The sequence below is a fragment of the Apteryx mantelli genome, chromosome 28, assembly GCF_036417845.1.
Source record: "Apteryx mantelli isolate bAptMan1 chromosome 28, bAptMan1.hap1, whole genome shotgun sequence".
Lineage (NCBI taxonomy): Eukaryota > Metazoa > Chordata > Aves > Apterygiformes > Apterygidae > Apteryx > Apteryx mantelli.
This window is the reverse complement of record NC_090005.1, coordinates 7,688,160-7,760,248: the sequence shown is the minus strand read 5'-3', so window position 1 is coordinate 7,760,248 and position 72,089 is coordinate 7,688,160. Positions and strand designations below refer to the sequence as shown.

Sequence of the window (72,089 nt, the reverse complement as noted above, 5' to 3'; positions counted from 1 at the left end):
AAAGACGCGGGGATTACCAGCAAAATTCCACTTTCAGCCTTTGATCAACCCTAAAAGCACAGTTCTTTTGCCGGACCCTCCGGCACACTCCAAAATACCTTTCTTTTTTCTGACTGCCATGTCTTCCCCCCAACACACGCACGCAAACTCCCTCCCTGCGCAGACCAGTTTCTAACAGAGCCCAGCTGGCTTTCTCAAAGACTGAAAACGTGGACAGAAGCCTATCTGCAGCCACGAGTAGGAGCAACAGAGCGGAAGGCAAGAGATGTTCCCAGCAGAGGAACAACCGGGAGCTTCAGAAGATTAACCAGGACAAGGTTCTGGGCAGTGGAAGCAGAAAGACAGTGAGTGTCCCTGAAGGTCTGGGAGGTTTCTGGGAACATACAGAGGTGAACAAAAGCAGTACTTGGGGTGGGATTCCTCTCTCCAGGCCTGGAAAGCTCTAACGGGGTGAGCTGTTCATTCTCCGTGGAGAGAAAGCCACTGCCAGCATGTGGTCCATGGAGGTGGACTCTCTCACTCTAATCTACAGAAAGGGCAGTCGACCTCCAAGCCAGCTGCCCAGAAAACAATTCTAAGCATTGCTCCAGAACCCGCACTGACTCATTTTGGAAAATTCCCCAAGTGAAATAAGGCGTTTAGCTCTCAGTAACCCTTCCAGGAGAGTCCAATTTTGCTTCTGAAGCAAAAGTCCTTCTGCTTCCCCATCACCTCCAATACCTTTGTGGCCTTAGAATGAGTTTTGCCCCCAGTGCAAGGTCAAGCTCAGACTTCTGTTGCCCACAGTGAAAAAAGCAGGCAAACAAACAAAAAACCTAGGGCCAGCTTTGATCCTCTGCCACGTCTTATGCAGATAGTTCTAAAGGAGCCGGCGGAAAGCTGATGGCTGTTCCCCGGGAAGGGGAATTATGCTCTCCAGTCCTTCCTTATTCAGGCTGGGTTCCTACCTACCAGGTTTCACTGTCAGTTTTGTCCCTCTGCCAAAGGTGACTTTCCAGGTGGATGCCGAAGTCACACCGTGACACAACCGCTAACCAAAACCACGCACAACTTTTGCTCCAGACAAGTATCTGACTTCTTCCAAAGCGATCAAGGGGGAAAAAAAGATTTCACCCTTGCCACGTGCCGCTGGCTCCAAATTACAGCATCTTTCTGTTCACTTTTCTCTGACCTATCCACAGAAATCCCGATCTAAACAGGTCTGAAAGGTATTAAGTGGGAAACCAGACCCACCTATTTCTGGGTGTTAGCCCATGTGCCTAGGTGGATAGGTAAGAAAACAATCATCTCCAGCACTTACAGGGATTTACAGAGAGTTCTGTGCCTTTCCCAAAGATGAGCTTTCTGCTACTTCCTCCATAGTTCACCCAGGAGCTTACTGCTTTACAACAACCGCCTATAGCAGAGAGGTGCTGTTTGCAAACAGCATGATGACCTCAGGAAAGCTGGTATTGGTGGCTTCCCAGTTACTACATTAAAACCCAGTTCCTAAAAAAAAAAGAAAAAAGAACAAAGAAAGGGGGGCGGGGCGGGTATCGAAGCTTAACAAACGCTATTTTGGCAGGCTGATAACTCATTCCAAAACCCACTGATCGGTCACAAAGACCCAGGTACCTAGGAGCCTCGATAAGGCAAGGCAATCACCTCTCCACAGAGCAGCTTGAGAGACAGCTAAAGAGCTCTCGCCTCACACAGTGACCACTCGCTCCTCCCAAATGGGGCTGCCACCAGTTCCTTGTTCCTCCCCGAGACTTCAGTCAACAACCCCGTTATCACAAAGGCACTTACTGGGTTTCACAGAAAGTCTGGTTCCACGTCCAAAGGTGAGCTTGCCAAGACCTGCCGCTGTAGATTGCCACAGCCCCACACAGCCTTACAACAACCCTACAGCTAGCAGAAAGGAAACAGTCTCACCTTCTGAAGAGGCTGACATGTGTCTTTCCCTGCTGAGTAGAGAAAAAAATGACAAAAGGCAGAATCAAATCACTAATTCCTGATCTACGACTACATCCTTCTCCAGACGCCGGCATAACACACAGCTTCTCTTCGCCAGACAGTGGCCGTGTCCAGAAAGACTGCAGTGCTGCATTAGAACCCCTGCAGGCACCCCCCACTCTGCTCAGTCTACGTGTGTTGAGATGTTTGCATTTCTCTCAATCCCACGACATTTTTGTAAATATGTCTTTATCAAAAGCTTCCTCCCCTTTCCAAAGACAAGCTTACTGCCCTCTCCCCAGTGTGTTCCCACAGCTGCTCACAGCTTTGCAGTGCCCTGAGAAAAGGCACAGGGTTGTGCACGCTCGGAGGAAGACTTCCTAGCATTTGCTCTCTCGCATTACTGTTATGGATATTTTTGCATTGCCCTACGGGGGGGTAAAGGATGGCTTTTACAGTACTCACAAGGGTTTACTGTCAGCTTTGTTCCAGCTCCAAAGGTGTACCTGTAGCCACTGGTACTCACAGCAACAAAAGCCATTACACAAACTGTCTCATCCCCCCGTAACAAGGAAGCCTTCTAGCACAGCTGACAAGAGGAGCTTCCCAGCAAGGCAGAAGCGGGGGTACCCATTTCAAACAAACGAACTGACCTCAGAGGTTTAGGTTTGCTCTCTAAAATCTAAACATCATTAAATACAACACCACAGGTATTTTAGGGACCCAGAACATGTGAGAAGAGATTTCCAGTCTCTAAAGGACATTTGACTAGTGTGCAGGAATGTCGCATGCACCTCTGTAGACCACCTGAACTGTAGCGGCTCATCCCCTGGTGTTATACGGCTGAAATATAGGGAGACTGGAAAGGAGAGGGGATGGCTGCTCCCCAGAGATGGACAGCCTATTGATTAGGGAAAGCCTGTCTTTGGCAAAACAGACTCTCACTGCAAGGATTCCCGGCAGACTTCTAAACAGTCTCAGCAAGTGACTGCATTTAAAGGCATGCTAAGATACAATGTACAGAGTCTCCCACCACTCTTCAGCGTAACTCAGCAGAATACCTAATGCCATAATGAGGAGGACAGCAGAACCTCAGCCTTGCCTTTGTCATGGGAAATGCATATTGGTGTTAAGAGGTCCCTGGCTTCGGAAAGAATTGGGTTTGGGACTCCCAAGCTTTTGAAATTACCATTTGCATCTCTAAGCACCGTTGGGAGTGCCTTGGAAGATCTCCTCTAGACTAACAGCCTTTAGAGTAAGCGGTGACACACCTCAATCCCCCCAAAAGCTTCTTCTGGAGGGGGAGAGAAAAAGCTTGGTGTGCATGGGATGGTAAGATGCCTATAAAACTGCCTGCATCCCTACCCTTGAATTCAGTAGTGCATTCTGTCCTTCAGGCTCCTTTAAGTCCCTTTTCCCCAGCAGAACGGAGCAGGGGGTCGCACGGAAAATCTTGTTCCAGTCCCAGAGACGACCTTTCTTCCTGCGTCCTGCACGCGGTGCAACACACCCTGTCAAAACCTCACTCGGCACAGACGCAGCTGTCCTCTGGGCTACTACTGGGATTCATCCACAGAGTGGGAGGAATGATGCCCAACTGTCCCAGGTCAACTGGGCCCCTGATAAGATTGTTTTACCCCTGAGGAGCTCCTGCTTGCCCCTTCAGGTCCAAGCATGCTGCGTCATCTGCCTTCAGCTCTTTCCTACACCAGCGCCAAGGCTATAGCTCAGAAAAAGTGTCTCAGAGAAAGCTGTCCAGCAGCTGAATCATCGGACGCTGAGGGTGCCTACCAACCAAAGGACTTGGTGCCTGCTCCGCGCAGGTGCTTTATAGGCTCTTATTGTGCTGTGGTGGAACTGGGGCCCTTGGACACTTGCAAATCCTTCAGAGTTCTCAGGCATGCTGGTCCAAGCCGCCTCTTTGAAAGCACGTAAGAAGTTCAACGGCAGCCTGTTGTGACATTCTCAGTCAGCCTCAGTGAGGTTAGGACTCACAACAGTGTGCCTCAAACTTGAGCACTCTCCCCAGTTCAGATCTGCCAAGGCTGATGACCAATCACACTTTTTCCCAGCTGTGCCACACTACGCACCCGGTCTCACAGTTAAAACCGTTCCCCGGCCAAACGTCAGCTTGCCCCCACCAACACTCACACAGTGATCTAGGAGCCAGCAAAAACTAGCAGCACTTCCCCCCGTTTCCAGTAACTTGCTGGGCCCTTGCAAAGGGGCCAGCGTGTTGGCCCTCCCTGGAACACGAAGGGTCAGAACTTCTCACGTATTTATCCGGAGGGATGGACAGAACCAGTGTCTGTAGCAAGCCCTGCCGGAGCAGCACCAAGAATACCCAGGGGAACTACACTGTTTCCAAAGAACCCAAGTGCTTTTGGACCTTTGGAAAAAGAGGTTTCAAACATTTAAACACCGAAAGCATCAGCGGTGTTTAGAGAGGGGGAAAAAAAATACATTGCAGATGCACAACTGTTTCATCTAAACGCAGGGAGCTTATTAGGTGCTTTACAGAAAGTAGGTATTGAAGCATCTTTGAAACATTAGAGCTGTAGGCACCTAACTCTCACAGGCACGTTTTGAGACTGCTGTTCCGCAGCCTCGCTGCAGCCTCCTGAACAACTCTGGCTAGGACTGAACCAGGCTTCCAAAGGTATCTATCTGACGTGTCCTTATCTACCGCACCCATGCCCACCTAGAGTGAAGGGAGTGAGAATCATGTGAAGCGAGTGAAGGGAGTGAGTGATGGGAGAGAGAATCGGTCATTTCAGGTAGCTTAGGTGCCCTAACGTACCTCACAGGAGGGCAAAGCAGTGGGGCACGCTGCTAAATCAAGTCCCAGGGGCCTCTGGAGAACTTCACAGTTCGGTTCCCAAGCTTCTTCCCCACAAGACAATAAGGAAGAAGAGAAAAATGAAGCAATTCCACTTTCCAGGGCAGTCGCTTACTTACCGGCTCTGACTGAAAGCACGGTCCCCTTTCCAAAAGTCACTCTGTCTACACCATACACACGCTGACACAGCTCATTACAAAAACGCCTCTGTCCGCCCCGCGTGCGATCTCGCAGAAGACGTGCCTGGATTCAAGGCGCTGCACAGCTGTCTGACAGCAGGCTCAAATACAGTGCTGCCGCTGGGAACAAAGGAAAATCTCTTTCCCGGTTCACTTGCCTTTCATAATTTTCAGGGCAAATGAGGAACGAATCTCACCCGCGGCAACAGTGGCACGGAACTGAGAAGCCCGTGCAAGCGAAAGGCCTGCTTAAGCGCACCAGGTCCACGGGATATGTAACAAGTTTGGGTATCTACGGGCTTCAGAGGCGGCTTTCCAATGACCCGTCCCTAGCAGATGTAGGCATGTCTGGACGGTAGCTTTTAACCTGGTCGGTAAAAGCTGTGGAAAAGGCATTTGGTCATAAAGCACGCAAGATTTTAAAAGGGGGAGGGGGGAAACCCCCAAGGTAAAGCAGACTCCTGGTAACCTCTTTTGCTGTGAAATGCTAGTGGTGACTTAATGCTAGTACTCACGGGGTGTTACAGTTAATGATGCTTCTTCCCCGAATGTCATCTTCCCACTTGCCGTATTGGACCTGCAGTGTTTTATCCTCCCTCAGCAGCCCCGGACTCAGTTCAGGGCCTTCCACCCATCTAAAGCTGTCCGCATCCACAAAGTAACCACCCCCCATTTATGGCCAGAGCTCCTAAGGAAGCCAGTAAAACGGGGGTAGATGCACATGGATGGCACATAGGGATCGGCCTCACTGCAACTGGGGCAAAAGGGACAGTTCCGCAACATACCCAGCTGAACGGACAGCTTTGTCGCCATCCCGAACTGCAGTTTTCGGGCCGTACCACTCTTGGCACTGTGCTGCGGAGCTCAACAGTAAACCGCTGCTTCTGCTCCCCAGAATGTCCCTTGAAATTCTCGGAGGCCTGGAAAACTGAGCCAGGGATAACAAGGTCTCCTCTCCCTCACCTGCTGCAGCCTGCAGCACAGTCCAAGCTGGCCATGGGATTTAGCCCGGGGCTAAAACGCGGGTGTTTAGCGAGGAAGAAAAGGACAGGAGTCAGAAACTGAAAAGGCTGGCGCGGAGACAGAAGAGACACTGCCCCCATACTCACTGGGTCTGATAATTAGCACAGTTCCTCTCCCAAAGGTGAATTGTCTGTTGCCGTACACACAGCGTTTCAAATAGTGTCAGAAACCTCCTGTTCTGCCAGCCGCTCCTCAGATTTCTCTGTTTGGTCTTAAACTGGCTAAAGCGGAAAGGCAGCAAAAGGACTGAGGATAAGATGGAGAAGCAGGAGAGGCAAACATACTTGGATGGATGTGTAACCGTGTCCCTGGCCCAAACTGGGGTTTTGCCACGTTGCTGTTCACACAGTGGTACACGGCCTAACAAGAAACCACCCAGGATCAGCCCGCTCTTGAATCCCCTCCTTATTCATTTTGCAAGGAGTGAGATGAACTCCTTAGGCAGGAGGTGGGATTTGCATCAGAGACTACAACACAGAGAGGACGGCCAGGTAAAATTCAGAGATGAACTTCTCCGGCTCCTTTGAGAAAACCAGTCGCTCACTGGCACAGGGATTTTTCAAACACACTGGCAGAACGGCTGGGTCTTGTGTTGCTCTGAGAAACCAAAAAGAGCATTCTTTCCACCACTTTCCCAGCTTAACAACAAAACAAGGCTTTCACTGAGAGCACGAGGGTTTGTTTTGTTTTGCTTTTCTTGCTTGTGCTTGTTTCCCTTCCTGCTCCCGCAGCACAGGTATTGGGAAATAATATTCGGATGGTATTGCAGCATGCAAACATTGACCCACTTACTTGGCCAGACGGTCACTTTAGTCCCTGAGCCAAAGGTGAATTTGCGGATGTTCTCACAACAGCAGAGCACCTTACACAAACCTAGCTCCCAGCTGGCAACACTGTCCCTGGTCTGGCTTTACTGGACGTCTCCTCGCTTACACCCTGGGCAAGTGGCGTCCACAGGTTCAAAGGGAAACCTGCTGCCTTTCTGCCAATTGCATCTGCGGTGGGTAACTTCGCTTGCTTGGCTTTATGGAGAGGCCTTCCACTTCTGACTATCAGTTCACCCGCAATTCCATCTTCCATGCACGCAACCAGGCCTAAGACTTCCTCCTGTTCCTTTCAGTGTCCACACCTTATCCAGGCTGGAAACAATTAGCATTATGTCCCACAATTTTTCTGTCTCTGGCTTTGTTCGGGGGAAAAAAATAATAATCACAATAATGCGCACAACTGTTGAGCTAGCCCATCAAGAGACATTTAAACCAAAGCATACTCCGAGCCTTGCCCAAACTACACAAAAATCGCAGCGTACGAACCAGAGCTGAACCCAGGCTACGAACCCCCACCCTGGCCTTCCACAGCCCCACTCAGGCATTGGACAGTTGGCGATCGATCTGTCCGTCCGTCCTAAACCACACCTCTATTGCTGCTCACGACTGATCTGTCTGCCTGTCTTAAACTACCTCTGTGTGGTGTTCTTAGCACATTTCTCTAACAGCAAAAGTGCTGCACCTAGCCACGTTTCTACCCATGACAGCGTGTTTCAGCTCCGGTCGCTCATTTGTTGGGGGGGTTGGGCACAAGTTCATTGTCTCAAAACTTCTCTGCTGGCTTACCTCGTCTGCACTAAGTGACTTGGCTCGTATGTTCTCCTTGTCCTCTGTAAGGTGATCCTATATATGACAATTAAGTCTACATAGAGTTCCAGTGGACACTTAAGGTCTTTTGAAAAAGGAGACACATGAAAGCTGAACACTCACTTGGTTTGACAGACAGTCTGGTCCCTGAGCCAAAGGTAAGCTTGCTGTAGCCGGAGCTGTAATCACACAGCATTTCCTTCCATAGCAAAAAGTCTAGCAAGCCACTTCAGAAGCACCCTCTTTCCCCAAGGCTTTGCCCACTGCGGCCGAGGACATGAGGGGCACCAGAAAAGTGACGTGGGGTAGGAGAATCCGAGAATGCCAGGGCTGGGAGTGGAAGTTAACAGCCTAGCTATGTGAGACGAGGCCGGTGCTGGGGGCCAGAACTGATGGGCAACCACCAAACTTCCCCTGCGGTTCCTCCAGTCCAGTCCACCCCACCGGTTGCAGTTAGAATGGCAGATCTCCCCCAAGATGGGAGAAAACCGGCTTGACAGAGCACATTCCCTGGAGGTCAAGGACAACTTTAAAAGCGCTAGGCTTGCCTGCCGCATTTAGAGAGCACTTACTGGGCATCACAAGGAGCCTTGTCCCGCTCCCAAAGGTGAATTTGTAGGCACCATCGTTCACACAGTGCTTCCTACTGCAACAAAAACCCAAGTGGGAAGCACTGGCCTCGGAGATCCTCCCCACGCCCCTGGAACAGGACTAGTTGCACAGGAGGTGCTCAGGGGCAGGAATTCCCTTGGGCTAATCCAGGAAAGCATGACTTGCCTCTGCTTGGACTTTGTGGAGACCCCCAGTCCCTAAAATTTAGGCGCAGACATGCAGTCAGTTTTTGCTACCCAGGCAAACTGACAACAAGGAAGGGCTGCTTTGGACCCCCCCCCCCCCATGGCATTTTGCCTGAAAACAAAAAGTCAGTCGCTAGATACGCTCACACATAAATTACCAAGAGCCCAGTCACGCTGTGGCTCTCAGACACCCAAAGAAAAACCCCACAGAAAACAGAAATCCTAGGCCCGGTGGAGGACTTACACGGCCTAACAAAGAGCCTCGTTCCAGAGCCAAAGACAGGTCTATACACACCGCTTCCACCTTTGCACAGCCTTTCCTCTCTCAACAAAAACCTTGCCACCGCTTGGGAAGGCTGGGCATCCAGAGCCTGGCTAGACAGCACTGAATTTGACTCAGAGTCCCCTGTGGTCCTGAAGCGAAGAAAGCCCACTGGGTGGTCTGTGGGATCAAGAGCACTATGGGACTGACAGGCTGTAAAGCCCATTCATAGGGACTTCTGCTTCCGGCCAGAACCCAAGCCTGTCCAGAAGGAAAGGGGACTGCATTTAAGCCAGCATCTGCAGAACCACAAGCCTAAGAGGAGAAAAGCCGGGAAGCCAGCTGCCAGCTGGAAAGTGCGTAGCTTTAGCCCAAGTAGAAAGAGACTGCAAGAATCTGGCTGCACTTACTAGGCAAAACATGAAGTCGTGTCCCTTTTCCAAATGTGAGCTTGTTGTAATTCACACAGTGGTTTTCATCTCAACAAGAACATAAGCTCTGCTACCTCCTTTGTGAGAAAGGCAGCACTTGCCCTTGGGTAGCCGAGCCCTGCCTTTGCCCTCCAGATGTGGAATACTTTGGGCAGACACCCAGAACATCTGTCTTCTGGACTTAGTCACTGTTCAATGGTTCCGACTTCTGCCGGCAGAATGGACTGATCCCATTGCTCATGAGGAGAAGGGGAAGCTGGAGGAAAAGGACACAGCAGAGCCCAGCTCAGCAAAGGGAGTGGGCATCCAGGAGCCTTTCAGAGCCAGGAATGGGCCCGCTACGATCAGGTAATGATAATTGCTCAGGGAATTTAAAAGGGCTAGTTCTGATACCTGAGCAAAAGAAATAACGGTACCTAGGCAGTAGGCGTACTTACTGGGCTTCACAACCAGACGTGTCCCTGTCCCCAGTGTCAGTTTGTAGTTTCCTGTGTTCACACAGCCATTCGCACCACAGCAAAAACCATCAGCTGTTATTCCAGTCCCTCCACAAAATAAACGCCAGGAGAAGAGCTCCTTCCCATCGGAAGCAGCCTTTTAAAGCCAGGAATAGCACTAGCCTTGGTAAGACGGCGTGCAGAACAAGACAAGGAACCCCTTGGCTTGCACTGTGTGATGGTCACACTGGTGCCTTACGGAGAAGTGGTCATTTCTGGACATCTACCCTCTCTTCACCCATACAACGTGAGCTGTTTCCAAGCCCAGTTAGCGCCTGTTAGGTCACTTGGGCTAGGAACTTCTCCAGCAGAGGTGGCTGTTCCCGAATTACAGCTCTGGAAACTTCAGCTCGTGCCAGTGTCCTTGCGGCTGAATCAATGGTGCTGCCTCAGTTTAGAGCAGCAGAAAGTCTGGAACTGCTCCATGCGTGGCAGGAAAACAGTCACCTGTCACAGCTATAGCAGTTACCACTATTACCGTTTCAGCTGTTCAACTACTACAGCTGTTACAGCAACCAATTGCAAGCTAAGGAGCTGCCATTAGAGAAGCTCATCTAGCGGAGTGATGACCGATAGGACTCTGGTGCAGCCAAGAGCGTTCAGCCTTTCTTCTGCACTTCGACGGGCAACCACCCCGAGCTGTACGAGAGAGAGCAAACTGACCCGCCCCACATCAGACAGGGACGGTCATGGCACGCAAGGGCCGTTCCCAAGCAGGAAGGCTTAAAACCTGTGTCTTTTAAAGTGAAAGGAAGGAAGCAGGTAACTGAAAGAAGTGAATAAATGAGAGTACACCTTAGCAGACCTTGCTTGAAATTCATACAACATACCACTACTGTAAACAAAACAAAAACAAAAAAAACAAAAAAACCCACAACACACCCTGGATCAACGTGTGTATCTCCCTTTTCTGCACAATGGAGTGGAAAAGGGCTTTAAAACTTACTTGGTCTTATCCTTAAGCGAGTTCCACCTCCAAAGATGACTTTGTTTCCATAATTATTCACACAGTGTTTGGCTTCACAGCAAAAACCCTGTAAGTCACTTCTCCCCTCCACCACCTTATTACCTCCAAAGCTGTGGGCTTGCTCACTTGACATTTCTTTTAAGACAGTCTTCCCAAGTTAATTCCTTGGGAACTCTAGCCTGGAATTCCCCTAGAGGTTCTCCTCATTAGGGATGTCTTCCAGCTTTGATGGAGATGACCACTGATTGCAAGCTTTCTCCTTTCTCCATGCAGAGAAAAGACGCGGGGATTACCAGCAAAATTCCACTTTCAGCCTTTGATCAACCCTAAAAGCACAGTTCTTTTGCCGGACCCTCCGGCACACTCCAAAATACCTTTCTTTTTTCTGACTGCCATGTCTTCCCCCCAACACACGCACGCAAACTCCCTCCCTGCGCAGACCAGTTTCTAACAGAGCCCAGCTGGCTTTCTCAAAGACTGAAAACGTGGACAGAAGCCTATCTGCAGCCACGAGTAGGAGCAACAGAGCGGAAGGCAAGAGAATGTTCCCAGCAGAGGAACAACCGGGAGCTTCAGAAGATTAACCAGGACAAGGTTCTGGGCAGTGGAAGCAGAAAGACAGTGAGTGTCCCTGAAGGTCTGGGAGGTTTCTGGGAACATACAGAGGTGAACAAAAGCAGTACTTGGGGTGGGATTCCTCTCTCCAGGCCTGGAAAGCTCTAACGGGGTGAGCTGTTCATTCTCCGTGGAGAGAAAGCCACTGCCAGCATGTGGTCCATGGAGGTGGACTCTCTCACTCTAATCTACAGAAAGGGCAGTCGACCTCCAAGCCAGCTGCCCAGAAAACAATTCTAAGCATTGCTCCAGAACCCGCACTGACTCATTTTGGAAAATTCCCCAAGTGAAATAAGGCGTTTAGCTCTCAGTAACCCTTCCAGGAGAGTCCAATTTTGCTTCTGAAGCAAAAGTCCTTCTGCTTCCCCATCACCTCCAATACCTTTGTGGCCTTAGAATGAGTTTTGCCCCCAGTGCAAGGTCAAGCTCAGACTTCTGTTGCCCACAGTGAAAAAAGCAGGCAAACAAACAAAAAACCTAGGGCCAGCTTTGATCCTCTGCCACGTCTTATGCAGATAGTTCTAAAGGAGCCGGCGGAAAGCTGATGGCTGTTCCCCGGGAAGGGGAATTATGCTCTCCAGTCCTTCCTTATTCAGGCTGGGTTCCTACCTACCAGGTTTCACTGTCAGTTTTGTCCCTCTGCCAAAGGTGACTTTCCAGGTGGATGCCGAAGTCACACCGTGACACAACCGCTAACCAAAACCACGCACAACTTTTGCTCCAGACAAGTATCTGACTTCTTCCAAAGCGATCAAGGGGGAAAAAAAGATTTCACCCTTGCCACGTGCCGCTGGCTCCAAATTACAGCATCTTTCTGTTCACTTTTCTCTGACCTATCCACAGAAATCCCGATCTAAACAGGTCTGAAAGGTATTAAGTGGGAAACCAGACCCACCTATTTCTGGGTGTTAGCCCATGTGCCTAGGTGGATAGGTAAGAAAACAATCATCTCCAGCACTTACAGGGATTTACAGAGAGTTCTGTGCCTTTCCCAAAGATGAGCTTTCTGCTACTTCCTCCATAGTTCACCCAGGAGCTTACTGCTTTACAACAACCGCCTATAGCAGAGAGGTGCTGTTTGCAAACAGCATGATGACCTCAGGAAAGCTGGTATTGGTGGCTTCCCAGTTACTACATTAAAACCCAGTTCCTAAAAAAAAAAGAAAAAAGAACAAAGAAAGGGGGGCGGGGCGGGTATCGAAGCTTAACAAACGCTATTTTGGCAGGCTGATAACTCATTCCAAAACCCACTGATCGGTCACAAAGACCCAGGTACCTAGGAGCCTCGATAAGGCAAGGCAATCACCTCTCCACAGAGCAGCTTGAGAGACAGCTAAAGAGCTCTCGCCTCACACAGTGACCACTCGCTCCTCCCAAATGGGGCTGCCACCAGTTCCTTGTTCCTCCCCGAGACTTCAGTCAACAACCCCGTTATCACAAAGGCACTTACTGGGTTTCACAGAAAGTCTGGTTCCACGTCCAAAGGTGAGCTTGCCAAGACCTGCCGCTGTAGATTGCCACAGCCCCACACAGCCTTACAACAACCCTACAGCTAGCAGAAAGGAAACAGTCTCACCTTCTGAAGAGGCTGACATGTGTCTTTCCCTGCTGAGTAGAGAAAAAAATGACAAAAGGCAGAATCAAATCACTAATTCCTGATCTACGACTACATCCTTCTCCAGACGCCGGCATAACACACAGCTTCTCTTCGCCAGACAGTGGCCGTGTCCAGAAAGACTGCAGTGCTGCATTAGAACCCCTGCAGGCACCCCCCACTCTGCTCAGTCTACGTGTGTTGAGATGTTTGCATTTCTCTCAATCCCACGACATTTTTGTAAATATGTCTTTATCAAAAGCTTCCTCCCCTTTCCAAAGACAAGCTTACTGCCCTCTCCCCAGTGTGTTCCCACAGCTGCTCACAGCTTTGCAGTGCCCTGAGAAAAGGCACAGGGTTGTGCACGCTCGGAGGAAGACTTCCTAGCATTTGCTCTCTCGCATTACTGTTATGGATATTTTTGCATTGCCCTACGGGGGGGTAAAGGATGGCTTTTACAGTACTCACAAGGGTTTACTGTCAGCTTTGTTCCAGCTCCAAAGGTGTACCTGTAGCCACTGGTACTCACAGCAACAAAAGCCATTACACAAACTGTCTCATCCCCCCGTAACAAGGAAGCCTTCTAGCACAGCTGACAAGAGGAGCTTCCCAGCAAGGCAGAAGCGGGGGTACCCATTTCAAACAAACGAACTGACCTCAGAGGTTTAGGTTTGCTCTCTAAAATCTAAACATCATTAAATACAACACCACAGGTATTTTAGGGACCCAGAACATGTGAGAAGAGATTTCCAGTCTCTAAAGGACATTTGACTAGTGTGCAGGAATGTCGCATGCACCTCTGTAGACCACCTGAACTGTAGCGGCTCATCCCCTGGTGTTATACGGCTGAAATATAGGGAGACTGGAAAGGAGAGGGGATGGCTGCTCCCCAGAGATGGACAGCCTATTGATTAGGGAAAGCCTGTCTTTGGCAAAACAGACTCTCACTGCAAGGATTCCCGGCAGACTTCTAAACAGTCTCAGCAAGTGACTGCATTTAAAGGCATGCTAAGATACAATGTACAGAGTCTCCCACCACTCTTCAGCGTAACTCAGCAGAATACCTAATGCCATAATGAGGAGGACAGCAGAACCTCAGCCTTGCCTTTGTCATGGGAAATGCATATTGGTGTTAAGAGGTCCCTGGCTTCGGAAAGAATTGGGTTTGGGACTCCCAAGCTTTTGAAATTACCATTTGCATCTCTAAGCACCGTTGGGAGTGCCTTGGAAGATCTCCTCTAGACTAACAGCCTTTAGAGTAAGCGGTGACACACCTCAATCCCCCCAAAAGCTTCTTCTGGAGGGGGAGAGAAAAAGCTTGGTGTGCATGGGATGGTAAGATGCCTATAAAACTGCCTGCATCCCTACCCTTGAATTCAGTAGTGCATTCTGTCCTTCAGGCTCCTTTAAGTCCCTTTTCCCCAGCAGAACGGAGCAGGGGGTCGCACGGAAAATCTTGTTCCAGTCCCAGAGACGACCTTTCTTCCTGCGTCCTGCACGCGGTGCAACACACCCTGTCAAAACCTCACTCGGCACAGACGCAGCTGTCCTCTGGGCTACTACTGGGATTCATCCACAGAGTGGGAGGAATGATGCCCAACTGTCCCAGGTCAACTGGGCCCCTGATAAGATTGTTTTACCCCTGAGGAGCTCCTGCTTGCCCCTTCAGGTCCAAGCATGCTGCGTCATCTGCCTTCAGCTCTTTCCTACACCAGCGCCAAGGCTATAGCTCAGAAAAAGTGTCTCAGAGAAAGCTGTCCAGCAGCTGAATCATCGGACGCTGAGGGTGCCTACCAACCAAAGGACTTGGTGCCTGCTCCGCGCAGGTGCTTTATAGGCTCTTATTGTGCTGTGGTGGAACTGGGGCCCTTGGACACTTGCAAATCCTTCAGAGTTCTCAGGCATGCTGGTCCAAGCCGCCTCTTTGAAAGCACGTAAGAAGTTCAACGGCAGCCTGTTGTGACATTCTCAGTCAGCCTCAGTGAGGTTAGGACTCACAACAGTGTGCCTCAAACTTGAGCACTCTCCCCAGTTCAGATCTGCCAAGGCTGATGACCAATCACACTTTTTCCCAGCTGTGCCACACTACGCACCCGGTCTCACAGTTAAAACCGTTCCCCGGCCAAACGTCAGCTTGCCCCCACCAACACTCACACAGTGATCTAGGAGCCAGCAAAAACTAGCAGCACTTCCCCCCGTTTCCAGTAACTTGCTGGGCCCTTGCAAAGGGGCCAGCGTGTTGGCCCTCCCTGGAACACGAAGGGTCAGAACTTCTCACGTATTTATCCGGAGGGATGGACAGAACCAGTGTCTGTAGCAAGCCCTGCCGGAGCAGCACCAAGAATACCCAGGGGAACTACACTGTTTCCAAAGAACCCAAGTGCTTTTGGACCTTTGGAAAAAGAGGTTTCAAACATTTAAACACCGAAAGCATCAGCGGTGTTTAGAGAGGGGGAAAAAAAATACATTGCAGATGCACAACTGTTTCATCTAAACGCAGGGAGCTTATTAGGTGCTTTACAGAAAGTAGGTATTGAAGCATCTTTGAAACATTAGAGCTGTAGGCACCTAACTCTCACAGGCACGTTTTGAGACTGCTGTTCCGCAGCCTCGCTGCAGCCTCCTGAACAACTCTGGCTAGGACTGAACCAGGCTTCCAAAGGTATCTATCTGACGTGTCCTTATCTACCGCACCCATGCCCACCTAGAGTGAAGGGAGTGAGAATCATGTGAAGCGAGTGAAGGGAGTGAGTGATGGGAGAGAGAATCGGTCATTTCAGGTAGCTTAGGTGCCCTAACGTACCTCACAGGAGGGCAAAGCAGTGGGGCACGCTGCTAAATCAAGTCCCAGGGGCCTCTGGAGAACTTCACAGTTCGGTTCCCAAGCTTCTTCCCCACAAGACAATAAGGAAGAAGAGAAAAATGAAGCAATTCCACTTTCCAGGGCAGTCGCTTACTTACCGGCTCTGACTGAAAGCACGGTCCCCTTTCCAAAAGTCACTCTGTCTACACCATACACACGCTGACACAGCTCATTACAAAAACGCCTCTGTCCGCCCCGCGTGCGATCTCGCAGAAGACGTGCCTGGATTCAAGGCGCTGCACAGCTGTCTGACAGCAGGCTCAAATACAGTGCTGCCGCTGGGAACAAAGGAAAATCTCTTTCCCGGTTCACTTGCCTTTCATAATTTTCAGGGCAAATGAGGAACGAATCTCACCCGCGGCAACAGTGGCACGGAACTGAGAAGCCCGTGCAAGCGAAAGGCCTGCTTAAGCGCACCAGGTCCACGGGAAATGTAACAAGTTTGGGTATCTACGGGCTTCAGAGGCGGCTTTCCAATGACCCGTCCCTAGCAGATGTAGGCATGTCTGGACGGTAGCTTTTAACCTGGTCGGTAAAAGCTGTGGAAAAGGCATTTGGTCATAAAGCACGCAAGATTTTAAAAGGGGGAGGGGGGAAACCCCCAAGGTAAAGCAGACTCCTGGTAACCTCTTTTGCTGTGAAATGCTAGTGGTGACTTAATGCTAGTACTCACGGGGTGTTACAGTTAATGATGCTTCTTCCCCGAATGTCATCTTCCCACTTGCCGTATTGGACCTGCAGTGTTTTATCCTCCCTCAGCAGCCCCGGACTCAGTTCAGGGCCTTCCACCCATCTAAAGCTGTCCGCATCCACAAAGTAACCACCCCCCATTTATGGCCAGAGCTCCTAAGGAAGCCAGTAAAACGGGGGTAGATGCACATGGATGGCACATAGGGATCGGCCTCACTGCAACTGGGGCAAAAGGGACAGTTCCGCAACATACCCAGCTGAACGGACAGCTTTGTCGCCATCCCGAACTGCAGTTTTCGGGCCGTACCACTCTTGGCACTGTGCTGCGGAGCTCAACAGTAAACCGCTGCTTCTGCTCCCCAGAATGTCCCTTGAAATTCTCGGAGGCCTGGAAAACTGAGCCAGGGATAACAAGGTCTCCTCTCCCTCACCTGCTGCAGCCTGCAGCACAGTCCAAGCTGGCCATGGGATTTAGCCCGGGGCTAAAACGCGGGTGTTTAGCGAGGAAGAAAAGGACAGGAGTCAGAAACTGAAAAGGCTGGCGCGGAGACAGAAGAGACACTGCCCCCATACTCACTGGGTCTGATAATTAGCACAGTTCCTCTCCCAAAGGTGAATTGTCTGTTGCCGTACACACAGCGTTTCAAATAGTGTCAGAAACCTCCTGTTCTGCCAGCCGCTCCTCAGATTTCTCTGTTTGGTCTTAAACTGGCTAAAGCGGAAAGGCAGCAAAAGGACTGAGGATAAGATGGAGAAGCAGGAGAGGCAAACATACTTGGATGGATGTGTAACCGTGTCCCTGGCCCAAACTGGGGTTTTGCCACGTTGCTGTTCACACAGTGGTACACGGCCTAACAAGAAACCACCCAGGATCAGCCCGCTCTTGAATCCCCTCCTTATTCATTTTGCAAGGAGTGAGATGAACTCCTTAGGCAGGAGGTGGGATTTGCATCAGAGACTACAACACAGAGAGGACGGCCAGGTAAAATTCAGAGATGAACTTCTCCGGCTCCTTTGAGAAAACCAGTCGCTCACTGGCACAGGGATTTTTCAAACACACTGGCAGAACGGCTGGGTCTTGTGTTGCTCTGAGAAACCAAAAAGAGCATTCTTTCCACCACTTTCCCAGCTTAACAACAAAACAAGGCTTTCACTGAGAGCACGAGGGTTTGTTTTGTTTTGCTTTTCTTGCTTGTGCTTGTTTCCCTTCCTGCTCCCGCAGCACAGGTATTGGGAAATAATATTCGGATGGTATTGCAGCATGCAAACATTGACCCACTTACTTGGCCAGACGGTCACTTTAGTCCCTGAGCCAAAGGTGAATTTGCGGATGTTCTCACAACAGCAGAGCACCTTACACAAACCTAGCTCCCAGCTGGCAACACTGTCCCTGGTCTGGCTTTACTGGACGTCTCCTCGCTTACACCCTGGGCAAGTGGCGTCCACAGGTTCAAAGGGAAACCTGCTGCCTTTCTGCCAATTGCATTTGCGGTGGGTAACTTCGCTTGCTTGGCTTTATGGAGAGGCCTTCCACTTCTGACTATCAGTTCACCCGCAATTCCATCTTCCATGCACGCAACCAGGCCTAAGACTTCCTCCTGTTCCTTTCAGTGTCCACACCTTATCCAGGCTGGAAACAATTAGCATTATGTCCCACAATTTTTCTGTCTCTGGCTTTGTTCGGGGGAAAAAAATAATAATCACAATAATGCGCACAACTGTTGAGCTAGCCCATCAAGAGACATTTAAACCAAAGCATACTCCGAGCCTTGCCCAAACTACACAAAAATCGCAGCGTACGAACCAGAGCTGAACCCAGGCTACGAACCCCCACCCTGGCCTTCCACAGCCCCACTCAGGCATTGGACAGTTGGCGATCGATCTGTCCGTCCGTCCTAAACCACACCTCTATTGCTGCTCACGACTGATCTGTCTGCCTGTCTTAAACTACCTCTGTGTGGTGTTCTTAGCACATTTCTCTAACAGCAAAAGTGCTGCACCTAGCCACGTTTCTACCCATGACAGCGTGTTTCAGCTCCGGTCGCTCATTTGTTGGGGGGGTTGGGCACAAGTTCATTGTCTCAAAACTTCTCTGCTGGCTTACCTCGTCTGCACTAAGTGACTTGGCTCGTATGTTCTCCTTGTCCTCTGTAAGGTGATCCTATATATGACAATTAAGTCTACATAGAGTTCCAGTGGACACTTAAGGTCTTTTGAAAAAGGAGACACATGAAAGCTGAACACTCACTTGGTTTGACAGACAGTCTGGTCCCTGAGCCAAAGGTAAGCTTGCTGTAGCCGGAGCTGTAATCACACAGCATTTCCTTCCATAGCAAAAAGTCTAGCAAGCCACTTCAGAAGCACCCTCTTTCCCCAAGGCTTTGCCCACTGCGGCCGAGGACATGAGGGGCACCAGAAAAGTGACGTGGGGTAGGAGAATCCGAGAATGCCAGGGCTGGGAGTGGAAGTTAACAGCCTAGCTATGTGAGACGAGGCCGGTGCTGGGGGCCAGAACTGATGGGCAACCACCAAACTTCCCCTGCGGTTCCTCCAGTCCAGTCCACCCCACCGGTTGCAGTTAGAATGGCAGATCTCCCCCAAGATGGGAGAAAACCGGCTTGACAGAGCACATTCCCTGGAGGTCAAGGACAACTTTAAAAGCGCTAGGCTTGCCTGCCGCATTTAGAGAGCACTTACTGGGCATCACAAGGAGCCTTGTCCCGCTCCCAAAGGTGAATTTGTAGGCACCATCGTTCACACAGTGCTTCCTACTGCAACAAAAACCCAAGTGGGAAGCACTGGCCTCGGAGATCCTCCCCACGCCCCTGGAACAGGACTAGTTGCACAGGAGGTGCTCAGGGGCAGGAATTCCCTTGGGCTAATCCAGGAAAGCATGACTTGCCTCTGCTTGGACTTTGTGGAGACCCCCAGTCCCTAAAATTTAGGCGCAGACATGCAGTCAGTTTTTGCTACCCAGGCAAACTGACAACAAGGAAGGGCTGCTTTGGACCCCCCCCCCCCATGGCATTTTGCCTGAAAACAAAAAGTCAGTCGCTAGATACGCTCACACATAAATTACCAAGAGCCCAGTCACGCTGTGGCTCTCAGACACCCAAAGAAAAACCCCACAGAAAACAGAAATCCTAGGCCCGGTGGAGGACTTACACGGCCTAACAAAGAGCCTCGTTCCAGAGCCAAAGACAGGTCTATACACACCGCTTCCACCTTTGCACAGCCTTTCCTCTCTCAACAAAAACCTTGCCACCGCTTGGGAAGGCTGGGCATCCAGAGCCTGGCTAGACAGCACTGAATTTGACTCAGAGTCCCCTGTGGTCCTGAAGCGAAGAAAGCCCACTGGGTGGTCTGTGGGATCAAGAGCACTATGGGACTGACAGGCTGTAAAGCCCATTCATAGGGACTTCTGCTTCCGGCCAGAACCCAAGCCTGTCCAGAAGGAAAGGGGACTGCATTTAAGCCAGCATCTGCAGAACCACAAGCCTAAGAGGAGAAAAGCCGGGAAGCCAGCTGCCAGCTGGAAAGTGCGTAGCTTTAGCCCAAGTAGAAAGAGACTGCAAGAATCTGGCTGCACTTACTAGGCAAAACATGAAGTCGTGTCCCTTTTCCAAATGTGAGCTTGTTGTAATTCACACAGTGGTTTTCATCTCAACAAGAACATAAGCTCTGCTACCTCCTTTGTGAGAAAGGCAGCACTTGCCCTTGGGTAGCCGAGCCCTGCCTTTGCCCTCCAGATGTGGAATACTTTGGGCAGACACCCAGAACATCTGTCTTCTGGACTTAGTCACTGTTCAATGGTTCCGACTTCTGCCGGCAGAATGGACTGATCCCATTGCTCATGAGGAGAAGGGGAAGCTGGAGGAAAAGGACACAGCAGAGCCCAGCTCAGCAAAGGGAGTGGGCATCCAGGAGCCTTTCAGAGCCAGGAATGGGCCCGCTACGATCAGGTAATGATAATTGCTCAGGGAATTTAAAAGGGCTAGTTCTGATACCTGAGCAAAAGAAATAACGGTACCTAGGCAGTAGGCGTACTTACTGGGCTTCACAACCAGACGTGTCCCTGTCCCCAGTGTCAGTTTGTAGTTTCCTGTGTTCACACAGCCATTCGCACCACAGCAAAAACCATCAGCTGTTATTCCAGTCCCTCCACAAAATAAACGCCAGGAGAAGAGCTCCTTCCCATCGGAAGCAGCCTTTTAAAGCCAGGAATAGCACTAGCCTTGGTAAGACGGCGTGCAGAACAAGACAAGGAACCCCTTGGCTTGCACTGTGTGATGGTCACACTGGTGCCTTACGGAGAAGTGGTCATTTCTGGACATCTACCCTCTCTTCACCCATACAACGTGAGCTGTTTCCAAGCCCAGTTAGCGCCTGTTAGGTCACTTGGGCTAGGAACTTCTCCAGCAGAGGTGGCTGTTCCCGAATTACAGCTCTGGAAACTTCAGCTCGTGCCAGTGTCCTTGCGGCTGAATCAATGGTGCTGCCTCAGTTTAGAGCAGCAGAAAGTCTGGAACTGCTCCATGCGTGGCAGGAAAACAGTCACCTGTCACAGCTATAGCAGTTACCACTATTACCGTTTCAGCTGTTCAACTACTACAGCTGTTACAGCAACCAATTGCAAGCTAAGGAGCTGCCATTAGAGAAGCTCATCTAGCGGAGTGATGACCGATAGGACTCTGGTGCAGCCAAGAGCGTTCAGCCTTTCTTCTGCACTTCGACGGGCAACCACCCCGAGCTGTACGAGAGAGAGCAAACTGACCCGCCCCACATCAGACAGGGACGGTCATGGCACGCAAGGGCCGTTCCCAAGCAGGAAGGCTTAAAACCTGTGTCTTTTAAAGTGAAAGGAAGGAAGCAGGTAACTGAAAGAAGTGAATAAATGAGAGTACACCTTAGCAGACCTTGCTTGAAATTCATACAACATACCACTACTGTAAACAAAACAAAAACAAAAAAAACAAAAAAACCCACAACACACCCTGGATCAACGTGTGTATCTCCCTTTTCTGCACAATGGAGTGGAAAAGGGCTTTAAAACTTACTTGGTCTTATCCTTAAGCGAGTTCCACCTCCAAAGATGACTTTGTTTCCATAATTATTCACACAGTGTTTGGCTTCACAGCAAAAACCCTGTAAGTCACTTCTCCCCTCCACCACCTTATTACCTCCAAAGCTGTGGGCTTGCTCACTTGACATTTCTTTTAAGACAGTCTTCCCAAGTTAATTCCTTGGGAACTCTAGCCTGGAATTCCCCTAGAGGTTCTCCTCATTAGGGATGTCTTCCAGCTTTGATGGAGATGACCACTGATTGCAAGCTTTCTCCTTTCTCCATGCAGAGAAAAGACGCGGGGATTACCAGCAAAATTCCACTTTCAGCCTTTGATCAACCCTAAAAGCACAGTTCTTTTGCCGGACCCTCCGGCACACTCCAAAATACCTTTCTTTTTTCTGACTGCCATGTCTTCCCCCCAACACACGCACGCAAACTCCCTCCCTGCGCAGACCAGTTTCTAACAGAGCCCAGCTGGCTTTCTCAAAGACTGAAAACGTGGACAGAAGCCTATCTGCAGCCACGAGTAGGAGCAACAGAGCGGAAGGCAAGAGAATGTTCCCAGCAGAGGAACAACCGGGAGCTTCAGAAGATTAACCAGGACAAGGTTCTGGGCAGTGGAAGCAGAAAGACAGTGAGTGTCCCTGAAGGTCTGGGAGGTTTCTGGGAACATACAGAGGTGAACAAAAGCAGTACTTGGGGTGGGATTCCTCTCTCCAGGCCTGGAAAGCTCTAACGGGGTGAGCTGTTCATTCTCCGTGGAGAGAAAGCCACTGCCAGCATGTGGTCCATGGAGGTGGACTCTCTCACTCTAATCTACAGAAAGGGCAGTCGACCTCCAAGCCAGCTGCCCAGAAAACAATTCTAAGCATTGCTCCAGAACCCGCACTGACTCATTTTGGAAAATTCCCCAAGTGAAATAAGGCGTTTAGCTCTCAGTAACCCTTCCAGGAGAGTCCAATTTTGCTTCTGAAGCAAAAGTCCTTCTGCTTCCCCATCACCTCCAATACCTTTGTGGCCTTAGAATGAGTTTTGCCCCCAGTGCAAGGTCAAGCTCAGACTTCTGTTGCCCACAGTGAAAAAAGCAGGCAAACAAACAAAAAACCTAGGGCCAGCTTTGATCCTCTGCCACGTCTTATGCAGATAGTTCTAAAGGAGCCGGCGGAAAGCTGATGGCTGTTCCCCGGGAAGGGGAATTATGCTCTCCAGTCCTTCCTTATTCAGGCTGGGTTCCTACCCACCAGGTTTCACTGTCAGTTTTGTCCCTCTGCCAAAGGTGACTTTCCAGGTGGATGCCGAAGTCACACCGTGACACAACCGCTAACCAAAACCACGCACAACTTTTGCTCCAGACAAGTATCTGACTTCTTCCAAAGCGATCAAGGGGGAAAAAAAGATTTCACCCTTGCCACGTGCCGCTGGCTCCAAATTACAGCATCTTTCTGTTCACTTTTCTCTGACCTATCCACAGAAATCCCGATCTAAACAGGTCTGAAAGGTATTAAGTGGGAAACCAGACCCACCTATTTCTGGGTGTTAGCCCATGTGCCTAGGTGGATAGGTAAGAAAACAATCATCTCCAGCACTTACAGGGATTTACAGAGAGTTCTGTGCCTTTCCCAAAGATGAGCTTTCTGCTACTTCCTCCATAGTTCACCCAGGAGCTTACTGCTTTACAACAACCGCCTATAGCAGAGAGGTGCTGTTTGCAAACAGCATGATGACCTCAGGAAAGCTGGTATTGGTGGCTTCCCAGTTACTACATTAAAACCCAGTTCCTAAAAAAAAAAGAAAAAAGAACAAAGAAAGGGGGGCGGGGCGGGTATCGAAGCTTAACAAACGCTATTTTGGCAGGCTGATAACTCATTCCAAAACCCACTGATCGGTCACAAAGACCCAGGTACCTAGGAGCCTCGATAAGGCAAGGCAATCACCTCTCCACAGAGCAGCTTGAGAGACAGCTAAAGAGCTCTCGCCTCACACAGTGACCACTCGCTCCTCCCAAATGGGGCTGCCACCAGTTCCTTGTTCCTCCCCGAGACTTCAGTCAACAACCCCGTTATCACAAAGGCACTTACTGGGTTTCACAGAAAGTCTGGTTCCACGTCCAAAGGTGAGCTTGCCAAGACCTGCCGCTGTAGATTGCCACAGCCCCACACAGCCTTACAACAACCCTACAGCTAGCAGAAAGGAAACAGTCTCACCTTCTGAAGAGGCTGACATGTGTCTTTCCCTGCTGAGTAGAGAAAAAAATGACAAAAGGCAGAATCAAATCACTAATTCCTGATCTACGACTACATCCTTCTCCAGACGCCGGCATAACACACAGCTTCTCTTCGCCAGACAGTGGCCGTGTCCAGAAAGACTGCAGTGCTGCATTAGAACCCCTGCAGGCACCCCCCACTCTGCTCAGTCTACGTGTGTTGAGATGTTTGCATTTCTCTCAATCCCACGACATTTTTGTAAATATGTCTTTATCAAAAGCTTCCTCCCCTTTCCAAAGACAAGCTTACTGCCCTCTCCCCAGTGTGTTCCCACAGCTGCTCACAGCTTTGCAGTGCCCTGAGAAAAGGCACAGGGTTGTGCACGCTCGGAGGAAGACTTCCTAGCATTTGCTCTCTCGCATTACTGTTATGGATATTTTTGCATTGCCCTACGGGGGGGTAAAGGATGGCTTTTACAGTACTCACAAGGGTTTACTGTCAGCTTTGTTCCAGCTCCAAAGGTGTACCTGTAGCCACTGGTACTCACAGCAACAAAAGCCATTACACAAACTGTCTCATCCCCCCGTAACAAGGAAGCCTTCTAGCACAGCTGACAAGAGGAGCTTCCCAGCAAGGCAGAAGCGGGGGTACCCATTTCAAACAAACGAACTGACCTCAGAGGTTTAGGTTTGCTCTCTAAAATCTAAACATCATTAAATACAACACCACAGGTATTTTAGGGACCCAGAACATGTGAGAAGAGATTTCCAGTCTCTAAAGGACATTTGACTAGTGTGCAGGAATGTCGCATGCACCTCTGTAGACCACCTGAACTGTAGCGGCTCATCCCCTGGTGTTATACGGCTGAAATATAGGGAGACTGGAAAGGAGAGGGGATGGCTGCTCCCCAGAGATGGACAGCCTATTGATTAGGGAAAGCCTGTCTTTGGCAAAACAGACTCTCACTGCAAGGATTCCCGGCAGACTTCTAAACAGTCTCAGCAAGTGACTGCATTTAAAGGCATGCTAAGATACAATGTACAGAGTCTCCCACCACTCTTCAGCGTAACTCAGCAGAATACCTAATGCCATAATGAGGAGGACAGCAGAACCTCAGCCTTGCCTTTGTCATGGGAAATGCATATTGGTGTTAAGAGGTCCCTGGCTTCGGAAAGAATTGGGTTTGGGACTCCCAAGCTTTTGAAATTACCATTTGCATCTCTAAGCACCGTTGGGAGTGCCTTGGAAGATCTCCTCTAGACTAACAGCCTTTAGAGTAAGCGGTGACACACCTCAATCCCCCCAAAAGCTTCTTCTGGAGGGGGAGAGAAAAAGCTTGGTGTGCATGGGATGGTAAGATGCCTATAAAACTGCCTGCATCCCTACCCTTGAATTCAGTAGTGCATTCTGTCCTTCAGGCTCCTTTAAGTCCCTTTTCCCCAGCAGAACGGAGCAGGGGGTCGCACGGAAAATCTTGTTCCAGTCCCAGAGACGACCTTTCTTCCTGCGTCCTGCACGCGGTGCAACACACCCTGTCAAAACCTCACTCGGCACAGACGCAGCTGTCCTCTGGGCTACTACTGGGATTCATCCACAGAGTGGGAGGAATGATGCCCAACTGTCCCAGGTCAACTGGGCCCCTGATAAGATTGTTTTACCCCTGAGGAGCTCCTGCTTGCCCCTTCAGGTCCAAGCATGCTGCGTCATCTGCCTTCAGCTCTTTCCTACACCAGCGCCAAGGCTATAGCTCAGAAAAAGTGTCTCAGAGAAAGCTGTCCAGCAGCTGAATCATCGGACGCTGAGGGTGCCTACCAACCAAAGGACTTGGTGCCTGCTCCGCGCAGGTGCTTTATAGGCTCTTATTGTGCTGTGGTGGAACTGGGGCCCTTGGACACTTGCAAATCCTTCAGAGTTCTCAGGCATGCTGGTCCAAGCCGCCTCTTTGAAAGCACGTAAGAAGTTCAACGGCAGCCTGTTGTGACATTCTCAGTCAGCCTCAGTGAGGTTAGGACTCACAACAGTGTGCCTCAAACTTGAGCACTCTCCCCAGTTCAGATCTGCCAAGGCTGATGACCAATCACACTTTTTCCCAGCTGTGCCACACTACGCACCCGGTCTCACAGTTAAAACCGTTCCCCGGCCAAACGTCAGCTTGCCCCCACCAACACTCACACAGTGATCTAGGAGCCAGCAAAAACTAGCAGCACTTCCCCCCGTTTCCAGTAACTTGCTGGGCCCTTGCAAAGGGGCCAGCGTGTTGGCCCTCCCTGGAACACGAAGGGTCAGAACTTCTCACGTATTTATCCGGAGGGATGGACAGAACCAGTGTCTGTAGCAAGCCCTGCCGGAGCAGCACCAAGAATACCCAGGGGAACTACACTGTTTCCAAAGAACCCAAGTGCTTTTGGACCTTTGGAAAAAGAGGTTTCAAACATTTAAACACCGAAAGCATCAGCGGTGTTTAGAGAGGGGGAAAAAAAATACATTGCAGATGCACAACTGTTTCATCTAAACGCAGGGAGCTTATTAGGTGCTTTACAGAAAGTAGGTATTGAAGCATCTTTGAAACATTAGAGCTGTAGGCACCTAACTCTCACAGGCACGTTTTGAGACTGCTGTTCCGCAGCCTCGCTGCAGCCTCCTGAACAACTCTGGCTAGGACTGAACCAGGCTTCCAAAGGTATCTATCTGACGTGTCCTTATCTACCGCACCCATGCCCACCTAGAGTGAAGGGAGTGAGAATCATGTGAAGCGAGTGAAGGGAGTGAGTGATGGGAGAGAGAATCGGTCATTTCAGGTAGCTTAGGTGCCCTAACGTACCTCACAGGAGGGCAAAGCAGTGGGGCACGCTGCTAAATCAAGTCCCAGGGGCCTCTGGAGAACTTCACAGTTCGGTTCCCAAGCTTCTTCCCCACAAGACAATAAGGAAGAAGAGAAAAATGAAGCAATTCCACTTTCCAGGGCAGTCGCTTACTTACCGGCTCTGACTGAAAGCACGGTCCCCTTTCCAAAAGTCACTCTGTCTACACCATACACACGCTGACACAGCTCATTACAAAAACGCCTCTGTCCGCCCCGCGTGCGATCTCGCAGAAGACGTGCCTGGATTCAAGGCGCTGCACAGCTGTCTGACAGCAGGCTCAAATACAGTGCTGCCGCTGGGAACAAAGGAAAATCTCTTTCCCGGTTCACTTGCCTTTCATAATTTTCAGGGCAAATGAGGAACGAATCTCACCCGCGGCAACAGTGGCACGGAACTGAGAAGCCCGTGCAAGCGAAAGGCCTGCTTAAGCGCACCAGGTCCACGGGAAATGTAACAAGTTTGGGTATCTACGGGCTTCAGAGGCGGCTTTCCAATGACCCGTCCCTAGCAGATGTAGGCATGTCTGGACGGTAGCTTTTAACCTGGTCGGTAAAAGCTGTGGAAAAGGCATTTGGTCATAAAGCACGCAAGATTTTAAAAGGGGGAGGGGGGAAACCCCCAAGGTAAAGCAGACTCCTGGTAACCTCTTTTGCTGTGAAATGCTAGTGGTGACTTAATGCTAGTACTCACGGGGTGTTACAGTTAATGATGCTTCTTCCCCGAATGTCATCTTCCCACTTGCCGTATTGGACCTGCAGTGTTTTATCCTCCCTCAGCAGCCCCGGACTCAGTTCAGGGCCTTCCACCCATCTAAAGCTGTCCGCATCCACAAAGTAACCACCCCCCATTTATGGCCAGAGCTCCTAAGGAAGCCAGTAAAACGGGGGTAGATGCACATGGATGGCACATAGGGATCGGCCTCACTGCAACTGGGGCAAAAGGGACAGTTCCGCAACATACCCAGCTGAACGGACAGCTTTGTCGCCATCCCGAACTGCAGTTTTCGGGCCGTACCACTCTTGGCACTGTGCTGCGGAGCTCAACAGTAAACCGCTGCTTCTGCTCCCCAGAATGTCCCTTGAAATTCTCGGAGGCCTGGAAAACTGAGCCAGGGATAACAAGGTCTCCTCTCCCTCACCTGCTGCAGCCTGCAGCACAGTCCAAGCTGGCCATGGGATTTAGCCCGGGGCTAAAACGCGGGTGTTTAGCGAGGAAGAAAAGGACAGGAGTCAGAAACTGAAAAGGCTGGCGCGGAGACAGAAGAGACACTGCCCCCATACTCACTGGGTCTGATAATTAGCACAGTTCCTCTCCCAAAGGTGAATTGTCTGTTGCCGTACACACAGCGTTTCAAATAGTGTCAGAAACCTCCTGTTCTGCCAGCCGCTCCTCAGATTTCTCTGTTTGGTCTTAAACTGGCTAAAGCGGAAAGGCAGCAAAAGGACTGAGGATAAGATGGAGAAGCAGGAGAGGCAAACATACTTGGATGGATGTGTAACCGTGTCCCTGGCCCAAACTGGGGTTTTGCCACGTTGCTGTTCACACAGTGGTACACGGCCTAACAAGAAACCACCCAGGATCAGCCCGCTCTTGAATCCCCTCCTTATTCATTTTGCAAGGAGTGAGATGAACTCCTTAGGCAGGAGGTGGGATTTGCATCAGAGACTACAACACAGAGAGGACGGCCAGGTAAAATTCAGAGATGAACTTCTCCGGCTCCTTTGAGAAAACCAGTCGCTCACTGGCACAGGGATTTTTCAAACACACTGGCAGAACGGCTGGGTCTTGTGTTGCTCTGAGAAACCAAAAAGAGCATTCTTTCCACCACTTTCCCAGCTTAACAACAAAACAAGGCTTTCACTGAGAGCACGAGGGTTTGTTTTGTTTTGCTTTTCTTGCTTGTGCTTGTTTCCCTTCCTGCTCCCGCAGCACAGGTATTGGGAAATAATATTCGGATGGTATTGCAGCATGCAAACATTGACCCACTTACTTGGCCAGACGGTCACTTTAGTCCCTGAGCCAAAGGTGAATTTGCGGATGTTCTCACAACAGCAGAGCACCTTACACAAACCTAGCTCCCAGCTGGCAACACTGTCCCTGGTCTGGCTTTACTGGACGTCTCCTCGCTTACACCCTGGGCAAGTGGCGTCCACAGGTTCAAAGGGAAACCTGCTGCCTTTCTGCCAATTGCATTTGCGGTGGGTAACTTCGCTTGCTTGGCTTTATGGAGAGGCCTTCCACTTCTGACTATCAGTTCACCCGCAATTCCATCTTCCATGCACGCAACCAGGCCTAAGACTTCCTCCTGTTCCTTTCAGTGTCCACACCTTATCCAGGCTGGAAACAATTAGCATTATGTCCCACAATTTTTCTGTCTCTGGCTTTGTTCGGGGGAAAAAAATAATAATCACAATAATGCGCACAACTGTTGAGCTAGCCCATCAAGAGACATTTAAACCAAAGCATACTCCGAGCCTTGCCCAAACTACACAAAAATCGCAGCGTACGAACCAGAGCTGAACCCAGGCTACGAACCCCCACCCTGGCCTTCCACAGCCCCACTCAGGCATTGGACAGTTGGCGATCGATCTGTCCGTCCGTCCTAAACCACACCTCTATTGCTGCTCACGACTGATCTGTCTGCCTGTCTTAAACTACCTCTGTGTGGTGTTCTTAGCACATTTCTCTAACAGCAAAAGTGCTGCACCTAGCCACGTTTCTACCCATGACAGCGTGTTTCAGCTCCGGTCGCTCATTTGTTGGGGGGGTTGGGCACAAGTTCATTGTCTCAAAACTTCTCTGCTGGCTTACCTCGTCTGCACTAAGTGACTTGGCTCGTATGTTCTCCTTGTCCTCTGTAAGGTGATCCTATATATGACAATTAAGTCTACATAGAGTTCCAGTGGACACTTAAGGTCTTTTGAAAAAGGAGACACATGAAAGCTGAACACTCACTTGGTTTGACAGACAGTCTGGTCCCTGAGCCAAAGGTAAGCTTGCTGTAGCCGGAGCTGTAATCACACAGCATTTCCTTCCATAGCAAAAAGTCTAGCAAGCCACTTCAGAAGCACCCTCTTTCCCCAAGGCTTTGCCCACTGCGGCCGAGGACATGAGGGGCACCAGAAAAGTGACGTGGGGTAGGAGAATCCGAGAATGCCAGGGCTGGGAGTGGAAGTTAACAGCCTAGCTATGTGAGACGAGGCCGGTGCTGGGGGCCAGAACTGATGGGCAACCACCAAACTTCCCCTGCGGTTCCTCCAGTCCAGTCCACCCCACCGGTTGCAGTTAGAATGGCAGATCTCCCCCAAGATGGGAGAAAACCGGCTTGACAGAGCACATTCCCTGGAGGTCAAGGACAACTTTAAAAGCGCTAGGCTTGCCTGCCGCATTTAGAGAGCACTTACTGGGCATCACAAGGAGCCTTGTCCCGCTCCCAAAGGTGAATTTGTAGGCACCATCGTTCACACAGTGCTTCCTACTGCAACAAAAACCCAAGTGGGAAGCACTGGCCTCGGAGATCCTCCCCACGCCCCTGGAACAGGACTAGTTGCACAGGAGGTGCTCAGGGGCAGGAATTCCCTTGGGCTAATCCAGGAAAGCATGACTTGCCTCTGCTTGGACTTTGTGGAGACCCCCAGTCCCTAAAATTTAGGCGCAGACATGCAGTCAGTTTTTGCTACCCAGGCAAACTGACAACAAGGAAGGGCTGCTTTGGACCCCCCCCCCCCCCCATGGCATTTTGCCTGAAAACAAAAAGTCAGTCGCTAGATACGCTCACACATAAATTACCAAGAGCCCAGTCACGCTGTGGCTCTCAGACACCCAAAGAAAAACCCCACAGAAAACAGAAATCCTAGGCCCGGTGGAGGACTTACACGGCCTAACAAAGAGCCTCGTTCCAGAGCCAAAGACAGGTCTATACACACCGCTTCCACCTTTGCACAGCCTTTCCTCTCTCAACAAAAACCTTGCCACCACTTGGGAAGGCTGGGCATCCAGAGCCTGGCTAGACAGCACTGAATTTGACTCAGAGTCCCCTGTGGTCCTGAAGCGAAGAAAGCCCACTGGGTGGTCTGTGGGATCAAGAGCACTATGGGACTGACAGGCTGTAAAGCCCATTCATAGGGACTTCTGCTTCCGGCCAGAACCCAAGCCTGTCCAGAAGGAAAGGGGACTGCATTTAAGCCAGCATCTGCAGAACCACAAGCCTAAGAGGAGAAAAGCCGGGAAGCCAGCTGCCAGCTGGAAAGTGCGTAGCTTTAGCCCAAGTAGAAAGAGACTGCAAGAATCTGGCTGCACTTACTAGGCAAAACATGAAGTCGTGTCCCTTTTCCAAATGTGAGCTTGTTGTAATTCACACAGTGGTTTTCATCTCAACAAGAACATAAGCTCTGCTACCTCCTTTGTGAGAAAGGCAGCACTTGCCCTTGGGTAGCCGAGCCCTGCCTTTGCCCTCCAGATGTGGAATACTTTGGGCAGACACCCAGAACATCTGTCTTCTGGACTTAGTCACTGTTCAATGGTTCCGACTTCTGCCGGCAGAATGGACTGATCCCATTGCTCATGAGGAGAAGGGGAAGCTGGAGGAAAAGGACACAGCAGAGCCCAGCTCAGCAAAGGGAGTGGGCATCCAGGAGCCTTTCAGAGCCAGGAATGGGCCCGCTACGATCAGGTAATGATAATTGCTCAGGGAATTTAAAAGGGCTAGTTCTGATACCTGAGCAAAAGAAATAACGGTACCTAGGCAGTAGGCGTACTTACTGGGCTTCACAACCAGACGTGTCCCTGTCCCCAGTGTCAGTTTGTAGTTTCCTGTGTTCACACAGCCATTCGCACCACAGCAAAAACCATCAGCTGTTATTCCAGTCCCTCCACAAAATAAACGCCAGGAGAAGAGCTCCTTCCCATCGGAAGCAGCCTTTTAAAGCCAGGAATAGCACTAGCCTTGGTAAGACGGCGTGCAGAACAAGACAAGGAACCCCTTGGCTTGCACTGTGTGATGGTCACACTGGTGCCTTACGGAGAAGTGGTCATTTCTGGACATCTACCCTCTCTTCACCCATACAACGTGAGCTGTTTCCAAGCCCAGTTAGCGCCTGTTAGGTCACTTGGGCTAGGAACTTCTCCAGCAGAGGTGGCTGTTCCCGAATTACAGCTCTGGAAACTTCAGCTCGTGCCAGTGTCCTTGCGGCTGAATCAATGGTGCTGCCTCAGTTTAGAGCAGCAGAAAGTCTGGAACTGCTCCATGCGTGGCAGGAAAACAGTCACCTGTCACAGCTATAGCAGTTACCACTATTACCGTTTCAGCTGTTCAACTACTACAGCTGTTACAGCAACCAATTGCAAGCTAAGGAGCTGCCATTAGAGAAGCTCATCTAGCGGAGTGATGACCGATAGGACTCTGGTGCAGCCAAGAGCGTTCAGCCTTTCTTCTGCACTTCGACGGGCAACCACCCCGAGCTGTACGAGAGAGAGCAAACTGACCCGCCCCACATCAGACAGGGACGGTCATGGCACGCAAGGGCCGTTCCCAAGCAGGAAGGCTTAAAACCTGTGTCTTTTAAAGTGAAAGGAAGGAAGCAGGTAACTGAAAGAAGTGAATAAATGAGAGTACACCTTAGCAGACCTTGCTTGAAATTCATACAACATACCACTACTGTAAACAAAACAAAAACAAAAAAAACAAAAAAACCCACAACACACCCTGGATCAACGTGTGTATCTCCCTTTTCTGCACAATGGAGTGGAAAAGGGCTTTAAAACTTACTTGGTCTTATCCTTAAGCGAGTTCCACCTCCAAAGATGACTTTGTTTCCATAATTATTCACACAGTGTTTGGCTTCACAGCAAAAACCCTGTAAGTCACTTCTCCCCTCCACCACCTTATTACCTCCAAAGCTGTGGGCTTGCTCACTTGACATTTCTTTTAAGACAGTCTTCCCAAGTTAATTCCTTGGGAACTCTAGCCTGGAATTCCCCTAGAGGTTCTCCTCATTAGGGATGTCTTCCAGCTTTGATGGAGATGACCACTGATTGCAAGCTTTCTCCTTTCTCCATGCAGAGAAAAGACGCGGGGATTACCAGCAAAATTCCACTTTCAGCCTTTGATCAACCCTAAAAGCACAGTTCTTTTGCCGGACCCTCCGGCACACTCCAAAATACCTTTCTTTTTTCTGACTGCCATGTCTTCCCCCCAACACACGCACGCAAACTCCCTCCCTGCGCAGACCAGTTTCTAACAGAGCCCAGCTGGCTTTCTCAAAGACTGAAAACGTGGACAGAAGCCTATCTGCAGCCACGAGTAGGAGCAACAGAGCGGAAGGCAAGAGAATGTTCCCAGCAGAGGAACAACCGGGAGCTTCAGAAGATTAACCAGGACAAGGTTCTGGGCAGTGGAAGCAGAAAGACAGTGAGTGTCCCTGAAGGTCTGGGAGGTTTCTGGGAACATACAGAGGTGAACAAAAGCAGTACTTGGGGTGGGATTCCTCTCTCCAGGCCTGGAAAGCTCTAACGGGGTGAGCTGTTCATTCTCCGTGGAGAGAAAGCCACTGCCAGCATGTGGTCCATGGAGGTGGACTCTCTCACTCTAATCTACAGAAAGGGCAGTCGACCTCCAAGCCAGCTGCCCAGAAAACAATTCTAAGCATTGCTCCAGAACCCGCACTGACTCATTTTGGAAAATTCCCCAAGTGAAATAAGGCGTTTAGCTCTCAGTAACCCTTCCAGGAGAGTCCAATTTTGCTTCTGAAGCAAAAGTCCTTCTGCTTCCCCATCACCTCCAATACCTTTGTGGCCTTAGAATGAGTTTTGCCCCCAGTGCAAGGTCAAGCTCAGACTTCTGTTGCCCACAGTGAAAAAAGCAGGCAAACAAACAAAAAACCTAGGGCCAGCTTTGATCCTCTGCCACGTCTTATGCAGATAGTTCTAAAGGAGCCGGCGGAAAGCTGATGGCTGTTCCCCGGGAAGGGGAATTATGCTCTCCAGTCCTTCCTTATTCAGGCTGGGTTCCTACCCACCAGGTTTCACTGTCAGTTTTGTCCCTCTGCCAAAGGTGACTTTCCAGGTGGATGCCGAAGTCACACCGTGACACAACCGCTAACCAAAACCACGCACAACTTTTGCTCCAGACAAGTATCTGACTTCTTCCAAAGCGATCAAGGGGGAAAAAAAGATTTCACCCTTGCCACGTGCCGCTGGCTCCAAATTACAGCATCTTTCTGTTCACTTTTCTCTGACCTATCCACAGAAATCCCGATCTAAACAGGTCTGAAAGGTATTAAGTGGGAAACCAGACCCACCTATTTCTGGGTGTTAGCCCATGTGCCTAGGTGGATAGGTAAGAAAACAATCATCTCCAGCACTTACAGGGATTTACAGAGAGTTCTGTGCCTTTCCCAAAGATGAGCTTTCTGCTACTTCCTCCATAGTTCACCCAGGAGCTTACTGCTTTACAACAACCGCCTATAGCAGAGAGGTGCTGTTTGCAAACAGCATGATGACCTCAGGAAAGCTGGTATTGGTGGCTTCCCAGTTACTACATTAAAACCCAGTTCCTAAAAAAAAAAGAAAAAAGAACAAAGAAAGGGGGGCGGGGCGGGTATCGAAGCTTAACAAACGCTATTTTGGCAGGCTGATAACTCATTCCAAAACCCACTGATCGGTCACAAAGACCCAGGTACCTAGGAGCCTCGATAAGGCAAGGCAATCACCTCTCCACAGAGCAGCTTGAGAGACAGCTAAAGAGCTCTCGCCTCACACAGTGACCACTCGCTCCTCCCAAATGGGGCTGCCACCAGTTCCTTGTTCCTCCCCGAGACTTCAGTCAACAACCCCGTTATCACAAAGGCACTTACTGGGTTTCACAGAAAGTCTGGTTCCACGTCCAAAGGTGAGCTTGCCAAGACCTGCCGCTGTAGATTGCCACAGCCCCACACAGCCTTACAACAACCCTACAGCTAGCAGAAAGGAAACAGTCTCACCTTCTGAAGAGGCTGACATGTGTCTTTCCCTGCTGAGTAGAGAAAAAAATGACAAAAGGCAGAATCAAATCACTAATTCCTGATCTACGACTACATCCTTCTCCAGACGCCGGCATAACACACAGCTTCTCTTCGCCAGACAGTGGCCGTGTCCAGAAAGACTGCAGTGCTGCATTAGAACCCCTGCAGGCACCCCCCACTCTGCTCAGTCTACGTGTGTTGAGATGTTTGCATTTCTCTCAATCCCACGACATTTTTGTAAATATGTCTTTATCAAAAGCTTCCTCCCCTTTCCAAAGACAAGCTTACTGCCCTCTCCCCAGTGTGTTCCCACAGCTGCTCACAGCTTTGCAGTGCCCTGAGAAAAGGCACAGGGTTGTGCACGCTCGGAGGAAGACTTCCTAGCATTTGCTCTCTCGCATTACTGTTATGGATATTTTTGCATTGCCCTACGGGGGGGTAAAGGATGGCTTTTACAGTACTCACAAGGGTTTACTGTCAGCTTTGTTCCAGCTCCAAAGGTGTACCTGTAGCCACTGGTACTCACAGCAACAAAAGCCATTACACAAACTGTCTCATCCCCCCGTAACAAGGAAGCCTTCTAGCACAGCTGACAAGAGGAGCTTCCCAGCAAGGCAGAAGCGGGGGTACCCATTTCAAACAAACGAACTGACCTCAGAGGTTTAGGTTTGCTCTCTAAAATCTAAACATCATTAAATACAACACCACAGGTATTTTAGGGACCCAGAACATGTGAGAAGAGATTTCCAGTCTCTAAAGGACATTTGACTAGTGTGCAGGAATGTCGCATGCACCTCTGTAGACCACCTGAACTGTAGCGGCTCATCCCCTGGTGTTATACGGCTGAAATATAGGGAGACTGGAAAGGAGAGGGGATGGCTGCTCCCCAGAGATGGACAGCCTATTGATTAGGGAAAGCCTGTCTTTGGCAAAACAGACTCTCACTGCAAGGATTCCCGGCAGACTTCTAAACAGTCTCAGTCTCTAATTCCTGATTCCAGATCAGTGTAAAATCTGGCGAACCACCCTTTTAGTATAACTCAATTGAAGCGCTTTGAAATTCTTTTAAGGAGAGTCCTTTTTACAATAATCAGGAGTACAGGAGAATTGCATTTGTAGTGCGAAACATCTATTTGTATTAAGATTACCTGGCTGCACAATTATTTTTTTTGCCTTTTCCAAAAGTGAGTGCTGAAGAAGCCCCAGTAGTCCCACAGTTACAAGCCTCTACACAAAATTTCTTTGCCAGCAGACTGTGGGAGAGAACCCACAGCTTTTAAAAGGCTGTATGCTGATAGACAAGTCTGGAGCTGGTCGTAATTTCCACCACTCTTTTTTAAGCAATTATCATAGCTGTTTCTAAATCAGTTACCAGATAAAACTCCATCTCTTATGGTCTAATGAGGTAGTTTAAAGAAACCAGACAGCTAAGCTGGTCCAATCCAACAGACCAGAACTGTATAAGAAAGAAACCAAAGAAAAAAACAAATGCAAGTGAATTCCTAGGAAAAAACACAGTTTAAGGTCCTCTCCACTTCCAAAACTCTCTAGTAACTATTGTAAGGATTCCCCTTTCAAACAAGAGCTTCTCTCCAGAGGCTAACACTGTCAGTCCTTGCAAAAACCAGGCATTTTCTTGCTGCTGTCTTTACATTGTGTTCCAGCCACACATTCATTTCATCCCTAAGAGCAATAGATACAGAACATGATGCCTCCACCAGGCTCATTACGTAGTGCCAATTTCAAGTACCAGATTCTTCAGTCATTCTCAAGATTTTTGATTCAGATCATGCACTTACTTGGTTTAACAATGAGCCTCATTCCTTTGACAAACTGCAGCTTGTTATAGCTAGTTCCTGAATTCACACATCATTTACTCCCTTTGCAAAAACCCTCCCTACTCTGGTTCTATGTGAAACAGGGAAATGTCTGTTGTGATGATTTCTGGATAGGAATGAACCCAGACACTCCCTTCCCAGACTTACCCACTCCAGCGAGGAAAATCTAGACGCATATGTTTCCATTCTAGAAGCTACCTGGACAGGAAAATTTTTTACCTCCTTACTACAAGCTTGCTTTCTTTGTCCCTCGCAAAGAGCTCAGATCCTATACACAAATTTAAGTATAAGGGAGTTTGCAAAATAGGTGAGAGTATTTGCCATTGCAGTCAAACAATTAACCATGTTCCATATGCATTTCTGTGATGGATATGCATGTTTTAATTATTCATATGCATAGATTATGTGGGTTCAAATGTATTTAAGTGGATAACTTGTTTTTGTAAGATTTTTACAGATGTGTGAATGCAACCCTACATATGACTCCTTCTCCCACTACATCGGGGCATAAAGCACTCATTGCATTTTACATGGACTCTGGATCAAGTCAAGCCTATACACAGTTTGTTCAGCCTGTACACATTGTGGTGTGAATCAAGAAAACCTTGATTTTCCTCCCATCACATTTTACATTTTACTTTTCATTCCTAGCTTTCCCCTTCTCCCCCACCACCCCAATATTTAATACATTTTTTGGAAAAGGAACAGGCTTGTCACAGAATTCAGCAGAACCCTGACTTCACCCCTATGAATCTAAGGCCAAATCCATCAGAAATACCATTCTGATCACAAATCAGAACGTATTGTAATTATTTAGTCTGACTCTGATGTAACAAAGGCAGGAAAATTGAGTGCAAGATTCCTGCCGTATTTGAGGTCCTCACCGTAGAATAAAAATGACACCTTATTCCTACAATACACCCTCTGTATTATGCACCAGTAATTTCATCTGGGTACACTCCCCAAAGAGTTTTGGAAAACCCCAGACATTTTTTGTTTTAGTTCAGAACAAGTGAAATTGACCCTTCAAACTGTATTTCAATGTCCTTCAGTAAATTTGATCACATTATTCTACTGAATCTAGGCCTCCTGGCCTTTGTCCAGCTTCCAGAAGAATTCCTTAGGACTTTTGATTTCACACTTATTAGAATAAACTCAGTAATACCCTTGAGCTTTTGACTTACAATTTACTTTTAGCTTTCAATTTCTCTTCCCCAGCACTTTTTCTTCATCCTGAAAGCCAGAGTTTTCTTCACGCCATGAAAAGTTTGAAGAGAAATAGGTAAAAATGTGAAAGGGTGTCATTAACTAGACAATACTTACTTGGCTTCACTACTAGTAGTGTCCCCTGTCCAACTATTTGCTTTCTTCTTGCTGGAGTTACACTGTCAGATATTCCTCTACAAAAATCAGCTCTGAAGTTTGAACCTAAGACTTTCTAGTCTAAAAGCACCCAGGCAGTCTCAGAAACTTACTGTAAAGAAAAAGTTGTGCCTTTCATAACACACATACACACAAGGCATATTTAGATACATATTTTAGGGGCTATGCCATTTGAACAACCAAGAGTTGCATTAGACGGACTTTCACCACATCTGGGAGGTGCTGAAATTCCAAGGTCTGTTTTGAGACCACTACTTTTACCTGAAAACTTACTTGGAAGCACAGATAGGCGAGTTCCTCCACCAAAAGTGAACTTTCCATAACCACTAGTGTAACACTATGGTAAGTTGCTTTACACAAACCTTTACTGGAAGAGTTTAACAGATTCCCAGGCACCACAGAAAAGCAGAATTTAATATTACGTTTGCAAAGTGCTTAGGAGACCATATGAAGCAAAATGTTCTTGCTGTGTTGGTGATTGTATCCTCAAAAGTTTCCTTTGTTGGTTAAAAATATGCTAAACCACATCTTAAGCCAGAAACATTATCACAAACATCATAACAAAATACTCTGCTAGCCACATTAGTATATATTTTGGGGCTGTAAAAACAAACAAGTTACAAGTTTTACTATTTTTTCCATTTGAGATATTTCCAATGAAACATGGATATAAATGAGGACAGCATTTAATATGCAAAATTTCCAGAGTACTATTGTGTCAATATATGAACTTCAAAAGAATTAAAAAAAAAAAAGATTTGTCAGAGTTACTTCACACCCATGACCCTTGTAAGACAGTAGAACTGGGAGGGCTGCAGCGCTGGAGATAAGAAAAATCAATACTGAAAGGTGTTTCATTCTTATGGGTACCCCTCAGAACAGAGACAAGTTTTTGCGAGCCTCCAAACAAATCAAATGCTTTAAAAAAAAACACATGGAAGTGAATTAGTAAAATTGGGTTGATATTAAAAGCTGAACCTTGGAAATAGAAGTCAGCTTATTAAGGTTTATCTATGAAATACTTTACTTCTCACTTACTTGGCATTACAGCAATTCTTGTTCCCTGGCCAAATGTTAATTTCCCAAAGTTTCTTGTATTCACACAGCCAGGAAGTGCTTTACAAAAAACCATCCAGAGAACTATAATTGCCCTCTTAACTCTTCCTCTCCTACAGGAGAACTTAGCCAAACCCAATTAGGAGCATTAAATGATGATATCCATAGATTAATTACTGAATGTAACCCATAATTTGACTAAAGAGAACTCCCTCAATCTATTAGATATAAAACCTCTAGCTATAAAAAGCAATAATAGCATGTTTCTTCTTAAAACATCTGTAGAAGTACGTCTCCCTTTCTTTTCTTTCCAGTTTAAATTGGAAACTAATTTCTTCCATCAAAATGTATTTATCTATCCAATCCATCTTATCTATATTTCTACTATCAAACACAAAAATATTTGCAAGGCATTTCTTCACTAGAAAGTAAAAAAGCGGTATTGCAGTCAGTTTATTTCCATTCCCAAAGGTGAACTATGATTTGCAGGGAGAACTCAGCACGATGATATTTGCAACAAAAACTATGACGAGCTCAACTTCTAATGGTATCTAGTTCAACTGACAACTGTAGGGTCAGCTCTGGCCTAAAATCCAGAGGTAGCTGCTCTGTGGGGACACTGACAACATCCAAAACATGCTCTAGTAAATTGCCACTTTTTCTGTGTTAGGATTGTGTCATATCCAATCACACAGACAGAAAAAGTCTCACTCACCCTAACTATTGAGGTGAGATGAATCCCACCTTTTTCCTGATTTTGGAAGCCATTTGGAAATAAATGGAAGACAGGTACTTCTGGAAAACACTAAGCTCTTACCTGTTCCTGTACAAGATCTGATTGTTTCCCTTTGGGCAAAAATTTAGGCATACTGCTATTTTCTGAAGATCAGACAAGCAGATTGCCAAAACACTAAGAAAAATAACTGTTGGAAGCTACAGATACTCAGAAATAATTTTCATCAATGAAGTTCAGAGATCAGGGGCCCCAGGGAAGGACATTAATACAGTCATAACCACATTTGACATTACAGTGCTGCTTAAATCTAAGTGATATGTAAATTAAAAGATAAATTTCTTGAAATATTAAAAGATAAGTACTCACATGTCAGTCCACAGAATATCCAAATGTAGAGGTTCCATCCCAAAACTCAAATTAAAACAACAACCCAAATCATCACTTAAACTCTACAGGGAAATAGGACTGGACTCAACTTCATCTGCAGCCCACATCTGATGCATGTAGCCCTCAAAAACACAGGCTTTTGGTTCTTAAAGTCTTGAGCTTTTCCTTTATACTCACATGATTTTACTTTAAGGTGCATTCCCCTTCCAAATTTAAGCTTTTGATTGCCACCTCCAAAGTTACATATGGCACAGAACTTCACAAAATCCTGGCCATGGAAAGATTTGATCCAAGACTTTTCTCCCTGCTTACTAAATGGTCTCTTCATTTCTCACTATGAAACTGGTAAGAACCTTCATTTGAACAATCTTGCTTTCTATCCTCCCCATGTCATAAAGAAATTGAGACTATGTGTTCAAGGAAATTAACTGTCCTGAGACAAAACAGGGGCATATTTTACACATTTGGGTTATACAAGTTCAGCACAGATGTCCTAGTGTCCCTCTGTAATAAGTGGAAAGACATAGACATTTCTCAAGAACAGTTCTTAAAGAGATGAGCTCTAAAAAATCTGCTTCAAATTTCAGTGATAAAGACAGAAGCAAAATCAACCTGGGCTAGCAGATTTGACTGAGTACTTGATGTTAAGGGAAATGAACCTGGACTCTCAGGCCTGATAATTTCAAGATAAACATTCATTTATTCTTTTTCTGAAACATGGCATTTCCAATAACTGTTTACTTCTGTCACTTACTTGGACGCACAAACAGCCTTGTCCCCTTTCCAAAAGTGTTTTTTTTGTGGGCACCCACAGAGTTACACTATGACAAAGAGCTTTACAGAAAATGCTGGCAGTAGCTTTAGACTCAAAGGAGTTTAACTTTGATTTGTACACACAGATCTTTCAGACTTTCTTTTCAAGATTCCTAGTTAAAAATTCTCATGGAATTTCACTACTTTGTGATATTTTTCTCCTACATCATATTATGTGGGATCCTAGCTATCACAGGATACTTTGTAGCTGCATCCTTCTATAACAGCAATTGTAGAAGTTATAAGAATTAACTGTAACCATGAAGGTGGATAAGAAAAAACAAAACAAGAATGGAATTTTTTTTCCTTTTCCATGACACTTCCTCCATCCACTTAAGTTAGTGCATATTTTAGCCCAACTTGCACCAGCCTGCAACACTGAGACATCTCACATCAAGCTGTCTAAACTTTTCCCTCCTATCCAATACAGTCTGTAGCTATCTACAAAGATATTTGCTGAACACAACACTGATACCTCTTCACTTCTGTCTTTTTTTTTCTTTTGAGGTCCCCCCTCCCCCCCCCCCACACTCCTCAGACGGCACTGAAATGATTGCCAAGCTTTAGATTTATTTCTCTATTAGATATCAGTTTGCCTCTGATCCTTTATTCCCAGTACTGGAAAAAACAAAACACTTTCATAATCTTCTTCCTTCATAGCTGAAACTATAGGCAGACACTCTACACAGCAACTCAGTCCCACTCTGAAACTATATTAATTTCAATAGGCTCACACAGAGTCCTAGAAACTGGCAATACATATCCAAAATTCAGTATTATCTTCACTTTCTTGCCTGTGCATGACTAGCTACACAACAATAAGTCTGAAAACTTACATGCAAGTATTACAGTGGAACATATTCAGACAACTATTTATTCCAAAAGGGTTTATTTCATATTGTCCTGCTATACTTACTTGGGTTTATCTTTAGAAGAATCTCTGTCCCAAAGCTAAGTATATATCCACTTCCAGCATTTCCACTGCCATGAAAGTTATTACCAAACCATCTCAAAACACTCAAAACTAAGATTTAAAAACTGTGAAAGCCACCTAATTCCACACAACCTTGCACTGGTCCCCACTGGTTACTCTGGAATGATCAGATTCTTCAGTGTTCTTCAGACTTGGATTTACTGTTCAGCATGTCCCTTACCCAAAGATGAGTTTCTCAAAAACAGTGCTACCACCATCGTACGAAGCATTACAAAAATCTGAACTTCTAATTTGCTTGTATTCTGAGTTCTCGCAGCTTAAACAGGAAGAATTATTTGTTCCAGCCTTAGTGTAAAACATACCCTATTCTTTAAGGCAAATTCAAAGTGCTGCTTCCAAAATCCCAATTTTGAAAAGTTGAGATGACCAAATGCTTCTGCCCCCTACCATTTTTTTTCTAACAATTCTCTAGTAGACTTTCACTGTGAAACTGCAAAAGCACACAATTTTCTACTTATGATAGGCACCTAGAGGGGTTTATGCTCTGCAGTAGTGGCAGTTTATTCATGTTGGGAATTTTGAATGGAAACATGTCACATGGAAATGCTATCCTCATATTTCCCTAGCTACAAATGAGCAGCTTACCTGAATGCACTATTAGACGTGTTCCATACTCAAATATGAGCTTCTCAAATGTCAGACCCACCGCAGCTCAGCCCTTTACAAAAACATTTCTTCCATGCTTTCCTGAAATGTAAAATGTTTTCATTGCACATGAATTTTAATCCTTCCTTATCTCATAGAAAGGATCAACAATGTTAATTTTAAAGAAATTTGCTAATTAAACCCAGGAATTTAATATTAAAAACCATTAAAGATATAGTAAAATGAACAGAAGCAGGAAAAGCAGCCATACCTTTTTCTGCTGATGACAGATAATGATATAGTTGTGATGAAATAAATTCATTCTGCAGTAGCTCTGCTAAGGTAACAGAATATGTGTAGATTTTCTTTAGTGCAAAAGAAATTTTATTCTGAAACTTTTACTTTGCTCATGAATGTAAGCTTTTTAAACAATTCATTTTCTTCCTGTACTAATGTCCATGGAGAATAAAAACATTCTGAACAGATATTCAGGATCAGCTGAAAAATACCTGAACATCTCTTGCAGAATAGCTTTGTCAATCAATTCCACTCTAGTTAAGCACTCTCAAGTGCATTCATATGTAACAAATAAAAGAATTAAAAATATTAGAAGCAGCTGCTCAGAATTTTTATGGGGTAGCACAACAGAAATTATGTTTTTTTTCTCAATGTTATGATTGACAGCTTGAAGAGTAAGTGTGGTTCCTATTCCAGGACTAAGCTTCTTCCCAACTCTTAACAAAATAGTGTGATACCACTTCACAAAATTCCCTTCTTACCTCACGTAGCTCTTTTTTTTTTCTTTTTTTTTTAGTGAACCATAGCACAACTTACATTTGGATGTTTTCTTTGAATGCTATTCCCACATTCCAGATGTGCTTAACAAAATAAGGTGAGAGATTAGATAGATAGATAGATAGATAGATGCATAGAAAGGAAGAAAGGAAGAAAAAAGTTGGAAATAAAGAAAATATGTCACTATTATTGCTCAAATTGTAAATTTAGTGGTGGGAAATCTTTATGTCTGCCCATGCAAAAATTATTTATATATAAAGCAGTTAGCTTTGCAAGATGCTCTGGATATTCAACTCCTACTAAAGTCAAAGATTTTCAAACAAAAGCAGACTGAGGAGTGGGGAGGAAAGACTGCTCTGTTCTTTATAGGATGAAAAGTAGCAGATCAAGTCATTCAGCAGTTTCCCTAGAGTTCCAGATACACAAACTTGTTAAACACCTGGAAACTCTCCCATGAATGTGAATATAAAGTATATAAATGAAAGAGAGTCAAAAACAGGAGTAGACCTATTCTGTCCTTCTGTTTAAGTTCTTTCCTCCTCCTCCAAGTCCCTGCAGCATTTGGATCTATAACAAGTTTTCATGAATTTAATTTCTTTTTCCTATTTCAAAGATAGCGGAAGCCAAAGAATAAGTTATTTTACCAGACTCCTATAGCAAGTAAGGCCAGTCCTTTGACATCCTTCTTCCCTTTGATTGACTATACCCAAATACATTTGTTCAGGAAAGCAGCTTGTGGACGGAGTCCCAGCCCTCAGGACAGTCGTCGTAATCACAGTGTACCTAGTGAAGAGAATCCTTCATGTCCCATCCAATGCAATTATACAAGCATTACAGCTTTGATGCAGGTTTCTGGTATTTAAAATTCCTGGACAATAGCAAACAGACTTTACTTGTCTCAAGAAACAGCCAGCTCCATAGGCAGGACTTCAGTCAAACTGAAGCAGGTTTGTACTCCCACAGTGAGAAACCTCTTTGTAGAAAACCTGAAGATTCAAAGGAGCAAAGAGCCTCCCAAGAACAAGGTGGTTCCTGAGTCCATTTCATGCGCTGCTTTCCTAGATGCAACAAATTGCCCTACAATTGCTTCAGCTGGGGTCACCAGACACCTTGGCACTTTGTATTCAACCATTCAGCATATGATCTCCTTAGCCTCTTCATTGCCTCATGCCAGGAAGTTTCTCTGCATTTCCTGCTGTTTCATACATTCTCCTTGTTCAGCAAGAGATCCACACCTTTGAAAGACCCTAACCTGCTTTTAGGCATAATGGCTTTCCATGGCAAGAGCTTCCCAAGCTCATCCCTTAGTTCTAAAACACATCTTTCGTTCAGCGAGGACAGTGTAACTACCACTTTCCTGAATAATTTGTATTTCATTGTCCTTTATAAGCACTAATTTCAACAGCAGTTCTGAAAGCCTTTGCCATATTCTTCTCTCTTTCTTTTGTTACAAATCACTTGTTTTTTTCTGTACAATTATTTTATCTTGTACCTCAGAAGAAAGTTTCTTTGACTGTCGCTTTAATTATTCATCTTCTCTCACACATGCCTGCTGGACTTTCTGAAGTCTATACCTAACATTTCAAGGATTATATATGTACACCTGCTGTCAAGGGAAGAACACAAAGTAAGAGCAAACAAAGTTTAGCTTGTGGTATGTGTAAAAAGAGCACTCACTGTGTGTTTCTTCTTCCATTTGACCTATTTACTGGAGTTCATCAACTTGAAAACATTATCAGAAAAATGAACACTTTGGCCAGCAGGTAGCCAGAGACATCAGGGTGGAGGGGAGGCGAGGGGAAGAAAAGTTTACACCAATATCCCCCTTTTTGTCAGAAACTTTGAGAACCCCGTAAACCCTTTTGAAAAGTTTTATTCTTCCCAGCTCCAAATGCAACCCTTACATAAGAGGATGCAAGCACATGCAATAAGATTACGACCATAGCTCTTACACCATTCTGGGTGTTTGAACAGTAGGAAGAAAATAAGTATCATTAACAGCATCACATCAGGACCCATTTTAAAAGCAAACCTATAGCAATCAGCCCTACTTTCCAGAAAGACTGTGCACATGAGCATCCCCACCTGCTAGTAAGAAAGGGCTCTACCTCTAAAAGACAGAGAGATATCACAAGAACAAAGACAGAAGCAAGGTTTTCTGCAAGGGTAACACCGGGGCTTTGATATGTGCATGTTCACAAAGTTGAGCTGCGTGTTGGAAAGGAGTTCAGAAAGGTATTCCCTTTCTTTAGATATGGTTGGAGTGAGTATTTGTTTGTGGTTTAGGATTTTGCCAGGGGATACAGAATCCTGTGTGTCATTCAAGGCTGGTCTAAGCACTTTTTTCTGGAAACCTAAGTTACAAAGGTGTTGATAGTGTCTCTGCTCTCCTCCCTTTCTGTGATACTCTTCTTGGCTCTGAGAAATCCGAGGCACCAAAAGAGATAAGACTAGGATTCCTAGCTTGTGATAGGAATGGCTTATACAACTGCTAGACCCTTTCTGTCCATGAAACGTAACCATCTTTTGTGTATGCCACAGGCTGGACACAGAAACCTTAGAGCTGTTCAATGCATCTTGCTTGGGGTTTGCCGTAGATTTCTGCAGTACCAAGAAATATTTTTGTTGGAGGCACAAACTCCCCTCTCCCAATACAAAAATAAAAGTATGAGAGGAAATGCCAAATATTATCCCCGCTATTCAAGTTTTCTTGCTCTAAGTGATTCTCTTCCATTCAACCTTTTGAAAGATGTTTATTTATTTAGGGTGTTTTAATGCTTTCTGCCACTGGAGAGCGCTATCAGCTTGTAACTTGAACTTGCTCAGCAAGAAGAGACACCCAGCTGTTAGCTGGTAAACTCTCTCTGTAAGACCCACCAAGGGGAAATAAGGTTAAACTTCGTTTACTGGATGGGAGTGTTTGCCTGAAAGCAGTTTAATGTTTTAAGTATGCTTTTAAGTTTAAGTACAAACTGCGGATGGCATCTTATAATAAGAAGACACAACACACTGTGCTGTGATTCATTGGAAGCAACAAGGCTGAGAAGTGGTTTGGAGGTAGAACATTTGACAACTGGCTCTCAAAGTTCTTGGTTATTATAGCACTTTCACTTTCAGATGAGAAGGGTCTGCAAAAAATGTATGGCATGCAACACCTTCCTGTTATCAGGCAGAGATGGAGCAATTATTCTGCTTCGTACCAAAGAAATGAATGGAGCTATTTCATCTGGGTGGTTGCAGGAAGAGAAAAGCAAAAAACAAGCTGGGTTAACTGGTGTAACTGTTCAGTGTTCTGTTCATAGAAATGCAGATGTTGCACCTTCTGACTCATGTTGGGCTCTTTGAACCTCTCAGTGTTGTCATCCTGCCTATAGGATGCAGCTAAAGATAACTGCCTTCTTGGAAGCAGTTGCAGCTTGGGGAGAAGCTATGAAAATGACAAGCAGGGGATCCTCAATAGAGAGGTGAAAATGTAGCTGTGGCATACAAAGAGCTGCAAATGTTTGCCAGGGAACACCTATGAAGCTGGGTAGCAGTCAAAAAGGACTACATATTTAAACTGGCAGAAAACTTTGTTAGTGATAAGGATTAAACAATTCATAGTGTTCAGAAAAATTTGAAGCCTCTCTGCACCAGAATGTGAGCTTAGCACTAACAATAGGTAAAAAAGAAGTCCAAGCACACTGTGTGTATCTTGCTAAATTAAAATAAGAAAACAATGCAAAAAGAACTAAAATAAATTAGAACAGAATGGCATAAAATTACACCAAGCAGAAATGCATTTCTGAAATTTCCTTTGATGTTGGCAAAAATAAATAATGCTTAAAGTACTACTGAGAACAGAATACCAAAATGAGCTCATCTATCTAAAACATGCTATGTTCTTTAAGTGACTTTTGATTGATGGAATTTTCAGAAGTTAGCAAAGTAGTTTAAGTTTACTTTTCCTGTGACCCAAGCTTACTATGTGAAAATGAATTCCACACTCTAGGTCTTGAACCTGAAAAGCTACCAAGGATTTTAGTTACCCCATTATTCTAGACCTCTAGTGCATTTTGGGCTCTTCATTCCTTTTACCATGTTCTGGATGACCATCTAGGATCAACAAGGCACACAGAGGGAAGAAAACTCTTCTTCAAGCAAGTTCTCTTTTGAGATGTTGAACTAGATACAAACACTATGTGTTTTCCATGCCACTCTAGATATCTGAGGCCATCCTGCAGCTTCAACTGCAGTGCTAAAAGGGCACAGTCCTCCAGGGAAGCTGTGTCTCATTGCTGTCTTCTCTGTGCTTCTGATTTAGATTCCTGGGGACATCCCAAATGCCATGAGACTTTGCAAAAGCTCTCCCTAACTGTTGTGTGAAATTCAAGAAGCAGAAGAACACAGATTGTGCACTAAGGATAAATATGAAGAAAAGGGCATACCTTCAATCTATCCATAGCTCTCACTGGATTGCAATGCAATTCCTTGAGCAATGTAAGTGTCACTGATCCTTCCTCCTTACCTCAGAAAATAAAATGTCCGATGACCATGAGCAAGGTTTTTGGTCAGGAGGTCTCTCAGTCCCAGTATAGTGATAGATGCAGTATTTGCTTTCTTTATATAGCTGTCTGCAAGAAAACAATGGATTGTGGCAAGCACATAATAGGAAAAGACAAAATTTCTATTTCTTCCACCTTAGTTGAACCTCTGACTTCTGATGCTGTTTTTTTCCCCCCCCCCCATTGGAATGATGTATTCAGATCTACCAGATCATTATTTCAAGAAAGGCTGAAAGCCCTTCTACATCTCATGCTACTTGTATTCTGTCTACATGTCTAATGTGATTTGGATTTATTCATTTGCATATGAAGAGAGGTGTTCACATCAGTTCTTTCCGGGTTCTGACACTAGGTGGAGAGAGAACATGTTTGGAAGGGCTGAAGAGCAATCTTTTACTTTGGATAAATGCACCTCTGGAGACTGTTACTGTTCTAAAGACAGAAACAGCATCCGGAGCAATTTCTTAACTCTGTGCCAGACTAAAGTTTGAGGAATACTCCCTTAGATAAAAACTGAGTACTCATAAAGAGAGAGAAGGGGAAAGGTAAAACCAAAATCATTGCTAGTGATTTTTTTCATCCTTTTCTGTGCTGCCAGAATGCTCATTTATACCTCTGAATAGCTATTAGCTTTAAACAGGACAGATCTCATTTTCCCATGTGTTCATCCATAAGAAAATGAAGTTGATGAATCACCTTGAGGTGTTGCAGTGTAATAGAGTGTCCTGGTTCTAGCCATAGCAGTACTGCTTTTTAATCATGGTAAGAGACCTGGAAACCTGAATATTTTCAGCCCCATCTATCCATTGGTCTAATAAGACACTGCACACTTGAATTTGTCTTCAAAAAATTTCAGATTGTAGTCTCTGTAAGTCTGAACTGTCACATTAGCTGAGTTTCTGCCTGCTCTGTCTGCCACATCTCCCCTCAGCTTGTTCAGAACTAACTTCACTCATGTGTTACAGACTTCACTTCTCAATAGTCCTCCTTGAACCAACAATATTGACTGTATGGGGTTCAGCTTTCCTGTGTTTCTTGTTGTGAAGGATGGAAAGAGGTTGTGCATCTGAACATGCATCTGCTTTTACAGCTGTACCAGTTGGTCTTATAAGGTATTGCCTTTCCCCATTAACCTACCTTGTGTAAAAAAGGGCTTCTTAGGTGCCAAAATTCCTTGCGGGAAACAGATACTTCCCTTCCTCCCAGGGTGTATTTATGCAGTTCACTCCCTCTCGTTCTATTGTCCCCAATTAGTCAAGTCAGCATGGGCTGCTTCCTGCTACAGTAAGCTAACACTTTCCTTCCAGAGAAAGGTCAGGCACAGCCAACACAACAGTTTTCTCCAGATAAAGGGAGAAAAACAGATTGCGCCAGGTTTGACTACAGCATGAGGGTAGCTGGGTTGCCTCTGAATGCCTTTAATATCCATCCTTGGCATGATGCTTAAGAAACATTGTGTCGGCCAGTGTAACACAGTGCTCTCGTTTCACATACTGTGGCCTGAAATAAAGTCTCAGGGGAGCTACAGGCCTGGCCATTAGGCTAGCCCAGTCCAAGGAGGGCTAATTTTGCTCAGTATGGATGAGTATGGATTATAGATAAAGGAGACCTGGGTGATTGACATTTTAGGTGGTTATCAAGGGCCTAGGTTTTCCCACACTGGTCTGATTCCCAGTGGTGCACGGGGGGGGGGGGGGGGGGTGTTCTTAAATACTTAATTATGGAGGTATTGCACAGGCCCTGAATTTCTTCATGATGCAAATGAGGCCTCTGGGGTCCTACACCATTATGTCTGGGCCTTGAAAAAATAAAGACGGATATCTTAATCTGGTTGATATATTTCTCTGTGAGTCAATGCTGTGTCCCTCAGTAGTCACACACCTAAAGATCTTTCACTTTATTTGGGTTGTGTTGCAGGGTTTTCAGTCAGCCAATTCTTGCAGACCCAACAAAGGGCTGCTCAGGAAAACCCCACTCCTTGATTTGTACAAATGTCCACAAATGGTATTCCTGGTCTGTGTCTTGTCTGTGAGACTGGAAAAGGTTTGATTTGGAGTGCAACACAAAAAGGTTAGGGTGTCATCAGCAAATCAGGATAAAAATACTAGTGAGCAAAATGCCTGATTTAAATTATAGTGATGTAATGAATTAAAAAATAATTTTACTGTTTTTGGATCTGCTGTGCAAGCTTCATTTGTCTTCTGGCTAGGGTGAGGGTCTTCATCTATGTGTCTGTAGGGATTAGGGACTGGCCTGACAAAGGTTAGTTAAACAGACCTTACTACACACGCTTTGTAGGGACTGTCTTGGAGCCAGAATTACATCAGTCAGTATCTGCAAAATCTTATAAGCTTCCTCCCCAGGATGTGGTTAACATGTTTTTTTGAAACAAGGGGGAGTTCTCCTTGCATGGTGCAACTTAGTCATAAGCATTAACCACAGCATCCTGCCTGTTGCTTGTGAGAGAAAGATGAGTGTTGGGGTCTTTTAGATGCATAACCAAGTTGCCATGGAAACTGTACCACTCCATCAAACCACTGTATTTTACTTCCTGTTGGCCCCTTTCTAGTATCAATGAGTGGAAAAACCCAGCATGTTCTCTCCTTTTCTGAGATCTGTATTTTCCTTCCTACTGCTCATATCAACCCAACTCTTAACTGATTTCTCTTTAAACACATCTCCCTTTTTGCTATGATCCGTAATATCTTGGTTGGGTCTCTTCAAAGGTATCTGAAAGACTAAGTCTCACGCAAATCCCATGAGTCTAGAATTCATGCCCCTCCTGAAGCCTTTCAATATGCTAAAGAGACTCTTCCTTTCTCTGGCCAAAGCCTAGAAAAGACAAAATCAGCCAAGGGGAAATCTACGCTATCAAAGCTGGATTTCTAGATCTCACTGATCATCAGACAGGACAGTTGGATTTCAGCAGTCTCCATCCTAAATTCAGAAGAAAAAGCACAGCACAAACCACAGAACTTTTTGGCATAGTAAAACTTTATTTTGGGTAAACCTAAAATGCAGGAGTCATACACTTAGCAAAAGAGATGTGTGGTAAAGAAATGCAAATTAAAGTGTTACTATGGTTGAATATTATCTGGTTGAAGTGAATCACTTCAAGGATCTTCACAACATGTGTTTTTTCATCTACTCTAGAACATGATTGTTATTGAAGCTATCTAAAAAATATTAAAACTAAAGGATATCTACTGTGCCTGAATTCTCTAAGCTGTAAAACAGAGAGTGATATAATTTGCCTATAGAAAAGATTTTAAAAAGGTCATGGATCTATAGTGAAATTCTGATTTTGCAAAACTACCAAAGCAATTTGGATGCTTCTATGCAACGTTTAGAGGAGTGGGGATATCAGTTTCTACTTTACAGAGGGATAAGGGAAAAGTTCACTGGGAATAAGAGACAACAAAAGCGGTTACAATTGTTTTCAAAATGAAAGAAACTAGCTAGACAGGATTCAACAGTAAAATACGCCTCCTAAGAAAACTTCCAGATAGTGTTAGCTGAAAAGCTGCATGACAAAGTGAAAGGACAGATAAATCTACAGGAACTAAGGGGAAGGTGCAATGTTGTGCTCTCAATACTGATTGTCAGTAGATTTGACCTCTGCTGTTGAAATTGCTGTGGGTACACGCTCTCTCCTTCTGTTCCTTAGACTGCTGATGGCAGGCTTCTCCACCACCTGGAAGAACAAAGCGTGTTTCAAATTCTTATCCACGTTTAAGGCAGATGGGCCTATGTGACACCATTTGTTTGCTGTTAGATCGGAATGGTAGATTCACAAAGCTTAGTTCGGACCATTTTTTGTGCTACTTTGGGTATACTGGCTTAAAAAAATCTCCCGTCTCCTCCCTTTTTCTCACTCCTTCATATGTTTGGTTTTGAGGACCCTCACTTTTGACTCCTTATTCACCTTGATTTTTCTCTAGGCTTTGTGCTGTGCCACTTGAAACAGTCAGTGAGATATTTCCTGGGTGCTTCTGATAAAAACTGAGGTGCTCTGGGCTAAATAGCTGCAAAGCATGTTTGGGGACCAGACACACAAAAAAAGGAGCTTTGGACACAGAGAGGTGCTGTTTTCTTTATTCTTTTTTTTTTTTCCCTTTTTTTTTTTCCTCCAGAAACCTACAAAAGTTAGTCAATGGAAACAGGGGGATAGGAACAAGTATCACTCCTGCTATAGAAACCCAAGTGGTCATTCTGGTACCTGCTTCCACTATTTCCACAGACCAAGTTATGTGTTTCCCTACCTCAGAAAAGAAACAACTTGATACTCATGAGCGTATTGAAGGCGATGCTTTTTGCCAGCAGGACTCTCAAACCCAGCACAGCCGTGGACAGCATGTTCACTTTCTCTGTTTCGATATCTGCTTAGTGAGAAAGAAAAGAGGGGAGAAATCATGATCTAGATTGGGATATCTTGATATTGGCGGAAAAAACCCACAAGTCATAGTTTCAGAGAAAGAAACAGTAGCAAAGGAAAAGACAACAGAGAAACATGGCACCAGCAGGGAAAAGAGGAGGATGTTTGTCTAGATCAGATTTTGCTTCCTGTTGATTATTTACTGAAAGCAGAGCTTGTCTGTTTTGCTCTTTGTTCTGCTACCCTGAAAAAGATGATTGTTTTCAATAAATATGTATTCTGATTCTTCTCCACCTGAGAAAATATATTTTCATGCATTTGTATTAGTTCCCAACATGGTAACATAACTTCACAGTCCCTTTAGGTTACTAACCTTTTGTAGTGGTGTCTGTTATGTTGCAAACATTCACTGTTACTGGTTCTTCAATCTCCTTTTCTGTAGTGTGATTTAAAAAAGGCATTATAAAAGATATGCAAATTTTAAAAAGGATTCAACAAAGTTCAACAGGTGAGCGGTACTGTCTGAAACTCAGCTGGCAGGTCACTATTTCTAACATTAATCTGGGGATAAAATTTTGCTTTGCATGCAATTGCAGCAAATAAAAGAATTCTTCAGTTGTTTTATTAATGAGCAATTAACAAATTAATGGGGGAGGCAATGAGGTTTACAAAATAGGTGGTCTTAAGCAAAAATAAAAACCACTTTCACTTTTTATTGTTTTTAGAAAAGCAATTTCAGGCTATCTTCTAGCAGGTAGGCTGTTACGCCATGAAGCATTGAGTCTTTAGTAAACATAAATTCAGGTGATCAAGAGTAGTCAGCATGGATTCACCAAGGGGAAATCATGCTTAACCAATCTGATAGCCTTCTATGATGGAACGCCTGCCTGTGTAGATGAGGGGAGAGCAGTGGATGTTGTCTGCCTTGACTTCAGTAAGGCCTTTGACACTGTCTCCCATAACATCCTCACAAGCAAGCTGATGATGAGGTATGGAGTAGATGAGTGGACAGTGAGGTGGACTGAAAACTGACTGAATGGCAGAGCTCAGAGGGTTGTGATCAGTGGCACAAAGTCTAGTTGGAGGCCTGTAGCTATAGCAGTGTCCCCCAGGGGTCAATTCTGGGTCCAGTACTGTTCAACTTCTTCATCAATGACCTGGATGAAGGGACAGAGTACACCTTCAGAAAGTTTGCAGATGGTACAGAACTGGGAGGAGCGGCTGATACCCCAGAGGACTGTACTGCCATTCAGAGGGACCTCGACAGGCTGGAGAGCTGGGCGGAGAGGAACCTCATGAAGTTCAACAAAGGGAAGCGCAGAGTCCTACACCTAGGGAGGAATAACCCCATGCAGCAGTCCAGGCTGGTGTTCGGCCAGCTGGAAAGCATCTCTGTGGAGAAGGACCTGGGGGTCCTGGGGGACCACAAGTTGACCGTGAGCCAGCAATGTGCCCTTGTGGCCAAGAAGGCCTGGGCTGCACTAGGAAGAGCCTTGCCAGCAGGTTGAGGGAGGTGATCCTCCCCCTCTACTCAGCCCTGGTGAGGCCACATCTGGAGTATTGTGTCCAGTTCTGGGCTCCCCAGGGTAAGAGAGACACGGAGCTCCTGGAGTGAGTCCAGCAAAGGGTAACTAAGATGATTAAGGGACTGGAGCCTCTCTCATGTGAGGAAAAGCTGAGAAAGGTGGGATTGTTTATCCTGGAGAAGAGAAGACTGAGGGGGGGATCTTATCAGTGCATTTAAATATCTGAAGGAAGAGGAAGGGTGTCAAGACTCTTTTCAGTGGTGCCCAGCAATAGGATGCAAGGCAACAGGCACAAACTGAAACAGAGGAAGTTTTATCCGAACATGAGGAAAAACTTGTTTACTCTGAGGGTGGCAGAGTACTGGAATAGGTTGCCCAGAGAGGTTGTGGAGTCTCCACAACTGGCAATATTCAAAAGTCATCTGGACAGGGTCCTGTGTAATGTGCTCTAGGTGGCCCTGCTTGAGAAGGGGTGTTGGACTAGGTGATCTGCAGAGCTCCTTTCCAACCTCAACTGTTCTGTGATTCTGTGAAGATTGTGTCTTTTTTTTTTTTTTTTTTTAAGTAGCTCCAAGGACTTAATGAAAATTTAAGACCATCTGTGCTAGGTTCTTTTAAATATCTTTCAGCCCTACCTGCTTAAGCACCTAGATGTCTTTCTTATTCCTGCTGGATGTCCAGGGGATGCTTCTTAGAGGGAGAAACAGTAAGTGTTGGAACATACTACCCCCAGAAATAAGTTGCAATTGTACCGCAGAATTATACCTGGCAAAGTTGTGTTTTTTGTAAAAGTGGTGCCGTTGAACTTGGCATTGCAGATCACTTCTGTCTCTGGTTTCACCTGAACCACCTTAATAGTACTGTATGTCCCCTCGGATGTCACAATGGGTTTATTCTGTTCGTAGACAACATCATTAGAAGATGCCTCCAGATCGATGTTCTTTGGATAGAAGTTCCTTGCCAAACAAACTGCATTCATATTGTTTCCATCCTTGACACGCTTTGATTTAATCGCAATGACTTCTGGGTTAGAATCTTCTCGTTTTTCTGTGAAAAAAATACATTGTTTGGGCATGACTTTATTCTATTGCAAGCCTGTCTGTGAGCTAAGTCATGTACAGTTCAGATACAGTTCAACTGTGACCCTTCATTGGCACTGTCATTGACTCAATGCCTTTTTTTCGTTTATGTCTCACTGCTGTTTCCAAAAGAGCAGATCAAAGACAGAGAGGGTGTATAAGGATAGGATTTTGCATGAGCTTTAAAATTTCTTGAAATCCTAAGCTTGCTTTTGCCAGAACATGGGTCTGTATATGAATTATTTATCTATATGTGAATTATTTATTTTGTAAGTGAGGAACTGGCAAGTGAGAAGGAATTTCTAAGGATGCAAATCCAAGAGTCAAATTATCCTACTTTCTCAACAATGTATTTCCTGAGAATGATGTTTCTATCAAGGATAGCCTTATATGGTCATGAGACATGAAAAAGGAACTGTTTTTTCTTTACTTCTCCCCCAACCTTATTCTGAAGTGGCTAACATACAAGCATAGCAATAACGGTAGGACAAAGAGAGAAGGCAGTTTGCTGTTTCGCTGTTGTATAAGGCTACTCTAATCAGTAGCCTTTTGACTTGCAGAAATGAAGTACTGCTGCTCGAGTGGATGATAACGTTGATCTTTTCATTAACAAACACTCAGCTGCAAGAAGGATTTTTGTCAAGTAGGAGAGAAACAATCAGAAGTTGTCTCTGGATTGCTTATCTCCACTTCTCCAGGACTTCCTGATAAGATCAAACACTTAAACTGGGGGGAGGTTTTCCCCACTATACATTGCAAATAGTGTAAATTAGCCCAACCCAGTCTGGAGACATTTAAAAAGATATCAGGAGTGGTACTTGGTTCAACAAAAAGTCTCATATCTGTTGCAAAAACTGTTACTTTTATTGTCTGTGCACAGTGCTATATTGCTAGTCCCACAACTCCGGGGAAGTGCAAAGTATAATGCATAATTTGTATAATAAACTGATTTCAAGGTGAAAACATCCCCAGGCCTGTGAATTTGATGTCCACGGACAAATCTCCTGACAGTCTTTTTCACCTTAGTGTACCAGTCTTCAGTGGTGGTTCTTCAGGATTAAGATATTAACAAACATCAAAGCATGAAAAACATGCCTTAGAACTGGAATTTTGAAAGACCCTAAAGGATGCAAGTGGTACATTTTCACAGTATTTGGTTTCTCATGCATCTTCCAGCAGAGTTGCTCTGAAAATTTCAGATGCATTTCTTCCAGTTTATAAATCATTCAGGAGTTGAATTCTCAATTCTAAGCAACATGCAGGAATGCCAATGGCTTGACAACGGGAAAAAAAAAGCCTGAATTTCAGCCATACAGCAATATCCTTCTATGCAGATTTCTTATAAGCGATACAAGATGAGTAATGAAATAAGATTGCTTAAACTTGAAGGGGATGTCTTTTTCGGCGCATAGCTGGTCTCTAGAAATCATTTAGCAGCCAACAATCATCATGATTTTTAAAAACAAAATATCTTTATCCTCAAGTCATAGGTGGAGAAACTAAGGTCACTCTACATGCTAATGTTAGGATAAGGTTAGCAATGTGAGTTCTAATAAAAATATGAAGATGAAGGGATTCATCTGGTATGCCTCCATGCCAAAAAGGGCTCAGCTTATCACAGGCTACCAGACAAAACATGAAGGATTTGCATGTTTTCACATTTACCATAGCTACATGGGGCTCTTTTCCAAAGAGAGGTGCATTAGGGTTTGAATTCTGCATATGTGTCACATTCTGCTCGAAAGATCCCTCTGTGCTAATGTTTTATTTTTCACAGGACATCTTTGTAAATTCTTTTCAAGGGGCTCCAATTCTACTCTCTTCCCCCCCACTCCCTCAAAGAAGAACTGAGGTACGAGGCAAAGAGTACTCTGCCATAACTTCATGGACTGGCTCTGCTAACAAAAACAAGCACACCTTCATTGTTGTCAACACTTACGCCAGATGCCAAAAAGGAATCCAGTCATTATCACCTTCATTTGACTTATTCAATTGATTCCAAACTCTGGACTTTTTAGTGGAATTAAACCAGTAGAAAAATAACACCTAAGACTCCTTTTAACGCTTTTGTATAATATCCCCCTCTCCCCCTGGCCTGATGATATCTTTCTAACCCTGATAAAACAGACTGTCTTAGGAACTTAAATAGCAGACTCCACAGGAGCTTTAGTTCCTTTAAAACTGCCCAAGCAGGGCCTTATAACCTAATAATAACTATAGAAAACTTATAAAGATGCTTAAATAAATGGATAGATGTTGAGCCCCAAACAAACTCGGGATGATAGCAGCCAGGACTTGCCCTTGTGGAGTCCAAATTCTTTGGCAACTCCTGAGAAGGGGTTTCAGCATATTTTTTAAACTTAAGATGTCAAGTTAGGTATCAAAAGATTATGTATAGAAATCATGAAGTCTAATTTGTGACTTTAAAGCATTGTGGGGGGGTGACTCCCTGAATGTTAGGAGGAAGAAGGAAAAAAGTGAAAAACCAAACAGTAATAATTCAGAAAATTGTTATTGCATAAAGAATACCTACTTTGCTCCACAGTCAGTTGAGTCCCCTTCTCAAAGAGAAGAGCAGCAGTATCATGCAGTTATAACTAGTAAAGCTGAAAAGGCTCATTTTGTGATTCCTCCCACTCCCATTTCCTTTCCAGGTGCTGTAACATGGCTTTGCCAGAGTCTTTTATCTCTGCGTATACTTTGTTATTTGAGAAGAATTTTAAAGACTTTTCATGTATTCTGACCTCCAGTATTTCCAAACAGACAATATAACAGCAAACTGCTTCTGTAGTATAACTCACTGAGGAAAATCCTTAGCAGGAATAAATTTGCACAACGCAATTGTTGTTAATAAAGATAAATTATTTCTTTATCAGAAAGATAACTTTTCATCTGAGTCACATTATTTTGCATTACCTGAAAATACAGCCATGAATTCTTACTATTTCTTGTGCTTTTTTGGGGGTGGGGGCGAGGAGAGAATTTTTATATTAGACACTGTAAGCTGCACTGTATTACCACAAAAAAGTTGTACTTCTCTTTGTGTTATGTGCCTCAGTTTTATTAATGAACATTTTATCTAGAATAAATCAGGAAAATCCTTAACTGTTCTTAATTGATCCCTCAAGAGGAGAATATGTTATTAATGCATGTTTTCTATGTCTTTTTTGTTTGGGAATTTTTAAAAGATTCAGGTAATAAGGCAAGTAGGTTCTTAGCATCTTTAAACGCTTATGAGTATCTCCCAAAGAAATCCAAAATTAGCAACAAAAAAGTCATGCTGTAAGAATTTTGGAAATTTTGGCTTCAAAATAAGAAGTATTTCAGCAGACATTGAGTGACTTAGATAGTTAAGTCCTATCAGCTTTTACTGTCATACATCTTGCCCTAAAGTCTTTATGCAGCTTTTAAAACTCCATCCTAACTTTTCTGTTCCCACCCCCATCCTCCGCTAGAAAAACAGAAATCATAGGAACAGAATGGAAACTGCACTCAAGTGAAGTTTCACACCATTACTCATTCTCTCATTCTTCTACCTGCACTTAGCACTTAGACTGCCTTTTGTTGCTGTTTTTGTTTTTTTTTTTTTTTTTTTTTGCCAGATCACTATGAGATATTTTACCTCCTCTTTTGACAACTGCTAAGTCCAAATCAATATAGACTAATGCTGGAATTATTGGAATTTGGGAATGTCTTCTGGTCCTGTATTTACAGCTGATGATTTGTTTGTTGGAAAGAAAAAATCTTTGTTCAGAGTGGTAACTTTGTATTCCCTTGTCCTTTAGAAATTGGGGATGGGATTCAGTTGTCCCAAAACAGACATTTACTACCATGTAAGGTGTCCTGCAGGCTTAGACAGATATTAGGCAGTGTCTTAGAGAGCCTCATGTCTTTCTGCAACAAAAGTCACACTCTTTTAGGGATGTAAAATGGCACTGGACTTTTCTTTCAGCACCTAAAAGCCGTGCAGACCTCTTAAAGCATCGTAACATGTTTTTAGGTCTGCATCTTGATATTTAGGGCAACAAAGATAACCTAACAAACTCCCCTGCTGGTACAACATTAACACTCCCAAAGAAAAGCTTGGGAAGACCCTCCATCAATACTTACAAGCATCAGACTTCAGAAGGGTACCATTTCCAAATATTAGGGGTCTTGCTAACCATTCAAGCAGTCACTACAAAAACCTACTCATCCTGTCTTTTCCTAGGGACATCTGGAACTATTCAGATTGATGTTTCCTGAAAGTCTTTAAGGCACTATTTTATCTCTCCACCAAAAAAAAAAAAAAAAAAAAAAAAAAAAAGTCTTTGTTCTACATGGCCAAATTCCAATTAAAGGGGGAAAAAAACTAAGGCTTTGTTATAACACCTACCCACTGCTGTATCTGCATTTTTCAAAGTCTAGGCAACTTAGTAGCTAATTCCCATTCATTCTGAGAGGGCTTGGATATGAGGCAGCTCTGAAAATTTAAGCTCAAAGTTACTTAACCTTCCTCCTCTTCCTCCATGCCAATAAAATTACTTACCTAGTAACACTGTGAGTGTGGTGCCAGTGCCAAAAACTAGTTTCTCATACCACAGAGCTAAAGAGCTGTCCTGTAACTTCTCTCCCATGTTAGCTTTATGCTGAGCTGTGCATAACTGCTCAAAATGAGGCTGTGAAAATCCACTGAAACACTGATAAAGTTAAGGCATTTCATGCTGATGCTGGGTCAGAGTGCCATCCAGACTGGGCATAAATTATGGCATGTTAAGCTTCAGAAGTGCACAACAATGGTGTTTGGGGATTGCAGAATAATGGTGAGATACACAGCTAGCCCTGTTGTTCCTGGGAAGCCTTTCTAGGCAGGTACAAGCTGAAGACTCACCCTGAAAGTGTACTCCAGAGACTGCAGCATCGGAAAATGCTTACAGTGACACCAAATCACCAGATCCCTTTGTCCTCCCCTACCACCACATTTTAACTTAACTTGTAGAAGTAAAAATAACGGTACTTACTTGGTTCAACTGTGAGAGTGGTCCCACTTCCAAATATGAGCTTATCTGTTCTCACACTGTGAATACGTAGTCAAATAAGTAACACTTTCCTCACTGTACTCAAAAGGTGTGTGTGTAAAACAGGAGATGAAAATCCAGATATTTGTCCTAATTATTCATATATACAATCTGATTAGGGTGTCCAGATCCACATTTTTCTTCCAGAACTGGGAGGGGAAAAACAGTAATTCAATAGTTCAATGATTTCAAATGGCTTGATCCAGGACAGAACTTCACAGTTATCCCTTTCTTCCATCTCTTGGAAACTCTGTGAGCTCTATTGTTCCATGACAAATGGAAATATGAAAAGAATGCTGGATTTGTCTCCTCAAGCATTTCAAGCTCCTATCTCTTTTCCTCTTTAAGATATACTGTCTTTTTTGCATCTTCAAGTTTTCGTACAGGACGCTATGCCATTTATATCATTGTGGTAGTCCCAGCACAGTGATATACTCCATGACAAAAACTGTCTCCTTTTGGTGGTGGCTCAGCATTTACAGCATGTATGAAGCCACATGACCTCTCCAAAGTGTGTCCCAAAAAAAGGGAAATATAGTTTCATATCAGTACCTTGGAGTACTGCACTGAAAACTCATTTATTAATGAATTCTGTCCTATGCTTAGCAGGACCTGGAGATGCTCAAAATCCAAGCTGAAGAACTTGCACAAATATTCAACTGACTGATAATGTAAAAGATCTTCTAACTGCTCTGTCACTACTGCAGAGATGCAAGTCTAAGCTCTGCTTCAGTCACTTCACTGAACATCAGCAAAATCTCCATGCGGTGATAGCAAACTTATTCCTTCAAGTACTTAAACTGCAGGTAAACAAAGAAAGTGAAAAATAACTTCTAAAAAGAATCACAACAAAACACCAGCATCCCAAAACCTGATGTTTTGATAGAATATTTAGGGGGTTGTTTGTTTTGGTTTAGTTTGGGGTTTTTTTGGCATTTATACTTCAGCATTTTGATTTTGCAGTGTTTTAGTGATTGAAGGAGACATAAAAAAAATAGGTCTAGAATAATTGCATGTTTAGCATGAAACATCACCTCTAGAAACAAAATCAAATGACCAGTGCCAAGGCTGGTACTCGTGTTGCTTTCTCTGCTTATTGTATATAAATGGGTACATAGTTCTACACTTACAAATTGCCCTTACTGTAGTGTCCTGAAGATAGGACTGATTAATACCCACAAACTGAAAATGATTAAATAAAAGGGAAAAACACACACTTCTGTAGACCAATAACTAGGAAAACCTCCTAGATATAAAATGAGACTTAAAGTTCATGCTCATGTTTCTTCAGCCTTAAGCAATTCGCTTTCTTCTTTCAGCAGGTTTTTGTACAGGTCCTTATGGAGTCTGTGTCACTGTGATATCCCCAAACACAGTGATACAGTTCGTTACAAAAACTTTTTTACTATGCAGCTTTGGATTATACAGGCAATCATGTGACTTCTTGAGTGGTTTCTGTCCCAACATACCACATGAAGACACAGGATATGGCTTTCAAATAAGGGTCTAAAGTAGTACAAGAAGGTGAAATTTTAAGTGAAATCTGTGGGATTATGCAGTAACCCTAAAAAGTCTCATGGAGCTAAGCATGATAGAAAGTGTAGTTTTTCAGTACTTTTAGTGCTATTCAAAACACTTACCAAAATTCTTCTGAGCTGCAGGAAGCTGTCTTCCTTTTCATCTTGAATTAAGTTTTAATGCTCAGGAGGTTGAGGAATGTGCTGGATCTGGGCACTTAGAGTTGGTATCTGGGGGCTATTTGGTGCCTAAGGAAGTCTTTATCCTATTTTTAGTAAGTGATTGCTCTTTATTAGATTGCTCTTTATTAGAAGAGATACTGTGCCCCTAAAAGTGGCTATTAAATAATAAGGGAGCTGCTGAGGAGCAAGATACACTATGTGTGAATACATCCCTCTTTTATGGGCCATACTAAAATAATCCAGGACTTCATTTGGCCATTGCTCATGTAGGAATTAGAGGTGTGGGGATTGGATTTTTTTTTTGACTATTGTCCAATATCTTATGCAGAAAGAAAAAAAATGAAAGTCCCTACTGCAGATATGTTGCAATGCAAGAGTATAAACAAAGGCAAAGTATCATTTAATTGATATACTAATCCCTTGGTATACAAGCAGGGGTATTTGTGCATGTTCTTTTACCAGAGAAAAGGGCATAAAGAGAAGAGTCCTTGAACAATAAATGGATTTCTTACCCTGAAGTAAAATTTCTCACCAGCTTACCCCATACTAAGTGCATCCTGCGCATGTACCCAACATATTGTTAAAAAAAAAAAAAAAAAAAAAAAAAATAGAGCTGGGTACAGAGAGATGCAGGTGGTGAAAAAAGGAAATGAGTCAGTGCTACTTTCTAACTACTGCTGAGAAAAAAGATGTTCAAGGGAACATGAGGCAATCGTGATATGCTCAAGGCTTGATCTGCCCAAGTGCCAGGGACACCATATGGGTGGGTACAAAAACTTTAGTTTCATAATCTAACAGATTGGAATTGAAGACTGCCATTGGGAGTTAAGTTCTCTCACTTGACTGTGGGATAAGGAGGCCTGAGAATCCCACAGCTGGAAATGGCCCCAAGGAGTGGAGTGGCCCATTCTTATGCCTTAGAGCTAACTGAGTTCCCTGAACCACTTCACACTGCTGCTTGTGTAAGAGGTTTTCAAGACTTTGTAGTTGTGGAGATTGCATCTCTCTAGCCCCCATTGCAACCTAATGTCCGTTCAAGGGCTTAAAAATAAATGCAATTACTTTATACTTCCTCTGAGTGTGAGGAAAGTAAATGGAGGTGTCATTCTGCAGTGGAAAGCCTGGAAAACAATCCTTGAAATGGCCTCCACGGTAGATAAGAGTGGGATGAGACTGCAGCTGTTAAGACTAATGAGTAGGGTGCAATGGTCTTGTAGCCTGCAGGAAATGAATGTTCGTCGAGGGTCTGTATCATCAAATAAAGGAGCTGTGGAAGGAGGTCAGCAGACTGTCCAGTGTCAGAGATGATGAGAAAGAGACTGACTGGATCTTTGCCAAGACCCTGCAGGCTCAAGAGCCCAAACCCCCATCTCAACAAAAGGAAGAGTAGGTCAAGTTTGTGCCTATCAGGTTGGGAAGTGCAGACACCCACGACAGTGAAGGCTTGAAGCTTATGACTTCTGGCACCAGGAGGAAGGCTGCTTTTCCACCTGCAGACTATTACCCGCTGCTGTTCTTCCCTGTGGCATAAGCCATAGTGCCAGGGGAAACCTGGAAAGTATCAAGAATTACTACATGGTTCTGGGGATATGGACAAAGGCATGGGGGCCCTGGTGGTTTTGTCCTCATGCTGATGAGAGGGAAGTGCTTGAGGAGGAATAAACAGATCTGACACATCGACAGTTGGTTGTGCAGGTAGTGTTGCCAACACGATTTTGGTTTCTGTGAACATGAGACCCTCTCTTAGGATTGAAGATTGCTTGGAAGAGATGGGATTCACCTAAGTGGGGCAAAAGTATCTTTGTCAACAGGTTAGCCAAGTGCATGTACAAAAAATAAGGAAGTGCCTTGAAGGGCTTTGACAGGTACAGCAGCAGCAAAAGGAAGATTAGGGTAAATGTGGGCCCATTGGTGAATGGGGCAGGGGACCTGGTGACAAAAGACACAGAAAAGACCAAGCTACCCAACGTTTTCTTTACCTCAGCCTCAGCCTGATAAGACCTGTCTTCAGGAATCCCTGAGACCAGTGGGAGAGTCTGGAGCAAGGAATACTTACCCTTAGTGAAGGAGGATCAGGTTAGGAATATTTAAACAATCTGAATGTGCACAAGACTATGGGTCCTGGTGGATGCACCCACAATTGCTGAGGGAGATGGCTCATGCCATTGTGAGGCTACTCTTGATTAACTTTGAAAGTTCATGGCAATTGGGGAGGTTTCTGAAGTCTGGAAGAAAGCAAATGACACTCCTGTCTTCAAGAAGGGCAAGAAGGAGGATCCAGGGAATGATGGGCCAGTCATCCTCACCTCAATCCCTGGAAAAGTAATAGATTCCTGCTTCTTTGCAAGCTGTGTTCATGCATGTCTTACTTTCCTGGGTGTGACTGTATTTGTGAGTTGTGTGTTCAGAAAGAAAGAAAGAAAGAAAGAGGAAGAGAAGAATTTGCTATTTCTTCTCTGTGTTTGTCCTGATTCTCTCTAAGAGCATACACATAGAAATATATTATTCCTTAGGACTTTGGGGTTTTTCTTACCTGATCACAAGTTTTGCTCCTTTCCTTCCCCTCTTCCTCAATCCCAGGTGCCTGTTCCCATGTGAAGCTTGGGGAGTGCTTGGCCGGGGGAGTGCAAGCTTTCATGATCTCTCATCCTCAGGCATGTTGTCTAAGATGAATAACTCAGATGGTAGTTTCATTGGGCAGTGGTACAAGCAGAATCTCAGAGAAATCTGGAATGAATGACTGCGTTTTTTTTGAGGCAGACAAAGACACTATGCTTTAGCTTTCCAAAATAGGATCATCATCTTCAGAGACATCCCCAAGAACCATTTCTCACTGCAGCTGCACTCCCTATCACCCACAGACACTGTCACCTGCTTCTCTGCAAGCTACACCATGACGGAAATACAAGGAAGATTAAAATGAAAAAAAGAGTGGACATGCTGACAAGGGAGCACAGGTTTATGTTGTTTTGGGCATTGAAGTTGCAGGCATGAGAGAGAGAAATGAGAAGTGTGTGTGGGGCGGGGGGGGGGGGGCATCACCATAGCTATGGGGTGTGTGGGGGTACCAATTCAAAACAAAGATTTGGAGTGATATTCTCTGGCACAGCAGTTTCCAGCCTTTGTTTCCAAATACCCTGGGAATGTCTTCTGGCATCATCAAAGGACTTGCAGGAAGCCTTCTGGGAGGCTTTCAAGGAGCTTGAGAGTTTCTGCTGCTGCCAGAAAAGGATGGCTACAGGAAGCCTTGACTTCTAGCAAGCTTCAGCAGCTGTAATGAGCTCTGTCAGCTCAAAAGGGTCTTCACAAAAGGGAGCTTGGAGCTTTTATTTCAGCTGACCCCTGATTAGGGAGCCTGTTTAAGAGCCAGACCTGGAGTGCAGCTCCCAGAGTGTAGTGAACAGAGGCAGCAGTGAATTCAAAAGGGGCCAGCAACTCTGTTGAGGACAGCATCCATGTCCTCAGCAATGGTGGTGATGGGCCACAAGGCATGTTTCCCTAGCAAAGATTTGAACAACTTTCCCTGTAATACCACAGCCCTCAACCCAGCTAGAGACCCAGAAGGAAGGTGCAGCTTTGCAGGTCTTGGGCTGCAGGGAGTGCCTGGGGGTTCTGTCTGAAACTAGGGCTGTGGGAGATGGTCTTGTGTTGTATTGTATGATTAAGGTACTGGAGGATCTGACCTCTGAGGAGAGGCTGAGAGAGCTGGGATTTTTTAGCCTGAAGAGAAGGCTCAGGGGGAATCTTATCAACATACCTGACATGGGCAAGGAAAGGTGATGGAGCCAGACTCTTCTCAGGGGTATCCAGTGACAGGACAAGAGGCAAAGGACACAACTAGAAACACAGGAAATGCCTTTCAAATATAAGAAAACGCTTTTACTGCGGGGGTGGTCAGACATGGGAACAGGTTTCCCAGAGAGTTTGTGGAGTCTCCTTCCTTGGAGATATTTAAAAGCCATCTGGACAGGGTCCTGGGCAACCTCTTCTAGGTGACCCTGCTTGAGCAGGGTGGTTGGACTAGGCAATCTCCAGAGGGCCCTCCCAGCCTCAACTATTCTCTGATTCTATTAGCTAAACTGGCCTCTTCCAGATACCTGATTTCAATGTGGCACTGTACCAGATGCCGAACTGCAAAGAGGATTTTTCCAGAATATGATGAAAAGTTTCTTCTCTGTATTGTTAGCTCTGACTCCATCTGAATATGTGCTTTTATTTATTTATTTGTTTGTTTATTGCAGGTGAGGGATGCTTTGCAATGACTCTGTTGTCCTTGGACTTCTGACCATGGGGCTGACCTGGTTTCTTTCCTCCCCACCTCATATGCTGTATATTTGCTGCCATGTGCCCTTTGTAGGTCTCAGGCAGTGACCTTTGAGGGGCAGGGTGGAGGGTCAATAAAACAAGTAGATTTGTAGAAAGGAATGGTTCACTCTTTTACAGTGCAAGAGCTATCGGGTATAAGGCTTGGTACAAAAGAAGTTGGTTTTTATGTTTTGGGTTTTTTTTTCATGCAATAGGTTGTTCGGACGGATCGCTCTGCTAGAGGAAATTGTCATGATGGGGGCAGTAGAGGTATGGACAAACATTAATTGGATAGAGAGCAACTCGGCATTTTTAAGTACGAAGGAACCACGTGTGACTTAAAGTCCTTGTTCCTATGTCTGATAGCTGTGAGATTACTAGGGTAAAGTGTCCTTTGTAGGTCTCCTACTCTTGTACTCTGCCTCATGCATGTGCTTCCGGCCACTATTGGATATGGGGCAAAAAAGGATCTTTGTTCTTAATCAAAGGGAGTCAACAAATCTTACCTTGTCTGTGCTTTGTGGGGCAAGGAGAGGGGAAGAATAGAACACAGTGACAAGCTTAGATGGAAACATCTAAAATATATAAGTTAAATCCCCACCTGCTCAACTTGACCTGATAGACACAGGTGTCCAAAATTACATAGTTTGCAACATTCAAGATCTGATTTTGAACACCAGGGAAACTGTCCTGGCATAGAAAGATCTTCCCACTGTCAAGCTGGGAGGCAAACTTGTGCTTGTGGATACAATTGTCTGTAGAAGAGGCTATGCAGGGGACCCTGTTCCACCTTCAGGTTAAGTCAGTGAGAGTCAGTTTGTATACAGTGGTTCAGTCTTTTTCAAACACTGTGGTACGTAGTCCACACAGTGATAGACAGTCATACAAAAACATTTGTGTTTTTATTTCAGTGCCAGGTGACTTCTCCTCTTTCATGTCCTTTGAAGAGCTTAATTTTATTTCCCTCTTCCTCTTCACACTTTTAGTCCTGAATAAGCTGATATTGTCGCAGAGAAGTTGCTATATACTGAAAATAGAATTATCAGCACTGTTTTTTTGGTAGATAATACTCACCTCTCACTAAAACATTGCACATACTTGTGAAAATGAATATAGTTCCATTCATGTTGTTAGAGCTATTCTCACTTGAAGGACTTGATTCCTGATTTATTTTTAACAAATTTCTAGAAAGTCAGAGACTTTTTAAAGACTCTCTGTGTATGAGCTGCCCCAATCATATTAATACTCAATTAAATTTTATTCCACATTTTCTAATCCTTTCTGGACCTCAGAGTATTTATACTGGTACATCATTTTTTCAAGACAAATAAAAATGAGTCAATATTCATTCCTTTTTCAGAGCTTATTTTGGTTTAGCTGTTGGTGGCTTGATTAACACTTTTTGTCTTCATGTGCTTAAAGTTATTTATTCATTAAGGTATTTCATTTTTAATATTTATTTTTTGATCTAGAAGATTGCCATTTTTATAAGGGTCTTTGAAGAGCTTTTTTCCTGATTATATACTCTCATTATTATTTTTTTCTCAGTTTCTCTAATCTTATAAACTAGATTATTTGACCACTGAGTTGGCTATGCTTTGGACTTTTTATTTATTGATATAGGCTTTTAGCTGAGTTTGAGAATTTGGGGAACATGCAGTTATGGTTGAATAAAGTTGGCTTTTCATTGGATTTTTATCTGACTTTGATTATTTTGTTTACCTAGAATTGTGGAGCACTTTCTGAATCCTCAAATCCAGCTCTAAGATACAGAAAGAAATAGCATTATTTCATCTGATTCACAAAGCTGCCTTGTTCCATGCTGTATTACTAAATTTGATTATTAGCATTATTGTTGTTACCACGTATAATGGTACATCTTTCTCTCTTTATACATATATATATTTATATATTTATATTTATATTTATATGAATACCAGTTCTGGTTAGCTTCCAAGCAGGACAAAGAGAGGAAGTTCTGAAGACCTTCTGCCCCAAGCCTGAGTACCTACAGGTGTCCCTCCTATCACTTCCACTTTCTACCTAAACCTTCCTAGCTCAGTGAGACTTTGTCGCTGTGTTCTGACAGTTAGGCAGCCTTTTCCCATGCTAAGTCCTCGGCTGGCCACAGAAACACACCTGTCTTCACAGCCTCCAGCAAACCACATGCTCGGAATTCTTTGGTTTATAATGAGAGTTCTGTGTTTACTTTCTCTCTCTCTGTCCTGGGTGCATCTCCTCAAAAAAAATGCAGGAGGCGCTCCAGTACTCCCAATGGGGTGCTAGAAATAATGCTTAGACTATCTGTCTTCCAATAGGTGATACTGAAGATGCCTCCTCGAGTTTTATTTCAGAGCAAAAGAGAAGAGATGGAGACCCCCATTCCTCCAGTATCCTAGTATCCTAGGCAGATGAGGGTAGGTTTTGGAGGGGAAATAGTAGGTGGTTTGTGTGTGCATGACTGTCCAAATCCTTTCAGGCCTTGCTACCCTGCCTCTTTCCAGCAAAATGATCCTAGCCTTCCAGCATAATGCTTCTTGGCCCCTGAATAATCTCCATTATATTTTAACCCAATTGCCCGTTTTAGAAACAGCTCACTAGCCTAGCTCCCAGCCCCCGATTTCATTACACAGTTATAAGTGGCTGTGTCCATGGCTCTTTCTGGCGAGGAGAGGTAGTTCTGGGATGCAGCTGTAAAGAAGGTGACTTCTCTCTTAAAGGATGGGGTGGGCATTATGCTCTTGTGTGGGCAGCTCCATCCCATATATTCAAGCCCTATTCCAAGACAGAAATGTTTCTGGTGATGTGTTCCCTAAAGATGGTGTAGGTGATTGTATGACACTGAATTTCCTAAGCCCAAGCATGAAGTGACAACTTTCACTTGTGAGAGGAAAGCTGAAAATAGTGATTAAAAGTGGGATCTGTAACATCTGCTTGGGGAAGTCCCTGAGTTGCAGACAGCTGACTCAAGGAGGGTGATAAGAAAGGAAATAGTGTCTGCTCTATATTTATAGTCCTTGCAAGACAACTGACATTGGCCAAACAGGCAGGCTACTGGGTTGAATGGCTCTTATTTTAACCCATCACATTTGTACATGGAGACCAAATGTGGTATTGGGGCAAACACTGGGGATCAGTGTTCTCCCAAGTATCTGTTGGTAAGATTCTCAGGGCCATGTGTGCAAACACACAAACAGGGCAACTATAGATTGCACAAGCATCTACATGCATAAGTACTTTCAAAACCAGAAATAAATAATACTCCCCCATGGAAAAAAAAAAGAAGATATTCAGATGGAGCCAGAGCTAACAATACAAAGAAGAGATTTTTCAACATATTCTGGAAAAATCCTCCCTGCTGTTCAGTACCTGGTGCAGTGTCACATGGAAATCAGTGCAACATCACATAACAGAAATATCTATTAGGCACTCTTACTTTTCCAGATACCTGATTTCAGTGTGGCACTACACCAGGTGCTGAAAAGAGGCCAGGTTCCACCCTGCTAAAGAGCTGCTTCAGTGTGAGCCTAGCACCGCAGTAATACACCACCTTGCCACCTCGCTTTGCTCCCTGGCTCCCTGGCGTGAATCTGTTCCAGGAGCCCTCCACTCTCTCCTCAAAGCAAACCCAGAAACCCTCTACGCAGAAATTGCTGTCCTGCAGGCCAGAAAGCCCTGCACCCCCTGCCAGTAACAGAACATGTAGTAGCTGCTCATGCTGCACTGGAAGGTGCCTCCCTCACCTTCTCGCACTGCCAGTTCCCCACGGTGTTGCTCCAAGGCCACCTGGACAGTGACTGCTGTGGGAAACAAGAGGGAGCCAAGGTCATCCCAAGAGTGCAGTCCTGGCTGGGGATTTGTAATGACACTGGTCCAGTGAGGAGGACTAAATCTTCCTCTTTGAAACAAGTAGATGAAAAAGGGCAGAGGAACAGCCCCAGTACAGGGAAGCATGCCTCACAAGGAGGGAGATACCACATTTCCCTCCTTGGAGCTTTTCCTGACTTTCTCATTGGCAGTATCTCTTTCCTTGTTACCTTCTGTGTGTGAGAGAAATTGTGGAGGAAGGAGGTAACAGTGGTTTTGGGTGGGCTTGTAAGAGATTCTGTTGCTGTGGTACCACTGTACCCCTTTCCAGAAAGGCCAGCCCAGACTTGCCTCAAGAATCTGGAAAGAGCCCTGTCCGGTAGCCAACCACAAAAAATCCTGACAGATTTTAACCCCCTCCTTCCATTTCAATCCTGACCTTGCCTGCGCTTGAATCACTGTGCCCTTTTCTAGTTCTCTGGTGCTGCAGAAATAGGTGGCTGTGTCTGCAGCTGCTGGAGAGAGCAATTTTAGGGAGAGCTGATTCACAGAGGGGTGTGCAGAGCTCATGACTTGGCTTTGGAAGGACGAAGCAAAGTGTTGGAGTTCCATGCAAGGATACTGCAGCACTATGTGTTGCAGGTCTTTGCCAGGAGGCTGCTGGCCCCAGTCCCAAGCGTAGCTGCTGTCAGTGAGGGGTATGCCAGAGATGTGGCAGGTAAGGGTGAGAGGCTCTGAGACCTTCCCTGCTGTGGGCCCAGAGGCCTCTGTCTGCACCTGAGCAAGAGCACCTGCAGACACAGGAGCCAAGGATGGGCAGCACATGGTGAGAGCTCAAGCAATCACTTGATGTACTCTCACATTTGCCTGGCCTCCTACTTCTCAGCTCCAAGATGCTAACCTTAGAGAGACACATGTTCTCAAAAGCTCTTGCTCCCATTACATTCTCAGATCTGGGAAACAAACATCAAATAATCCCATTCAGAATGGAAGGCTCAGTTTTGTCCTTCCAGGATCTTTTTTCCTAACAAATGCCCTAACTCTGACTCTCCTTCTCTCCCCATGAGCTCCAGAAATGACTTTTTGCACAGGAATGTTGAGGGAGTCTTGTTTTCCTCTTTTGACTGCAGTTGTCCTGCTGGGACCTGAAAGACAAATCTGCAAGTCAAACAAAGGTTGTCTGAGTGATTAGAGCACAGCTAACAGAGGCAGAGAACAGACACAGCAGCTTTCGCAGCAGTGTCTGGGCTCTGCTTAGAAATTTTGGGGACCTTGTTGGAAGTTGTGGGGACTTTCTGGGGACCCCTGAGGAACTAGAGGGTGATTGCTGCTAACAGGAAAGGGGAGCTAGACAAGGACAGCTACAGGAGGCCTTTACTTCTCCTGGCAGAAGCTCTAGCTAGGTGTAGCTGCCGCTAACATGCTCTCTTGGTTGCCCCTAATCAGAGGGAGTTGGGGGTCTTTGATCCAGGTGGCCCTTGATTAGGGTGGGTCAAGCACCCTGTCAGTCAGTGTTAGGGAGAGGCCTATATAAGAGCCAGACCTAGAGCACAGCTCCTAAAGCACAGCTAATAGAGACAGTGAACAGGTGCAGCAGTTTGCCCAACAGTTTGCAAGAAGGCACCTTCATTTCCAATCCCAGCAGTATATGCTTCCTCAGGTATTGTCATGACATGCTGCAGAGCACGTTCCCCAGTAGCTATTGGAGTTGCTCTATCAGCTGTGTCAGGGGCTTGGAACCAGACAGATCCTCTGACAGCTGATGCAGGTCTCAGGCTGCAGGGAGTGCTTGGGCCTCTCTGTGAGGCCTGGGCTGACAGTCAGCTCTCCTGCAGAAGGTGTGCTCTTGTTGATGAGTTGTATCATCAGGTAAGGGAGTTATAGGAGGAAGTCAGTAGGCTGCATAGTGTCTGAGAAGATGAGCAAGAGATAGACAGGGTGTTCTCGGAAACCATACAGCTCCAGGAGTCCCAACCCCCCACAGCAGTGGAGTTGCCGGAGGGCTCTGTGCCGTGTGAAACAGTACATCATAACACTGTAGAAGGCAGCTGGAAACTGGTCACTTCTCATAGGAGGAGAAAGGCTCCTACTCCTCCTGAAGACTTGCAATTGAGGAACAGGTTTAGTGCCCTCCAGGACAAGGAGGAGGTGGGCATGGCTGCAAGGGAAGTACCCGGGAAAACAGACCCTGTGCCTTGCGGGAACACCTGGAAGAAGCAGCGAGTGATTGTAGTGGGTGACTCCCTGCTGCAGGGGATGGAGGCACCTATCTGCTGACCTGACGTCTTGTCTAGAGAGGTTTGTTGCCTGCCAGGGGCTCGAATATGAGATGTCTTGTCCACTCATCAGACTATTACCCTCTGCTGTTCTTCCATGTGGGCACTAACGATACCAAGGGCAAACTGGAGACCATCAAGCAGGATTTCAGAGCTCTGGGGATGGTGGTCAAGGGTCTGGGAGCCCAGGTCTTTTTCTCCTCAATCCTGCCAGTGAGGGGGATGGATGAGAGGAGGAGGAGACGGACTTTCCAAGTTAATGACTGGCTGTGCTGCTGGTGTTGGCAACAGAGTTTTGGTTTCTACAACCATGGGACCCTGTTTGAAGATCAACAACTGCTTGGGAGAGATGGGATCCACCTCACTAAGCGGGG

At 45.5% G+C, this 72,089-nt stretch overlaps 1 gene segment (V, D, J or C); it reads right to left on the bottom strand.

Moving 5' to 3' along the window:
- Positions 1-50,583: 50,583 nt before the first annotated feature.
- On the bottom strand, positions 50,584-59,186 carry LOC106496885 (T cell receptor delta constant-like). The segment is given in 5 exon segments: positions 50,584-51,284; positions 51,853-51,969; positions 52,339-52,401; positions 54,257-54,538; positions 59,099-59,186. Coding segments are annotated over 4 exon segments (549 nt in total).
- Positions 59,187-72,089: the final 12,903 nt, after the last annotated feature.